The 72,089-nt window shown below is 32.2% G+C and overlaps 3 protein-coding genes, 2 long non-coding RNA genes and 3 pseudogenes across 9 annotated transcripts; 4 read left to right on the forward strand and 4 right to left on the reverse strand.

The window, feature by feature from the left end:
- The first annotated feature begins 631 nt into the window (after positions 1-631).
- On the forward strand, positions 632-4,881 carry LOC146896860 (F-box/FBD/LRR-repeat protein At4g26340-like; annotated as a pseudogene). The gene is made up of 4 exons (XR_015021549.1): positions 632-1,174; positions 3,532-3,981; positions 4,145-4,299; positions 4,482-4,881. The product of XR_015021549.1 is annotated as an F-box/FBD/LRR-repeat protein At4g26340-like (transcript).
- Positions 4,882-8,290: 3,409 nt separating this feature from the next.
- Positions 8,291-10,548, reverse strand: LOC146896861 (uncharacterized). The gene is made up of 2 exons (XR_015021158.1): positions 10,416-10,548; positions 8,291-8,501 (listed from the first exon to the last, which is right to left on the reverse strand). It is a non-coding gene; the product is annotated as an uncharacterized LOC146896861 (long non-coding RNA).
- A 5,934-nt stretch (positions 10,549-16,482) lies between these two features.
- LOC146896862 (uncharacterized) lies at positions 16,483-17,197 on the forward strand. Its single transcript, XR_015022677.1, has 2 exons — positions 16,483-16,868; positions 16,963-17,197. It is a non-coding gene; the product is annotated as an uncharacterized LOC146896862 (long non-coding RNA).
- Positions 17,198-26,555: 9,358 nt separating this feature from the next.
- LOC146896863 (F-box/FBD/LRR-repeat protein At4g26340-like) lies at positions 26,556-29,428 on the forward strand. Its single transcript, XM_085732857.1, has 5 exons — positions 26,556-27,107; positions 27,405-27,855; positions 28,041-28,193; positions 28,380-28,658; positions 29,130-29,428. Exons 1-4 carry the CDS (start codon positions 26,620-26,622, stop codon positions 28,641-28,643), a joined length of 1,356 nt encoding a protein of 451 aa, XP_085588983.1. The 5' UTR covers positions 26,556-26,619; the 3' UTR covers positions 28,644-28,658; positions 29,130-29,428.
- A 144-nt stretch (positions 29,429-29,572) lies between these two features.
- On the reverse strand, positions 29,573-32,720 carry DTA4 (downstream target of AGL15-4). 2 transcript variants are annotated; one of them, XM_085732858.1, is made up of 3 exons: positions 32,116-32,720; positions 30,169-30,532; positions 29,573-29,922 (listed from the first exon to the last, which is right to left on the reverse strand). In XM_085732858.1, the coding sequence occupies exons 1-3, from the start codon at positions 32,673-32,675 to the stop codon at positions 29,704-29,706; spliced, it is 1,143 nt and encodes a 380-aa protein (XP_085588984.1). In that variant the 5' UTR covers positions 32,676-32,720; the 3' UTR covers positions 29,573-29,703. The 2 variants fall into 2 exon arrangements, with proteins under 2 accessions (XP_085588984.1, XP_085588985.1); XM_085732859.1 differs by having other exon boundaries at positions 29,573-29,988.
- A 17,801-nt stretch (positions 32,721-50,521) lies between these two features.
- Positions 50,522-53,764, reverse strand: LOC146896865 (uncharacterized; annotated as a pseudogene). The gene is made up of 5 exons (XR_015022335.1): positions 53,522-53,764; positions 52,011-53,169; positions 51,245-51,918; positions 50,890-51,166; positions 50,522-50,796 (listed from the first exon to the last, which is right to left on the reverse strand). The product of XR_015022335.1 is annotated as an uncharacterized LOC146896865 (transcript).
- A 2,177-nt stretch (positions 53,765-55,941) lies between these two features.
- On the forward strand, positions 55,942-67,048 carry LOC146896866 (ABC transporter G family member 36-like). Its single transcript, XM_085734616.1, has 22 exons — positions 55,942-56,184; positions 56,455-56,830; positions 57,730-57,939; positions 58,183-58,267; positions 58,446-58,605; positions 58,724-58,800; positions 58,946-58,999; positions 59,425-59,515; positions 60,455-60,756; positions 61,858-62,617; positions 62,718-62,827; positions 62,917-63,073; positions 63,197-63,346; positions 63,547-63,704; positions 63,799-64,131; positions 64,265-64,555; positions 64,827-64,910; positions 65,059-65,192; positions 65,323-65,550; positions 65,650-65,821; positions 65,924-66,178; positions 66,467-67,048. The coding sequence occupies exons 2-22, from the start codon at positions 56,472-56,474 to the stop codon at positions 66,737-66,739; spliced, it is 4,443 nt and encodes a 1,480-aa protein (XP_085590742.1). The 5' UTR covers positions 55,942-56,184; positions 56,455-56,471; the 3' UTR covers positions 66,740-67,048.
- A 1,295-nt stretch (positions 67,049-68,343) lies between these two features.
- Positions 68,344-69,759, reverse strand: LOC146896867 (cytosolic sulfotransferase 15 pseudogene; annotated as a pseudogene). The gene has a single exon (XR_015022336.1). The product of XR_015022336.1 is annotated as a cytosolic sulfotransferase 15 pseudogene (transcript).
- Positions 69,760-72,089: the final 2,330 nt, after the last annotated feature.

Genomic DNA, 72,089 nt, shown 5'->3' on the forward strand with positions numbered 1-72,089 from the left:
AAGGATAATTAAACAAACTTTGTTGTAACAGGGACTAAAATTAGAAGTAATTTTTTTTTGTAAGGACTAAAAAACCTATTAAAATTAAGTAAGGACTAAACTTCAAAGTTCCCAATTTTATAGGGACCAAAAACATATTTAACCCAATATAAAATGAGTTTTTTGTTACAAAAGGGTTAAAAATGCTTAGATGTCAAATCATTAAAATGAGGCATTATTAGGTTTTTTCTGGTTATTACTTTTCATAATTGGGTTTTTGGTGGTTATTAATTTTCATGATCTCAAACAAACGGCCCTTAATTTTCATTCCACTATGATTAAAATTTGTTGGAAAAAACAGTTTTATAAAATATAACGGAGGATCCGAGTAATTTAAAGATAAATAGAACATTTTATTTTTTTGAAAATATTATAGAACAATTTTATTGAAAAAAGGTTTTATTGAGGAAAAAGATTTGAAAAAAATTGTGAGAAAGATTTGAAAAAATTATTATTATCGTATAGTGTGTATATATTGAGAGAGGAGTATAGTATCAACACAGAAAGCGTTTCTCTCCTACCAAAATAAAAGTAAGGGTTTCTCCCTCTCTCTTTTACGGCAAATCCCACTTGTTCTGTGGTTCCCATCCAAACTTCTTCACCTTTTTGCGTTAAAGAATAAAGAAATTACTAGAATGGCAAGAGTCCAAACGACAATGTCAAAGTCGAACTCCGAAAGACAAAAATCATTAGAAGAAGAAGACAGGATTAGTAGTTTACCAGATAATGTGCTAAACAACATCCTGTCATGCCTCCCTACTAAAACCGCTGTTGCCACTGGCCGTCTATCTCGTCGATGGCAACACCTTTGGAAACATCTCCGGGTGCTGGACTTCTTTGATTACTCCTTATACTTCAATAACCCTATTGAACTTAGAAGCTTCGATAATTTGGTGACCGGTGTGCTCGATCTCCTCCATAATCCCCATAGTATTCAGAAGATGTGTCTCCACTGTGCTCACTCCGTCATCAACGACAACAATTTCCATGCCCATTCAGTTAACAATTGGGTTCATGCCGTCATTGGGCCTTACCTTGAGCAACTAGACCTCGATCTCTTTATTGACGACGAAAATGTACCCGACTTCAAGCTTCCTCAAAGCCTGTTCACTTGTCCTAACCTTGTTTCACTCAGGTAAGTGCTTCCGTATTATATTTCTAGTTAGGTTTTAAATATCGGTCTCGGTCAAGGTCGCGGTCACGTATAGGGTTTTGCAATTTCGGCAGTTACAGGTGTTGCTGCGATATGGATTGCGGTTGTCGCGGTGTGAATTAATAACAACATTGCACAATTCTTAAACGATGATAGTAACTTCAATAACTAAAACTAGAGAAAGATTTGGAGTTCTAAACTAGATAAGGAGATAACTTATGTAATTTATGATCAAACATCTATTAAAAATATGATTTTCATCTATCTCAATTGAAAAAATATCTGAATTCTATGTCTATTGTTATGAACGACAATTTTTTGTGGTCGTAACGGAGTTTCGTCGCGGCTGTAACAATGTTTCATTGTGATTTTTGTTCACTTTGTAAAAACGGTGAAAAAGGGTAACGTTCGCTACCTATACCTTTTTGTCGCGGCCTTTTTCTCGGTAACGGACAGTTTTTTAAAACCTTATTTTCTAGTTTTTATATTGACAGCGAAAATGTACCCAACTCCAACCTTCTTTTTATTTTTGGGTTTTTTCATTACTAACACAACCCTTGTATCAATACGTCGACACCATTGTTGGGGCTAGTATGAGACAGAAAAACAAAGTTTAGGGACGAACCAATACAATTCGAATTTTAAAGAGTCTGAGTTATAATGATTTAGAATAGAATTTGATACAAAGAATTGTAGAGAGCAAGAGTTTTAAAGAGAATAAGATAATTGTTTAAATGTTGACAGATTGGAAAGGAGACACTCGGCTAAAAAGGTAAAATAAAATTAAAATAAGTTAATAATCTAATACTTAATTACTTAATTCCTATCACAATTTGTCCCCAAGGATGAGCAGAATTTCTCTTGAGTAGACCTTAGTAAACTCCCAGGCAAGAACTATGACATGAACGACCACAAACACATCAATATTAGCAGCAAACTTCCAAGTGCCATGCTTAGGAGGCAAGTCCATCCATTTGAGCACCATATGAGTAACAAAGAACGCTGCACCTATTAAACATCTTCCTATGCAAAACAGCCACATATTTTTTTCTTTTGTGGCCTATCGCAAATCTTGGAGTAGCAGAAGTTATGGAACTTCCTTCATCACTATCAAGGAGTGGTTGATCATTGAGAAGAATTTCCTTGAGACACACATCCTGATTGATACAGTAAATATCCATCTTCTATAAATTGGTTATAATGATAGGCTTCTTTGTCATGACAAATAATAGTAACACTCTAAGTTAGTGCACCAAATGTAAAGTTTAAGGTCTCATGTGTTTTGGATAGCTTAACAAAACGTTCCAATTTCAATATGTCCAGGCTTAGAAAATTTTGCAAACATATGTGATGTATTTATCCAATCCAGTTAAGCAAATGCTCACACAGTGCATATGATATAGGGTTACCTGAAAATCAAGCATGAAATTTCGGTTAGATGCAATTGGAGCTTACTAAAAATCACTCCGAGATTTCTTTGTATAGTCATCACCGAACATCATCGAATCAGAGAAAAACTGTGGTTGTAGATATGTGGAGAGCAGAGGCTGGCATAGCAAAGGTTAGGATATCGGTAGATGCTTCTTAATCGATATCCATCACAAATATCTAAATATATTTATGGAGCAATTGATCTCCTAAAGTAAAAAGTTCACCACAGGAGAAACATAAACCTTTTTCCATCTTGTCTCCCACTTCTAGGGAACTCGTAACGCTGGTTGCGGCTTCCATAAAAATCACCATAACACTCAAAATACCAATTCAGTCGGGAAAATGGATTATAAGGATGAGCTGATAAATTCAAATCTCAAGAGTGGGGATTCTAATGATTTGGAATATAGAATCTGATACAAAGGAGAAATTATACAAATAATTGTCGAGAGTGGAGAGTTTTAGAGAGAAAAAGGTAATTGTTGAAATGTTATTGATTGCAGATGAGGCACTAGCTCAAGTATAAATACAACCCTAAAGGATAAGGGTAAAATAACAGATTTAAAATAAGCTAGTAAACAAATACTTAATTCTTATTACATAATACTTTGAAAATATATACGTAATTGAATGCAATCAATATGTCAAGTATTGTCCCGAATGTCTCGGTATCCAATATGCCTTCGATGTGACACACCAAATCCTTTTTTTGGGTTTTTTAAATACATGAAACGCTTAAACACACCTTGTCAACACTGGTAATTCTTTGCAAATATGTAAGCAATTGAATGTAACCAATATGTTAGTTAGTGTCGTTGTCCGACACCAAAGTGTATATGCCTTCAATCTTAAGTATCATTGTTAAATAGTTATGAAATGTGATATAACATTATTTGTTTGTTCCTCAGTATTTGCGGTGGAATTAATCTAAATGTGCGAAGCACTACGCCAATAAATTTACCATCACTGAAGATGCTGCTAATTGACCTCCTCAATAACGTGGAAGTGCCTCTTTTGAATGCACTCCTCCATGGCTGCCCAAACATCGAAGCTCTGGATCTTCACTTTTTATCTGATAGCTTGGAGAATGTTTGCCTCCCAGCCTCCTTGAAAAGGCTGAAAATCCAAATTCATAATGAGTTTGGGGCTTCGCTTCAAATAAACGCGCCAGATCTTGAGCATCTTAACATATACCAATACAAATTCATCGATGTTTTAAGCATGAACAACTTTCACAATGTGGTCGAAGCAAGTCTTGATCTCTTTCCTCTGTCGTATGATTTTGTCGATCCTTTACTCAAGCTTCTCAACACTCTCTCCCGGACAAAACATTTAATGTTGAGTGGTTCAACAACCAAGGTAAAGTTTTATTTTAGTTATTTGATGTTTGCTTCATCATTTATATAGTAGAGTAAGTTAGTAACTAACTAACTAATGAAAAATTATATCTCTAATAATCATGATTTATTTATAGATAGCTATAGTTTGGTACTAATTGCTACTTGATAATGTGGACGAACGGTGGCTGTTTGGTGAACCCCGTGATCTATTTTTTTCAAGAATTTTGCTATTTGCTTCGTTTAGAGCTCATTCTTCCCGGGTTTAACTCCAATTCTTTGCTTTGCTTGCTTCGAAAATGTCCTGTGCTTCAAGTTCTCAAAATTCAGAACAACAAGGTTTGTTTAATCGAAGCTTAATTTGATCTACATAACTCTGATGTGAAATTAACCAATTTTTATGAAATAGATTACTTGAATCAGAAGTAACATATTATTGAACAGTACCCCACCCAATATATAACATGATTAATTCATTAGTATGAATATTGCATCTTATTCAAGTCTTTTTTTGCCTACAGGAACAGTCACCAATTTTAGGATGGGCACCACAGTCAAGTGCTCCTAATTGTCTCGTATCCCACCTGACCTTTATTCAATTTAAAGGATTTCAAGGATTTTCAGATGAGGTGTCATTTGTTCAGCATGTTTTGCAAAAAGGATTTGTTTTAAAGAATTTGATTATTGCTGCTGATATCTCCTTGGACCAAAGTAAAAAATACGATATTCTCAAAAGATTATCAAAAGTGCCAAGGGCCTCAGGAATGTGCCGACTTACATTTGACTGAGTTGTATCTCCAAGATTATCAAATCAAAGATTGCTAATATTGGGTTTAGTCTGGACTATTAGTAGTTGATCGAATCTTGGTGTTTCTCTACTTGTTGATATTATTCTCATTGCAACTAAAGCCTTGTTATTTTGTGACATGAATTAATAACTAGTGTTCACTTTGATGGATCTTAATCACCTTTGTTAATCAAGTACTTTCTTTTGAGTTTTTATTGGTTAAACTACTCTCGGGATGATTTCGGGAAAATATGATTCGGGAGATATAGCAATCCTATAAAACAAACGCAATCTTCCAACTAATGCTAACCAGGAGGAACATTGTAAATGTGAACTTAATATATGAATGTGTATTTGTATTTCATCAAACTTTTTTCAAGAAAATAATTAGGACCTGGTACACAAGGTTCAAAATTACAGCCAAGATGGCTTGTTGGCTAAGGCTTTGTTTGGGAGTTTAGAGGAGAGGGGAAGGTGGGGTTTTACGGGGTGAGAAATATAGAGGAAAATGAAGAAATCTTTCACTTTTTTTTTAAAGCATAATTTTAGAGAATGATAAATTATTACTTATGATTCATATATTTTTAACATTAGCATAGATTAAATTTGAAGAATTCATATAAACCCTCCAAAACTCTTCTCCAATATAACTTTTTAGTTCCTCGAAATGAGGAAAGGTTTTGTATCATGAAGAAAAATTAACCCCCCCCCCCCCAAAAGCCCTCTCCTCCCAAAGTGGTATTTTCCACTTACTCTTTCAATTTTTCCAAAACGCTCTCCTCCCTTCCCCTCCAAACTCGCAAACAAAGCCTAAGTGAAATGGTTCTTTTCCTATTGAGGAGAATACATGAAAGTCGTTGAAATATTGTCTTCTTGCCTTTAAAGGAAATATTGGATTGTATATTTTTTTCTTCCAATTTTATTCTTCATTTAAAAAAAATTACAATTTTTTTACCTTAACAAATTATAGAATTAAATTTAATATTTTATGTTTTTATTATTTTTAAAATTATTTTTCTATTTCTTAGCACATATTTTTTTATTTGGCACTAGCGTTGTATCATGCACTTTGTCCCATCTATTCGCTTATTTTACTGCACGATCACATATTTTTTGTAAGCAATATTTCTGACTTTTAAATAATAACAAGTTATTTATTAAAAAAAATAACAAGTTCTGTTTATCTTTTGCCAACAACATAACAAATATAATAAAAATTCTTATTTTTTTTCAATATCATCAATAATATATCATTCTTAAAAGCAAATTTATTTAAGGGTATAACTGGAATAATGAAAATTATAGCCCAAGAAAACACGTGTATTCCCTTTATATATTATTATAGACAAGTATCTGAACAAAATACATATATTACTTTAATCATATCCACTAAATATTTCATTTATTTTTTAATTAATTTACAGACTTAAATATGCAAATATTAAGCGTTTTGGTTTTAATCCCTGTAAAAATATATCTTGGATTTTAATCCTTGCAAATATCTACATTTTTGCTTTTGCTCATTGTTGTTTTGGATTAATACTTGCAAAATTGATTCATATTGGATTGATCCTTGTAATATGTAGAATGTTTATTTTAGTCCCTCAAATAAGGACTAAAATGAATATAAAAGGACTGGTTTTAATATGAATAGATTTTAAAGGGACAAAAGCAAAACATCTAGGACCAAAGCAAAAGATTATATACTTGCAAGGACTTAAACCATTTTTTTTAGGGTTAATTATGTTTCTAGTCCCTATAAAATAGCGACCTTGTAAGTTTAGTCCCTACTTAATTTTAATAGCATTTTTAGTCCCTAATTTTGTTTTTCTGCACTGAGTATTAGTCCCTACTCAATTCAAATTTGTTTAATTTATGCTTAAACTCTTAAATTTTTGAACAATTTTTTGCAAACATGTTTAGAACATTACTAAAAGTTCGTCCGCAAAAAATTATCGCAAAATTTGATTTCTACATCCAGATTTTATTACATTTTATCTTTAACTTTTGTCGTTTTAAAAAATTCATATTTAATTCATTTCATGTCAGAAAATTCTAAATTTTAGTAAACGAACCTTTCATAGTGTTCTAATCTTGTCTCAAAAAAATCGTTCAAAAATTTAAGAGTTTAAGGATAATTAATCAAACTTTGTTTTAGCAGGGACTAAAATTATAAGTAAATTTTTTTTTATAGGGACTAAAAATGCTATTAAAATTAAGTAGGGATTAAACTTACAAGGTCGCTATTTTATAGGGACTAGAAACATAATTAACCCCTTTTTTTTAAACTACTAAAAACCAAAATGCTTGACCCAAGAGCTCTTGGATGAGATTATACGAGTTTCTTCTATCTTAACCAAGGTTCGGGGTTTAAAATTCAGTCTTGGGCATACAACAACGTTAAAACTCTTAGGGAGAGTTTGTCACTCATTTAAGTCTCACATGGCTCGATGGATAGTCATTGCAGTTGCGCACAGAGGATGCCCAATTTACACCAAAAAAACAAAACACTTCATATTTTTAAGGATTGTTTGCATATTTAAGCCTAATTTAAAATTACATTTGGATCAAAAAGTTATAATATTTTTTTGTAGAATTGTTTTTTAATTTTTGATGTTTTTCTTTTTTTTTCTTTATTTCAAAATTGTTTATTTTATTTGAAAAAAATGCTCAACAAACTATATATATTACTTTGGAGAATGATAACCACATAGCAAACTTTTCTATCTCCTTTAACTAAAAAAAACTACATATATTGTTTTGATATTATCCACTAAATATTTGATTTAATATCCTAATTATTATTTTTAATTAATTTTGTTTCAATAAATTTAATATTTTTTATTTTAGATTTTCAAAATTAGCATATTTTATCTGGCATAAATATATCAACAATGTAAATTTATTACGTTGATACAATCTACTCAATATATCATTAATTATATAGATAATTTCTAATTATTTATTGTTTCAAAGTATTGAGTATCTATTTTATTATTTTCTATTTTCAAAATAAATTTTATATTTGTCAAAAATACCCCAGCAACAAAATTTATTACTTTTACTATATCCATTAAGTATTTTCACTTAACAAGATAATGCTTGTCGTCCTAATGGATTTGGAGCATTTTTCTATCAATTTTCCTAGGATATAGTAAGAGAAGATGTTATTGCTGCAGTTTTGGAGTTTTTCACCTCCAGCTAGATTTTGCCTGGATTCAACTCAAATATTATTGCTTTGCTTCCTAAAACACCTAATCATGTTCGCTACTTTTGAGATAAGTTATTTGAAGATGAAGACCTAAAACGACGAAAAATCGGAGAATTTGGGCTCATGAATTGACCTCATGCGCTTAGCACATGTGCCATGTGTAACACCCTATTTCTAATAAGCGGTAAAACGCGCGAATATACAAACATATTCTAGAAATAGATGCTACGTCTTCGAATAAACCACAATACATACATGCATAAAGATCATGTCACATCACATAGTAGCGGAACATATATATATATATATATATATATATATATATATATATATAATACATAAACAACTCCCAAATCTCAATATAATAAAAATATATCCTCCATATCTCAAATACAACAATATCTCAACTCCAAAATACATAGTCAATAAAGTAACATGCAAGAACTATCCTAGATCAGAGCCCTAATCTAGACACTTGCAAATAAAGAGGAACTCCACTCCTCGGCATCATCAAGCAAACAAACTAAGCATCCTGCACTCCATCTACCCGTCCATACGGAAAGGTAGATGGTAAACCACTGAGGGTTAGCATTACATCATCATAATCCATATAAGATTAATAAGAACTTTGAAAAATGAAAGATATAATCAAGGATAAAGAATGACAATTCATACATAGTTCCTCAATATTCACAACATATAAGCAATCCAAGGTCATTCAATATCATTATATCAAGTTCATATCCACAAGTGTATCATACACATATCACAACCTCACTTTGTCAATCAACAATTAACAATTCAATCCGCAAGTACAATTAGCAATAATCAACCATCAACACATCTTAATGCAATTCAATCCACCAACAGTTTATGCAATGTCTCTAGACTCATCTAGATGCATGTGGTACCAAACACCTTCAGGTCGTCACCTTCGATGCAACAAAAACATCGTAATCACCTCTATTGGATATAAAATCCACCACCATCAGTCATGTATGCATGAACATATGACTCAACTACAAATGCATATGTTCACACAAACAATAATCACCTCACCATCACCAATACTTGTATATATGCAATCATTAACAATTCACCACCACATATCATATATACAATCACCAACAATATTCAAAAATTCCACAACATGTAGTTGTCACATAAATACACCACCAATCATCTTTACATAACATATAATAACTCTCCATAAAAGATTCACCATCAATTAATTCTCAAAAGTCATTTCTAGTTAAGTTCGTCTCTCAAAATCACAACATTAAGTTAATTGAACATTTGGGTCAAAACCAAGTAAACAAGCTCAAATGCCTATGCCATGTATTCTCACAAGTCACATATGCGTGTAAAAGAGATTACATAAGCAATTCATCGGCCAAACACGACAAATTCAATAAAAACTCAAAGTTCGTCGCACTTGATCATTTTTCACAAAAACTCTCATTTTCAAGCAAAACAAGTTAAGACTTGATGGAACCAATCACAACTACTTTTTAAAATCATATGAACAAGAGCCTAGGCCAATTATAAACAAACAAGCCTTAATTCCAAAAATTAGCCTAAGTCGTTTGAGGAAAATCCCAAGTTTCAAACCATTTGAAAATTCGAACATTCAACAAAGCCAAGTATGTTCCAGTTGAAAAGTAAGTGAAAACAGTACAGGAACACCTTCAAACGGTCGCTACGGACCCCTACACGATTGCCCCCGACCCCCCAAACATGGAACAACGGGCATGTTGCCCTGTGCAGGCCGCCTGGCGCCAGGAGTGCAGCGCTGGGCGCTGGCTCTCTGAGTGTGGGCGCCTAGCACCCTAGCTCAGGCGCAGTGCTCCGCAACGTGCGTTTTCGCGCGTTTTGGCCGCGGGTTTGTGCCGTTTTCGCCCCAAAATCGGATGTGTAAAACCCTTCAATGTCAAAAGTGATCCGAGGCATAACCCGAGGCTCCAACACATCAAACTCACATGTTTCGTAGCATTTGAATAAGTTATACAAACCTTTGAAAATTCATTTTCTCAAAACAACAAGTTTCCTTCTCTAGTCAAAACCAATTTTCACAACAACCATTTTCAACAACAACCTAACAATTCTCATCACCAATTCATAATTAATGATACCCAATGTATCAAATCAAATCAACAACAACATGATTCAAATCATCAACAACAACAATTGAACATGAATCCATTCATAATTCAACAACCACAACTTCACAATTCATCAATTTCATCCAAAAACATACTATGCTCATTTCTACTCATTTTGACATACAAATTCAACAACAACAACAACAACAACACAATTATCATACTAATCATGTTCTCAAACATAACAACAACAATTATGCACGAATTTACATCAATTAAAACCAATTCATCAATTTCATGAAAATGGGTAAAAGAGAAAAGTTATGAAATTATGAGTGAAGCCTAACCCTCTTACCTTAACTCTCCACAATCACTAGCTAGTGTCTCACTTTAGCTCCAACCCTTGATTCTCTAGCCTCTTCTAGCTCTCTCTAGATCCTTCTCTTCAAAACCCTTTTTCTCCTCTTGTGTTTTTCTCTCTAACTCTCTCTAATTGTGAAATAAAATGAAATGAAATGTTTGTAAGACCCCAATTTCACTACCAACTAGTGTTTATATAATCTCTACTCAATTGGGCTCAACTCACAATGTTTTAATGGGCCTAACCCATTTCTATTCTAACCCAAAATGTTACTACTCGCTAAACGGTAAAATACAACACTAACGGTCACTTAACGGTAAACTAAATAATTACCCCACTCTCCAACACTTAGTAAAATAACACCCTCACTAAGCACTAAAAATAACCTTCATCAAAATTACAAAATTACCCCTGCCCTCAAAATGACCAAAATACCCCTGAGTCCAAAATGACTAAAATACCCTTCTAACACCGAATTCTACGATTCCCAACCAAAATACACACAGAGGCAAATAATCACATAAGAGCACATATAACAAACACAAATAAATAATTAAAATATATCTAGCGAAAAATCGGGTTGTTACACCATGTGCCTAGCACATGAGTCATGCACCTAGCACATGGGAGAAGCACCTAATCTAGGGTTGCACATAACCCTAAACTAGGTGCAACCCTAATATTGTATTTATATCTTTTTACTGATAACTATATGTCTAGGAAGTAAGTGGTTGTTAACTAGCCAAAGATATTGGAATGATTGTTGACCCTAGAGGTAGGTACTTAGTGGCTAAAAACTATTAAGTTGGGTGGGTGGTGCTCTACCGAACCTAGGAATTAACTAGTTAGTAATTAGGAAAACAAGTGCCTAGCTGAAGGAAATAAGTTGTAATCTAATATAACCATTCTCTTGAAACCCTTAGTAAGGTAGAAGTAGATTAGGACTGCCCGTTTATAGAACTACTAAGAATGTAAAGATAATGTGTTATGAGTGTTCTAAGATTCATAGATGGGCAGACCTATGGGAACCTTGACCTTCATTGCCTTGGGAAACACTGGAAAGCCAACTTAAGTTTATGTTTCAATTACCTTTGAATTAGCAAGACCCCGCACGTAAGGATCACTGTGAGATCAGCATGTGCAGTTAGCCATCGGAGGGATAGACCAAAGTAGGTTAGTAATGTCCCAACGGCCTCATCACTTGATAGTCTACCTAAGATAAATAAACGCGACATTACTGTTACTTAATATCCAATAATATATACAGAGGGGATTCAAAGAATCATAACTGCTGCTTATTATTCTGCAACCAAAAACAGGTAAACTTGCTTTGTTGCAAACAGATAAAAGCCTAACTTTTATACCGTCAACTTACCCAAAAAAAAGTAACGCGAATTGTTTGGACGAAACGGCAATCCGTGTGGATACGATAATTTACTTATCACTTTATTACTTGGTAAACGATTTGGTACAATTGTCATATCCGGCCATCAAGTTTTTAGCGTCGTTGTCGGAGATTGTTGATATTTTTTACTAGACAATTTAAATTACTTATTTCATATCTTTAATTTCTACGCACCACTAAAAAATCATTGTGTCTAGTTTATACTTCCAATTTAGACAGGTGACAACTTCATCAAAACCTCATCAAATATATGAGATCATCATCGCATTACTCTGGGAGATTACGGAAGGCTGGATAATCTGGATGAAATCTTTCTTGGGTTCCAACCAGCAAACCCCGTGGTTTTCGATATTAAGAGCAGTGTGCTAGTAAACTGGAAAACTAACCAATTTCAGGTAGGGGGTCAGGATTGCAACGCTCATTTGACATTATTTCTAGACACATGCAGCACGATCAACCCACCAAAAATATTGAAATCCGATAAAAGACTCATACTATTCGCCTTTTCTTTGAAGGGAAGAGCGAAAGACTGACTAGACGCACTGCCAAGAGGAATCATCACCACATTGGATCAACTTAAACGGGTATTTTTGGACAGGTATTTCCTCCTGAGCCTCACCATGGGCCTCATCCTTCTGCTGGTGAGCCTGCTCATACTGAGGTTGATCATACTGAAGCTGATACGCCTCATGATGATGATAATACTGCGTCGGATCCACTATCTGGGATGCACCCGCCTGTGATGATGATCCCTCTGCATCATTACCCTTAGCAATCCCTGTGGCCCCATGTCTCCGTCTACCAGCCTGAGGAGGGCGTGAAACGACCTTTCTGGCCTGTGCACTACCTGTAGCAGACCTCCTCCCTACCCTAGAAGTTGCGTACTATCACTTGAAAATCTGTTATACTTGCCACCACAAGTTTTGAACCAAGGTTGGTGGGAAGCTTTGAACCTACAAGCGAAATCCAATCTAGATGAAAGTGTACTTTATTGTTGTTGTCATGTACTTTATTATGTTGGCTATGTCATACACTTTATTTCATAGGTGGAAGTGTCTTGGTTTTATGACTTACATGTGGTGAAAGCACGATTTTTACTATAATTACTTTCAAAGTGCTGCAACTAAAAAACTTCTAACCAAAACTCATGCGGATTTAGCTAAACATCTATTTTCAAATACTTTTTCTATAAACCTTATATAGGCCGAATTCTCTCCATTTTCAACTTAAACCCTTCATCCTCGCACCGAATAAAGTCTTCACTCAACTCATTTCCTTCTTTTTCTCCTTCATGATACTCCTCAAAAGTCAAAACCCCAAGCTCTCTCGATGACCTCATCACGACGTCACACTTTCCCCACAGCACTGAAAAAATTGCATGGCGGCAGCAACCGTAAGTTGTGGCGATATATTGTGGTTGAGAAGTTGAAAGCATCCAAACCTATCTATGGTTGAGAAGTTCACTCTGTAAAATGTCCATGTTTTGCCTAGGAACGTGTGAGAGAAATTCAAACTATACTGAAAATAATTTTCACCAATTTTTTTTGGAAATTCATGTGTATGCATAATTTAGAGAACTAACTAATGTTTTGATATCAAATTCGACAATATATGATTAACACAATTTTAATATGCAGTTAACACAATCACATGAATTTAATAGAAAATAACAAGTGTCGCAGCCTCTTAACCAACAATTGAACACAACTAACAAGTGTAAATGTCATTAACCAATTATACATCTGAACACGAATCGTAGTTTATTAATATGGTGTATAGTTCAATGCCTAAAAATGCAAAGGAAATAAACATTAAACATATTTTTAGGAGTTGAATCATACCCTTGTTAGAATATGGGCTCAACTCATCTACTAGCATTGAGATCTCATTGGTGGGTATTTCTAAGTATCTCTATTGTCGCTCTTTGAGCCTTTAGACATGTGTTTGTAAGAACCAAATGGTTCATAAACAATGTTTTTTGTTGATGTTTTGATGATATTAAAGCAAGAGAATAATTTTGTCAATTGATGATTTGGTTAAGTATGCATTACAAAATTTGCATATAGAAACTCTCGTTGACCTTGGGCATTTGGTATCATTGTCAAGCATCTCTAAAACAAGTGTGAGCAAAGTGTCACTCAACATCTCCTCCAACCTTTAAGGATCAACAACGTCAATCGTGCCTTTGGTGTCAACATGAGTTAGCAAAGGTGTCACCTCGTGCCTCTCATGATCAAAAATGAACAATGTTACTTCAAGTATTTGGTGTCACCCTCAGTTTTCAACAAGGTGTTCTCATGTTCCTCCAACACACGAGAAGAAGATGTTTGTTGAGCATGCATGTCCAAGACGAATTGTCTTGCATTACTTCTAAAGTGTGCCTCTAACAAAATAGAGGTCTTAAGAAACAAAGTGATCTTGAGATTTGTATCATAACTAGAAGATCAATCCAAACAAATATACCGTGGATGGTTAATCGCTCTAGTCAATACTCTGAGAAAAACAAAGACAAGTTCTACTCTTCCACACTCAACAAAGCAAAGGCCTACTACAAGATATCAGTTCAACCATCTAAATTCAAGAAGCCATCATAATCAAGAGTCTGAAGCATTCATCTTATCGTTCACTTCATCTATGTTGAATGAAGTGCAAAGATTTCTCTACTTCTTTACAAGATTCAGGTGGCTTATCAAGAGGAGGTATTTTTTTGTAACTATAGCTGAAGGAAATGATGACATTTACCTTTTGAATGCAATTGAAAAGAAAAATTGTTAGATTTCATTATCCCCGTTGTAAATTTACTTGGTGATTTTCTACTGTGTGATATTATTGTAAATGCTACTAAAATAGCTGTGTTTACTTGGGCCGGCATTAGTGTTCACTTTGATGGATCAAAGTGATTTTGTTGATGAAGCTGATTACAACAATCTCAAAGAAGTATACATTGTGGAAGCATATTTTCTTTTGCACAAAAAGAGAAGTATTAATGTAGTAATTTACATTTGTTTGAATTTCAGGGAAAACCTTCCCTCAGATGATTTGGGCTTCACTGAAAAGTGGACATGGGTGCAAAAAGTATAATATGTATTTTACAGTTCATTATGTTCAAAAGTCTTTTGGCAACTACTATGTATTTCCTTATTTTTGTAAATTAATATCAAGACATGGTACACAAGGAAAAGTTCTTAGAATTTTTTCTTATTCTTGTGTAGAACAGGGAAGACCATTTAAGTACCGTCTATTTTTCACCTTAAAATCTAGGTTTTTTAATCACTTGCTTATAGTGCCAAAGTTTCAGCACATGTAGCTAAGCAATATCAACTTTGTTGAATCAGATGAATTAGTCAAATTATCTATGGCTTACGTGGTTGGAATTTCATGGTATTTGGGATTGTTTTGTGGGTGCTTCTAAGATTGTGCATATTTTGAATGCCAAATAGGGCTATAATTTTGATTTTCTTTTCAGTAGGGTAGTAGTAGTAAGGAAATTCCAATTAATTGCCAGTAAAGTGTTGGCCTGGTGAAAAAACTTTAGTTTTGCAATCTTAAAGACAAAATTTAAATCTTCTTGTGAACGGCCTTAAAATAATCATTAATATCATTTTAATTAATATTTATTCTCTTTCCCAGTTTTTTTTTTAAAATAAACTCCAATTGATAAAAAAAAGAAAGTATAACAAACAACAATTGAGAACAATGCATAATATATGCAAGGTCCGGAGTTCAAATCCCTGACACCACCAAAAAAAAAAACAACAATTGAGAAGACATTTTTACTTTTTTATTTTTTTTAAAAATAATGAGACTAAGGATTTGTTTAGGTTATTATAAAACAACATATACAAATAAATATAAATAAACTTTCATGTGTTTTTTTTTTTGAAGGAAAACTTTCATGTGTTATTCATAAACTTATTGAGATGGTTTATAAAAAAAACAGTTTATAATAGTACGACTTTCTATAAAAACTTATAAATTAACATTAAAAATTTAATTATTAGCATAAACTATTTTTTATAAGTTGAAAAATAAATCCAAATAAATTTTAAATAACAAATAGGTATTTCCCTAGAGGAATGAAATGAGAGTAGGAAAAGCGAAAAAGCAAAAACAATGGCGGAGAAGTCCAAACGTCTACGAAAACTAGAAGAAATGGAAGAAGACAGTATCAGCAATTTACCAGACGGTGTGCTTAACCACATTCTCTCATTTCTTCCTACCAAATCCGTTGTTGCCATCGGCAGTCTTTCTCGCAGATGGAAACACCTTTGGGAGCATCTCTCTGTTCTCAATTTCATCGATGACTCTCATCATTTCAGCGACTGTAATGAATTCGGCGAATCTGAACGGTCCAAACGATTCAAAAGCTTTGCATTTTTGGTTACCTACTCTTTTTTTTAGTCATGTTAACTTGTGCTTTAAGGGCACAGGTTAAGAATTAAAAAAAGAATTAAAGCATAAGTTTAGTATTGTAAAAATAAGTTTTTAAACTTTTGAAGACATTGAATGCACAATTTCTAAAAATAAGTTTCTACATTTGACTATTAAACTTGTGCCTTAAGGGCACAAGTTCGGATTTTCCTAACTTTATATATCTTTATATAATACAAAAGGATACTTCTATGAGCATAAGTACACGTGGCGTCTCATTTTGCTTCTAGCATTTAATGCTCCTCAAACAAATTTTTTGCAATGCATTAGACCTTTGATCAAGAAAGTTGACTTAATTGTGTATGTATTATGTATTATGTATCCATTGCATTTAATATTTTTATCAACCAATTAGAATGGATCATGACTCATAATTTTTTTTCTTAACCAATCAAAATAGATCATGACTCATTTATTTTTTATGAGCCAATCAAAATTGATCTTGACATGATTTTTTTCCTATATATAGACAATTTGTTTTTCATTATCTTCATCTACCATCTTCCTCTCATAAAATAAAAGACATTTTGTGTCCATAATTTAGGTTTCGAGTATACTTTTTATGATTGTTTTTCATTGTGGTTGTATTTATGTGCTTTTTGTTATAGCATGTAGGTGTGAAAATTCTGTATTTAGTTTTCCTTCATTTTTTTTTATCCAGTTCCTTTTTTTTTTCTTCTTCTAATTAACTATTTGCATTTTCAGGGTAACAAAATTCATGCTATTGTATGAAGAAATATGATCTATAAATTTGAGAAGGATTTGAAGGAAGGAAAGGTCTACTTTGGTGTTGCGCTACAAATCTTGGATCTTATCAAACAACGAAACATGACTACAAACAAAATTTTTAGTTTAACACAAAAATGAAATTATGCGGAGTGAATAGTGTACCTTCAGATATTTCAGTTCAGATATTGATTTGGTGTTTCTTATTATGTCATTTATATGTATAATACTTTTATTTTATTCGGATTAGTTTTTTCATCACAACATTATTTTCGATCTTAAAGAGGTAGTACAATCTATTTGGAGGCTTTGATAAACTTTTTTTTTTAAAGAATGGGGCTTTGATAAACTTGATCATTTGTTATTTACACAAGTACAAAAAAGCAACCATTTTTAGAAAACTCCAATATTGTTTTAAACAATTGTAAATTTGAAACAATTAATTGGACTCAAAGTGGTTAATGAGTTCTACTAAAAGATGAATTATTTAAGAAAAATAATTTTTGTTAAGACTTTAATTTCCTCTTTGCTCGAATTACCCGGGTCCTTTTCCTCTGGGACCGGAGGGTTAACCCCAACAACAAAAAAACATATTAGATTTTTTCCACTATATTTTTAAACAAGTCTATGAATAACAAGATAAATGATACACATAAATGTATCAATCATGCAAGATAAATGTCTTTTGTTACTAAATGATTAATGATACACATAAATGCATCAATCATGCAAGATAAATATGGAAGCTATTTGTTTGACCAAATAAATGAAGGATATTATTATGAATGTGTTATGAATAATTGATAAAAACATTTGTTATATGTGTCATCACCTATATTATAAGTCATTCAAATGTTAACATATGTCAATGATAATTTCCAAGCCAAACATATTCAAACACTTTAAAAAGGAACAAGATGTAAAAAAAAAAATTAGCATTTATCTACAATATTCTTTTCTTTTTTTTCCGAATATTACAAGTTTTTTTTTATGGTATATCAATGTATGCAACAAAATAATAGTAAATGCAAAAAAAAATTATATATATAATCAAAACCGTGTATATTAATGTATATGCTCTTTGCTAAAACCATTTATTATTATTGAATGAATATGCATGTTTTTTTTTTTGCTAACAAAATTTTTATTTTGTTTTTTGTTACTGCTAACGAATGAATATGCATGTTTGAACCCAAAAAAGTAGTATAGAATATGAAAGGCCTAGACATTTAAGAAAAAAATCGTATACTATCTATAAAAATGAATGAAATGAGCTTTCAAAACCTCTATAAAGGTAGTATTATAAAAAGAGAAATGATAGCAACACACACTTTTCAACATATTTTTTTTATTGGTTGCAATTCGCACGGGTTCCACCAAATCATGTGAGACCCTTATAAATTTGGTGGAACTCAAGTGAGTTTTAACCAATCAAAAAAGTGTGTTAAAAAATGCTTATTAAAATGTGTGTTACTAGCATTCCTCATTATGCAAAAGAAATGATATTATTTTCCATGAAAACCGATAAAGTTTATTGTCCCCTTTTTCTTATTTGATTTCTTCAATTTAATTGCAATCAACATTTGGTCTTCACAGTTTTTTTGCCAATCATAGACATTGATAAAATCAAGTGTACGCATTTTCCAAATGGAAAGGAATTATTTAGGAAAAAACTTGCATTGAATTATATCATCAGAATAAAAGTTGGAAATTAGTATATTTTAATGTTTTTATAACAATAAAAAATAGCACAAGAAAAAAGCACACCATACAAGTATGTTCCTTTTTTTACTCATATAAACATAATATCTTTTCCCCTAAAAAAAACATATTCGTTTTTTTTAATAATTTTATTTAGGTGAGATTTTTTTTTTTGTCAATATCTCTCTTTATTTAGGTGAGTTGAGTCCAAAGAGAAAACCTCAAGAATCAAAAAGAGATTACAATGTATTATCCATCGAGGATGTCCTAACGCTGGTATTGAGAATTGTACTCACACTTTAATGGGGGTTGGAGTCAACTTATTATCCACTAAATCAACATATATCGACAATATAAGCACATTCTCAATCACACTACAGATCTTTATATTTTTATCTTTATCTTTATAATAAACATTTGTCTTACATTACATATAAAGTACGCATGACGGTCTCTCATTTTCTACCTCATTTCATGCTATGATATTTCATTTTTATAAAACAAAATATTCAAATAAATATTTAAAATTGTCCATGATGATTATGGTACCATTCTAAATTAAATGTTTTTATATCAACATTTACACAAAAAATCAATTATGTCTATATTTGTTTTTTTTTGGGTCAAGTTATGCAGATATATGTTAATTGTGGGTGATTACTAATTTGTTAAATAAATGTCTTTCAATTGGTACTAACATATTTTCCTAATTCAACTTTCAATTTATGGATTTCTCCCATTTAGTATCAAAAACATATATTCTTACTCAATGAAGATTTGGTTCAATTGTCGTGAGTTTAGCTTTTACTGCTAATGTGAAAACTTCTTGATGGGTGGTACGTAAGTATCTCGATTAGAGCTCAATAAATCTCAAAATCTATCCTAATTCAGATGAGCCCTTGGAGTCTGACTCACTAAACTTTCACTTATAAAAAATAAATAAATTAAAAATAACAAGTTTTCTTTGTGAGAAAAACATCCGCAATGCAAAATATATTCTTTTATTTTTTTCCAAATGTATTTGGTAGTTTTGAATATGTCCACCAACAAGCATATTTTTCTTTTGGTGAATTTTAATGGAATGCTTACTAACAAGTATATATACATCATCGTTCATAAAAAAAAATACACATCATCGTAAATATAGATATTTTCTTCAGTTTGATGTAAATATGATTTATTTTCAATTTAAATGACTGAATAAGTATACCACTTCTTTTTACGATCACACCCCTTAATTAAGGGAATGTTTAATACGACGTTTCTTTTTACCATTTCTTTTTTACTTTATTAAAAAATATCACATCATTTAAAATGTTAAATAAATATGTAATTTATCAGCTCAAGTAACACATCAATATTTTTCCATGGTTACTTTCTAGCAAATACCAAAAGTCTTCTCATGGATAATCACATTAGGCTAAGAGTAACCACAAAGATGAAATTGACACCACATCTCCGTCCTAATCTTTAACGCACTAGGTATATAAGTCATCTCATTTATATGTTTCTCACCACATACTCTTGCATCCAATATGAAGTTTTAACTCATATATGACATATTAACATATCTCCTTTATGTATGAGACTTTGTACATTTGTAATCTGGTAACATAACCAAATAAGATTAGAGAAAACATAATATGCTATTTAATGGATGAATGTTTTTATTGTTTTCATTCATGAGAAGAGAGAAAGTAAATTAGAAAAAGATAGAAGACAAAAAAGCAAGTCAAACATGAGAGAGATGATAAGAAAAAAAAAGAAATATTTGTGCTTTGTCTATGAGAGTATATAGAATAGAGTGAATTCCTGGTGATTTACGAGTTTGTTGAAGGAGTTTGAAATTTTTTAGTATATATTTTACCAAAAAATTAAACTAAATAAAAAATGTCACATTGTTTTAATAATAAATACAACAACCCTTTATTTTGTCAAATTAGCAAAACACATGCAATTTTTCATTGTCAAATCCAACCAAAGATCAAAAGTGAAAGAATTTGAAATAATAGAGGTTAAATAAAAGATATAGCATGAAAGTGAATAACAACCAATAACTAAAATTTAAGATAAAAAATTAACAAATGTCATCCAATACCTAACAAAGTAGTTTATCATAATTTTGGGATAATGTTCAGACTTTCAGATGAGCCTACATTGAGTTAGATCACCATATTAGGTCAAAAGCAACCATATAAGTGAGATTGCCACACCACATCTTCACAAAAAATCTTAAGTCATTAAGATATGTGTCATCTCACTTATATGTTGTTCAAAATCTACTATTTTATACAATGTAGAACGTCAACTCACACTTGATACATTAACATATGTTAATCAAGTGTGTGACTATCCACGTCTGTAAATATGTGACATAGTCAAATAAGATCAATCGTAGGCACATCATGTTCAAAAAGGTAGTTTGATAGTGATTTCATGGAGGCAAATTTATGTTTATTTATTTCATGATAATAGAGAAAGGAAATTAAAAAGAAAAAAATAGAATACGAAAAAAGAATTTGAACATGATAAAAATGATTAGGGAAAAAAATATATGTAGCATGCTTTATCCGAAAAATTACTGGGAATAAACTGAGTTGCCGGTAATTATATGGGTTTGTTGAAGGGGTTGAAGATTTTTGGGTAATTATTTTACCAAAAAATTAGACTTAATTAACAAAGCGTCACGTCATTTTCAAATGTCTAATAAGCATGTGCTTTGTCAACTAACATAAAACATCTGCATTTTTTCATTGTAACATCCCACTAAAGACCAAATGTAAAGTAATTTTAAATGATAAAGGTTGAATAAAAAATGGCATGAGAGCGAATGACATCCAAAAACTATATTTAAGTTAAAAAATAAATAAACAAATGACATCTAAACACCAGTAAAATAGTTCATCTTAATGTTGGGACGACACAGAGAGCCTATATTGTGTATGATCCTCATATTATGCAAAGAACAATCACACAATGGAGATTGACACCACATATCGACTTAAAATATCTAATGAGCTTATGAGCATGTATTTTTTTCAACTCAGCATAACACTTCTACATTTTTCAATTCTTAGATCCCACCAAAGACTAAAAGTAAAATGGTTTGAAATAATAGATATTGAATAAAAAAAACAGCATCAAAGCAAATGACATCCCTAAACTATAAATTTTAAGATGAAAAAATTTAATAAATGATATCCAAAACTAACTAAATAGTTCATCATAATATTGTGTCTTCTGAGGGAGCCTATTTTTTTTTTTTTTTTATATAATCAGTTTAGGCTAAGATCAACCACAAAAGTATGATTCACACCACATCTTCATCTAAAATCTTAAGACATTATGTACATATGTTATCTCACTTATATTTTCCTCACCATCTACCATTGAATTCAATGTGATACTTTAACTCACATATGACACGTTAACATCTCTCTTAAATGTGAGACTTTTTGCATGTGTAATATGGTGACATATCCAAATTATAAAGACAAACTGAGACCTAACATGAAAAAGGAATTTTTTTTACATGAGATAGATGGTAAGGAAAACAAGTAAGGGGTGTGTGCTTTAACCTTTAAAGTATAGCAAATGGATTGAGTTGCTTGCAATTTTGTAGGTATGTTGAAGGATTAGGAAATTTTGGGGTAATTACTTTACGAAAAAAATAGACTCAATTAAAAAACGTCACATCATTTTAAAATTTCTAATAGTTATATATTTTTGTAAACTCAAAATAATACATTTATCTTTTTTCATTATCAGAATTCACAAAAGACCAAAGTCAAAGAATTTGAAATAAGGAATGCTGAATAAAAAAACAATGAACATGAATGAAATTCAATAACTAAAATTTAAGATAAAAAAGTTAAACAAATGACATATAAAAACTAACAAAACAGTTCATCATGATTTTGGGACTTCTAGGGGATTATGCATAGAGTTTGATCACCATCTTAGATTAAGAGAAACTTCACAAGTGAGATTGATATCATATCTTCGTCCAAAACCTTTAGGCATCAGGAGTCATCTCACTTATATGATGTTCAAAATCTATTATTCCATCCAATACAGAACTTTAATACACACTTGATAAATTATCATTCAACTATCCACCTCCGTAATTACATGACGTATTTAAATATGGTCAATTGAAATCACAAAATGTTCAAAAATTTTGGTTGACGGTGGTTTCATGGAGAGGGGTTTATGTTTCTTTCTTCCATGAGAAGAAATAAAGAAAATTAAAAGCAAAAAAAAAAATCAAAAAAGGAATTAAAACACAAGGGAAGATAGGCGAAAGAAAATAAGTATTGTGCATTTTTTTTTGTGAGAGTATAGAGAATAGTGTGAGTTGCTGGTTATTTTATGGTTTGGTCGAAGGAGTCCGAGATTTTTGGGTAATTATTTTACCAAAAAAATTAGATTCAATTAAACAAACGTCACATGATTTTTTTTAAGGAAAACGTTACATGATTTTAAATTGTCTAATAAATATATATTTTTGTCAACTCAACATAACACATCGCCAATTTACCATTTTCACCTGTCACAAAAGTCCAAAAGTGAATAAATTGAAATAATAGACGTTGAATGAAAAAAAAAAAACATATGGAAGAGAATGCCATATAAAAACTAAACTTTAAGATGAAAATAAACAAATGACATCCAAAAACTAAGAAACCGGTTGATAACAATATTGTGATTTTCGCATAATCCTACATTGAGTTTGATCATCTCAACATACAAAGATAATCCACACACGTGAGTTTGACACCACATCTTAACCTAAACCTTAAGAAATTATGTATATGGATCATATCACTTATATGTTGCTCAACGTCTACTCTCACATCCAATGTGAAACTTTAGCTCACAGTCAACACATCAACATATCTCACTTAAGTATAAGACTCTCCGCAGCCGACATTTGTCACTGTAATTCACCCATGCTTCATTCGCAAAGTCGAACCGAGTTATAATATCATCATTGGACCTTATGGAAAGAGCCAGCACTGGTGTTAATCTACTCATTAGACATAGAGCAACCACATAAATGAGAATAATACATCTTCATCCAATGTTTTAATTACGACGAAATTCTAGCCCGTGCTTGGCACGGGTGTCCATACTAGTAAGTTGAATTATTATAACCTGTCTTTTTTTTATAGACTAAATTGACAAGCTTATAAATAATACAAAAAAGCTCATTTATTTGTAACTTTATATCTAGGTTCTTCATCATCATGATCTAGGTTCTTCATCATCATGTTATTGCTTATACAAACAATCTATCTTTACGTTTTGGATCAAACAGTTAATTAAGCTCACGTGAATGTGCGATTATCCCAACAAATTTAGAGACTTCGTACATAATACTTCCTCCGTCTAATAATTATTGTCTCTTTAGCGTTTTATCTTTTTCTCAAAATAATTGTCACTTTACAATACACCAATGCAACATTTATTATTTTTTCCACTATTATACTCTTATTTATTGAATTTCATCCAACTTAACTATTCTACTAACTACAATTAATAAGAATGTTTTAGTAAATGCTACTAATTTCACCATTGAAATCAACACAATTAATCATTTCCTTAATAATCGTGCACAAACCTTAAACGCTGATATTATAAGAGAGAGGGAGTACTAATTACACATACTATATTATTGTACAATGACATACTGTTAAGTTATTTGTCATTATCTAAAAAAAAATATTAACAAGTGCATTTATGACACTTTTTAAGGAAACCAAAAGTAGTATGTTTGCATTAGATTCAACAACATTTTGACTTTAAGAAAAGTTAAATTCCCCACTTTTTACTCCCTCCGTTTCAAAATGAGGGTCGTTTTAGGTGTTTACACACATATTAAGAAATACAATGATTAAAAGAAAGAGAATGGTTATTTTACCAAATTATCCTTATTAACTATTGGTTAGTTTCAAAAGCAATACTTTGGAAGTAGTGTGCAGAGTATTAATTGGAGGGTAAAATTGAAAAGAAAAAGTTATTATTGCATTGGAAACTGAAAGCGACATTCATTTTGAAACAAATTTTTTTGGCTAAAGCGACACTCATTTTGAAACAGAGGGAGTATCATTTTTCAATACTCCTTCCGTTTCAAAATGAATGTCGTTTTAGTAAAAAAAAATTGTTTCAAAATGAATGTCGCTTTACATTTCCAATGCAACTTTAATTTTTTTTTCTTCCAACTTTACCTTCAATAAATACTCCAACTTTTCTGTCTCACACAATTTTCAATGCAACTTTAAGTTTGTCTTTTTCTTATAAAGTAAGGATATTTTAGTAGAATTGCTATGACATTTGACTACTTTATTTCATTCCTTAATATGTGTACAATTGGTTAAAGTGACATTCATTTTAAAACGAAGGAGTGCAATATTTCTATTTCTATTCTCATAAAAATTACTCTTAGCATTTTTTAAAGGAGCGGTGCTATATGGCACGACAGACCATATAGCACGACAGGCACGACAAGCAGTTGTATATAAAGATAACTTTTGATATAGTAGCTCTTCATGAAAAAAAATCTGCATGTAGTTTTAAAGAATGATCATTACGTTTAAGTTATTTAACTTGTTTTAATTTTATTTTTTTCCTTAAAACCTTTAATCTTTTGGATCATTTTGATCATATAAAAAAGGTCACTTACATCGTGGGGTTCTTTAAGTTTAACGCTTTTATCGGGTTAGTCTTTTTAGTTTTATTAGTTTTAAATTGATTTTTTATGTCAGTAAAATTGTGCACCTAATCCTTTAAGTCATAAAATGTATGTACCATTAACATTTTTCCATCAAACTCAATTAAAAAGTGTTTATGTAGACGTTTATTGCTAAGTTGGTAAGTTCAAATTTATTCCCCTCAAAACTAGGATTCATAAGTGTATTGTTCAATATTAATTTGAACCCTTAAATTATAGATTAAATTTTTAATGTAGTTGATTAAATATTTATCTGTACAATTAAGATTAAATTGGAAAACAATAAGAAGAAAATGTATGTAAGTAATTATGTTTTGTGTCGTTAACACTTTTTAAACATTTTATCTTATGGGAGCATTTTTTAACAAAGTTGGATGAAAAAGGAATCAATTTTAAAAAAAAAATAGAAATTAAAGGACTAGCTTATTCATTTTTATCAACACAAATGATCATTTAAAAGTTAAAAAATATAAAAAGGATTAATCTAATATAAATGTTAAATTAAAGGACCCGATGTGTATTTAGCTTATAAAAAACAACACACGCAATCAAAAAATAAAAGTTAACAAATAAAAAACCAAACCAAAAAGGAAATTGTAAGTTGTGAAAACCATTCGTGCTTGTTTGACGACAAATAGTGTCGTACTTAAGCATTTCTCTTTTTAAAGTTATAAAGTAACATAAAAACTTATATTTAATTGTATAAACAATTTTTCATAAATTTAAATATAAATCAATACAAATAAATATGGGTAGTGTTAACTTGTGCCCTCAGGACACATGTTAAGAAATTGAAAAGAAGAAATATTCTCTAGATTTTTGTGAATTCAATTTATTAAAAAGTTAAAAATTAAATACAATGCACACATTCCAAAAAATAATTTCTATATTTAAATCATTAATTTGTGCCTTAAGAGCACAAGTTAACATTTTCCAATAAATATTAAATAACAAATACTCCCTCCGGTCCTATTTACAAGAGACAATTTACTTTTTACATACATTAAATAATTTATGTATTTGGTTTAGGTTCTTGACTAAATACATACATTAATGTATCTAAAAAGTCAATTTTCTCTTGTAAATAGGACGGAAGGGGTATCATTTCACCTTGGATCCCTCGGAGAAAAAAAAAATCATTTCACTTTGGAGGAATGAAATAAGAGTAGGAAAAGCTAAACAGGGAAAGGGTTTCGCGAACAATGGCGGAGGAGACCAAACGACGAAAAGAAGAAGAAATGGAAGAAGATCGTATCAGTAAATTACCAGACGGTGTGCTCAACCACATCCTCTCATTTCTCCCTACCAAATCCGCCGTTGCCACCGGCCGTCTTTCTCGCCGATGGCGACACCTTTGGCAGCATCTCTCCGTTCTCAATTTCATGGACGACTATCATTATGGATACAACAGTGATGAATCTCAACTAATCAAAAATTTTGCAGGTTTTGTTAACAGCGTCCTCGTCCTCCTCCGTAACCCTCGCGGCATTAGGAAGATGAGTCTCGAGTGTGATTACACTCTTTCCGACGACGCGTTCCGTCAATATTCAGTTGAAACTTGGGTTCGTGCATCCATTGGACCCCACCTTGAGGAACTCAACCTCAATCTCTTTTGGACCGAAGACGACTACGTATCCGAATTCAAGCTCCCTCAATCCCTCTTCACTTCCACTAACCTCGTTTCACTCAGGTATTTAAATAAATCACTTCCTTTCTTTATTGCTTTAAATATGCTTTTGTTTGTGATTGATTCTTACTTGACAAAATTTTATTTTAAAGTAATCAGATTTGTAAAATTGATTTTAGTCAAAAGTAAGTTGATTATGATTGTGAAAATGAATATTGCACATACTTTAAAGAACATTTTCAACATTGAACAAATTTTTAAGAGTAAAATAAACCAAGAAAGTGCAAAAGCAAAAGCGATACATTTGATATTTTGCTTTCTGAATTGTGTGTGATATTACACTACCTGTTTGTTCCTCAGTCTCAGTGGTGAAGCAATTCATGTACACATTCAAAGCTCTACAGAGGTTAGTTTAATGTCACTAAAGAGGCTGCTAATCAAAACCCGCATTGCGGAAGTGTCTTCCGTGAATGCACTTCTCCGTGGCTGCCCCATCATTGAAACTCTGGATCTTTGCTTTTCTCCGAATCACTTGGACACAGTTTGCATCCCACCTTCCATAAAATGGCTGAAAATCATCATTGGGAATGATGTTGGGGCTTACCTTGAAATAAATGCGCCTGATCTTAGGAATCTTGACATTACCAGAATCACATTCGGCCACATTTTCAGCATGTACAACTTGCACAATGTGGTGGAAGCGTGTCTTGATGTCTTTCCCCAGCCGCTTGGCTCCATCATCCCTTTACACAACCTACTTGGCGCTCTCTCTAGGACTGAAAAGCTAGAGTTGGGTGATTCAACAACCAAGGTTATGTTTTATTTTATTTATTTTATGTTTATGTCATCATTTATAACTAACTAACTATAAACTATTAACTAACTATATCTCTAACAATCATGATTTATTTATTTACATTACATATAGATAGATAGATAGATAGATAGATAGATATAGTTTTGTACTAATTACTACTTGATGTCATGTACAAACAGTGGCTGCTTGATGAACCCCATGATCTACATTTTCAAGAATTTCAAAATTTGCTTTGCCTAGAGCTCGTTTTTCCTTGCTTTAACCTCAATTCTTTGCTCAGCTTGCTTCAAAAATGTCCTATGCTTCAAAATCTCACAATTCACGGTTACAAGGTTTGTTTTATCCAATCCAACCTTAATCTTGTCTATATAGATTTGATGTGAAATTAACCAATTTTTATGAAATAAATTACACGAATTAGAATTTGCATTTTTTGCACAGTATACCACTTAATATATAGCATGATTAACTCATTACTTTGAATATTGCATCTTATTCAAGTCCTTTGTTGACTACAGAAACAATCACCAATTTTAGGACCGGCTCCGCCACCAAGTGCTCCTAATTGTCTCGTATCCCACCTTACATTTATTGAATTTAAAGGATTTGAAGGATTTCCAGATCAGGTGTCATTTGTTGAGTATCTTTTGCAAAAAGGACTTGTTTTAAAGACAATGATTATTGATGTTTTTTTCATGGAACTAAAGAAGAAGTACTCCATTCTCAAAATGTTATGTAATTTGCCAAGGGCCTCTGCAACGTGCCAACTTTCATTTGATTGAGTTGTATCTCCTAAGGTGTGATTTCTCCCCCTCAATCCATTCTCCTTGTCTTACTACTGCATCAAATGAAAGTTGCCTACCTTTGGGTTTAGTCTGGCCTATTAGTAGTTTAATCTTCTTTTTAGATGCATGTCACCACATTTCAATTATATTGTGGTGGAACTACATAATATCACACCCTAAAATTTAGGTAACTTTATTTGATGTAGTTATTTTCATGCTTAGCAAAGGGGAGTTATGGGTTTCTTTCTCTGTTTGTTTTGTACATTTTTAAGTACCAGTGATGATTATTTTGCAATACATTAGTGGGTTCAATATTGGAATTTTATCATCTATGAATTTCATTAGGGTACTTTGTTTATATTGCGTTATTTTTTTCATTGACCATGTCTTACAAGAGACATACAGTATGTATATTGTTTAAGCATAATTTCTTTTCTATATTAAAAGAAGCATTAATGTAATTTAAATTTGTTTGAATTTCAGAGAAAACTTTACCTCTTGAAATGTGAACAGAATCATGCTTGCTCGGATGATTTGGACTTCATTAAAAAGTGGACAGTGGGAGCAAAACATATAATATTTATTTCATTAGTTTCAAAGGTTTGATGGCAACTACTATGTATTTTGATAAATTAAATGAGTACATGGTACACAAAGACATGTTCTTCTTATATATAGCTAATGCAGCTAGCTAGCTGACCTAATATCGTAGAACAGCGAAAGTCATTTAGTACTGTTTTCTTCTTACCTTTAACTATAGACTTTCCAGTCATTTGCTTATAGTTCCCAAATCTCAGTATGTGCAGCAAAGCAATACCAACTTCCTTGATTAGGATAAACTAGTCAATTTATCTATAACTTACTACGTGGTTGGAAATTTGTAGTCTTTGAGATTGTTGTGGGTGCTACTAAGATTATGCATAAGATTTTGAGGTGCAAACAGGAGTATGTTGCACAATATTATCATATAATTGTTTAAGTGGAGAGCGTACAAGTATGTTTGAACTTAGTATGAATGTGAATCTGTATTTCATCGAGTTCATGTTCTATGAAAACATCACACCTTTTTAAAGATAAATATTAGAACGTGGTACATAAGGTTCAAAATTACAGCCAAGATGGCTTGTTGGCCAAGTGAAATAGGTCTTTCCATATTTGTTTGAAGTTTCTTGGCATTTTGAGGAGAATAGAGGAAAGCCATTGAAATGTTGTCTTCTCTTTTGCCTTTAAATATTGCCTTTCCAATTACATCCTTGTAATGCCCTCCACTCAATGCCTATAGCCAAGCAATATCAAACTCGTTAAATGAGATGGGCAGATACAATATCTATCAACAATTTTGCTGTCATGAAAGATTGAAGGTATAGTCAAAATATTGGCACACTAGCATTAAGAGGTTAGCTTTGTTTATTTTAAGATCTGTAATTGTTCGTATTTCAAACCAAAGTGGAGTTGGAGTTTTTTGTTTTGTTGAAATATTATCTCTATTATGTAGAAAGAGAAAGCAAAAATGTAAAATAACCTGGATTTGATCTCCAGCAGTGATTACTAGGGCACCTTGTTCAGGGCAGAAAGACAACCAACTTTTCTTTGAGTAAACATGAAACTCTGAAGAGCCATCACACACATGCAAACATAAAGAATGGGAGTAATCAGTTCCCCTAATCAGCATTCTAATCACATCATATTTCAAAGAATCAACCCAATGATCATTCCTATTAATATCTTGATGATGCTTGTAAATGCAACAAAGTGTCCCAACTTCATTTCTATGACCAATTATATCACCATCACTTGCTAATTTCTTTTTAACATTTTTCAATATGATATCCAAAATTTTCTCAGCCACCTTCTCCACACGTGATTGTAGAGTTTCCATCTTCTTGCTGCAATTTCAACAAATTTTACATTAGAAAACATTTATAATAAAATTGAAAAATAATCAAATACAAATAGCCATCAATATATACAAAATAAACAAACTTACTATAATCCAATACCTACTATTTTTTTCTTCTTTTTTTGAGGTATGTCAAATGAAGTAATGTCATATCGTACAATAGCATCTGTGTAATTAGTATTATGTACGTATCTAAATTTGTCGGGATAATCGCACATTCATGTGATCTTAATTAATTTTGATCCAAAACGTAAAGATAGATTGTTTATATAAGCAATAACATGATGATGAAGAACCTAGATTCCGTGCAACTGGAGGGGGAATCTTGCATTCACGCAATATATAAAAATCAAATAGTTCATAATTTAGCTCCAATTTTTCTACTTTAAAACATCACGTTATGAACTAGCATAGACCTCAAAATCTTTATTATGCAAGGCTAAAACACAAGCTCAACCATGGATTCTCACTATCCTGTAACGCCTCAATGGCTAGCAATAGTCGTTGGAGCTAAACATTGACGAGCATCGTGTGCAATGAACCTTTTACCGCTCTCTAACGACTCCTTATCAGCGCCTATAAAATACATATTCTTCACCACAAATGCAAGGTACATAATTTGTAAATTTCTATCCACTTTATATCTCACACTCTTACTCAGTCATTGACTTGAGCGTCAGAGTGGCTACAGGTACTGTCCCACGTCAATCTTGATAAAAACTATTCAATCTCGACCAATTCTTCTTGATCACGTAAGATCAACTTACAATACAAGTTTTACAATATTAATCGTGTAGCTGAAATTTTTTATTGCACTAACTCATATCTATAAAGAAGTAGAAAATCCATTTCCCAAATGAGTGTGTGTAATTGTAACTATCGATTTGATAATAATGATAAATGTTGATTTATTTTTATATGTACTTTTTTTTAACAAAATAGAACAATCCCTTGTTTCCCGTCAAAACCCAATATTATATATACTTTTTTATTTTTTTATTAATATTTGTTGTAAAAATAGAGTAAACATCTAATTAAGTCTTCATATATAATTATCTTTGTATCGTAAAAAAAATAGTATATGAAAAATCATAAGTAGTTTGTATTAGGTTTTTATTAGTAGTTTATATACATTACTACATTAAGAGCTATCAAAACAAAATTGACAAAATATAAATTATTATATTACGATATATTTTAACAATCCGGTTTTTTTTTTTTTTATAGAACATAGTTTAGATGAGTTGAATTTCAAGGTTTCATTAAGGTCAGGACTGTCTCAAAACTCAACGAAATTTTATGTGATTTGAACTTCAAAGTTTATTAAGGTCAGAGTAGCTTAATACTCAATGAACATTAACCGAGATATCTACATATCATTCGTCAAAATGATACTCGTAAATCAAACTCGGAAGTTGAATCCACAACTTTGGACGTAAGTTAACTATTTGCAGCTGAGCTACACTTTATTAACATTTTGACAGAAAAAGAGATTGATAGTTGATGAAATAAATTGAAACTTTATTCTAAAAAACAAAAAATGTGAAGATGCAATAGAATTCGAAATACCTAAAATTAGGATATCCAACAGGCCAAATTCCCTCCAATTTCAACTTCAACTCTTCATCATTCTTACACCAAATAAATTCTTCATTCAACTCTCTTCTCTCCTCTTCTTCTTCTACTTCATCATGATACTCTTCAAAACCCCGAGGTTTCTCCGGCGATCTCGTCACAGCATCTCTCATTCCCGACGGCACCGTAAATATTCCTCCGGCAACCTCCACTGCAGCAGCCACAATTCGCGGCGATATTCCATGGTTAATAAGCTGAAAGCATCCAAACCTAGCTATAGATTCCGAAACAACGTCAATGAGATCCTCATCTTCGTGAAAACACAGTGAAACGAAATCGATCTTCGGCGGCGTTTCGTCATTGCTCTGTTTCGGGAAAATCTTGTCCGGTAATACTAGATCTGGAACTCGAAGCGAAGTTTCCAGAAACTCGGTGAGAAATTCGTTGTTTGTTACCGTTGATCTACGACCGGAGGCTACCGGTGATGGCGGCGGTGCACGGAAATCAACGGTGGTTTCCGGCATGGTTTGCGGTGTTAATATTAATGATCGCATTGTGAAAATCGTGTAAGTGAGAATGTGTGAAATTTGTGATTACTTGAAAGCAACGATGAGAATGGTTTTAATTTATTTAAAAAACAAAAGTAACAATTGAGAAAAAGCGATGATGATAGTGTGTTTGTTGAATCGGTAACATTACGACGTTCGTTTGCTTTTTACTTTTCCTTTCTGTTTTGCTTTTTGATTGCTTCGTTTTCCTTTACAGAGGACAATGTTGATACCAGTGTGTTGTTCTCATCATTGGAGCCCAATAACAACTCATCCTGGGGCCAGTGGCGGAGCCAGGAATTTCCACTAGTGGGGGCATCATATACAATAGCGGATCCAAGAATTTTGAATAGTAAACACACCATAGATATCAACTTATAGCATTATATATATATATATATACACACACACACACACACACATATATATATTTTATTTAACATATAACGACTCTCAGTATAATAATAAACAAATTATAAACTGCATAATATGGAAAATATAAATTGAAATCTATAAGAAGGGGCATTACCCTCTTAGAAGGTCAATAATGAAATATAGGAAGGTGAAGTATGAGAGGAGAAGACGACTTGAGAGACTAGAGTAATTAAAAGCACGAGATGCGAGAATGAAAGATGTTTATAGTTAAATGTGGGAACAAGGATCATAATATTAGTTGAGAAATGCTAACGGACATCCCCCAAACACTTTTTAAGACTTTTAATTAAAGGATATATTTGTATGAATTTTTGTGTTTTGATGCATTGAAAATTGTAGTAATTAACCTTTTTAAAAAAAATTATTAACTTAAAATCCTTAAAGAGTATTTCGAGACACTCGTTATATTAGTTAATTAAGTTTACACTTGTTAAAGGGAAATTGCACATGAAAGAGAGATAATAACAAACTTATCAAATTAACCTTGTTAAAATAGTAGTAACTTGGAAGTGGAGAACATAATACTGATTACTGAGTTAAGAAAATGTAATTAGCTGTAGAAATAACAGTTATTGAGACAAATTGGTTTGCTATAATTATTATGAAACAAAGAGAGTATATTTGTATGTGGGGCAATGAACAATATTAGTCATTTTGTAACACAACAAATAAGACTAAGCAGGTGTGTTGTTTGTCTGTTCGTGGTGGAGTGATGGATGTAAGTCATATTAGTCAAATATATACCAACAAAGTTCTTCAAAATAAAGTGCAGGCATGTGCCCACATTCTCTTCTACATGGCTCCGCCCCTGCCTGGGGCCATCTTTCAAATTAACCTCAGGCATCATAAAATTTATTCAATTTAACAATCCGATTATCTTAGCTCTACGGAAACTATAGTTTATCCATGTAACTTAAGCTTTGAAGCTTGCTCCGATATCCAATATCGAAACGAGCCTCAAACGTATCTGTGTTATGAAATATTTGTATTTGACGTGTATCTGATATCGAAACAAGCCTCATACATATTGCGGGGGTATTGAACAATTAATTTTTTTTTACCTTTTCTTTTGAAAATAATTGTCTAATACGTTTGAGATACGGCTGTCTTGTATTTGTCATTTGTGGAATAAAAATATATGGTCCGAAACAAAGAGTCTTTTAAAATGTCGATTTATATATTTTTCATACAAATCCATCAATGATCGAATCCTCGATCAAATGGTTAAAGGATAAAGATTAGGTGTTAGTACAAGTTATTCTAAAAGTATTTTGATATTTGTTTTTTTAAATTAGCGTATTTAGCAAATGATATTTGCTAGTTTTTGAATGTCAATCTAGTTGAGATGTTAAGGTTTCCCTGTGATATTTATGCACTCTATTATTTCTTTCTTAAAAAAATCTTTTATAATTATTTAATCTTTATAAAAAAAAAATGTAGATAAAAAAGAGAAAAGGAAATACTTAAAAGCAAAAGCTCCTTAATTCAATGCTAAAAGTAAAAGTAATGTACCTCAATTATCTAAATCAGAATCTGAACCTATTAGATGAACTCTTTTTTTTTTTTTTTTTAAGGAATTAGAAGAACTTTTTTTCTTCTTCTATTTCACAACAAATATGCGAACTACAAAAATTAGTCCATGTTGGGTTCAGTGGGGGCCATTTGGTTGGTAGCACATACAAATCATATATGTGGCAACCCTACATACATTACTGAAATTTGGTGGAAGCCTGACTTTGAGAATTTCATTTTAGGTACCTATCTATGTGCTTTCAAGAAATTTCATTTTTATCTTTAATATATATGTCTGATAAATACATTTTAAACGGTTAGGGAGTTATCTCTGAGATAACTGTTTTATACAACAGAATAATGAACCCTCCGAGAGATATGTATGACTCTCTAAACCCTAGGAGATAAGTTCCTAATCCCCATGGCATATCTATTGGGCGTATATATTAAAGGTAAAAATGGAATTTTGAGGGTCTAAGAGATATTGAGTGGGCCTAAAAAAAAATATTATCGATGTCTTTTGTTTGAAAACTCATGTCACTCATAATGAGTTGAAGTTCAGACTTTGTTTAACATTTACAAGTAAAATGGTCTTGCATATGCATAAGTGTCTTTTTTTACTAATTGATCAATAAGTCGTATCATATCTCATTTAATATAAAGGTGAGATTTATTGATCTAATGGTAAAAACTAATTTATGCATAATGCAAGATTTGTCTAACTTGTGCACCATAGAATTGACCTTAAAGTTGATTGCCAACATAAAAAAATTGGACCAAGTTTAAAAGGACATCCCTAAACATGTAAATTTATTTCCATTTTAAAAGATAATTTTTCTACAAAAATTAAAAGAACACAACAAATATGGACTTCCATTTTAAAACGTATATGGGTGTAGAAAGAAAAGAAAACAGCATATAGGTATTTGCAAATAAATATACATTGGCTTCATGTTTCTCATGCCAAATATACTTACCAAATCTAGAGCTTGTGGGTTAGATTTTGGATGATAAGTTTATATTTTGATAAATATTTGATATTTTGATATATATTTGATATTTTAACAAGAAAAATGCTAGCGACACACATTTTAATACACATTTTTCAACACACTCTTTTTGACTGGTTAAAATTGACATGAGACCTACTAAATTTATACGGGACCCACATGATTTGGTGGGACCCATTTGAATTTTAATCAACTAAAGAGAGTGTGTTGAAAAGTGTGTGTTGCTAGTATTCATCTTTTAACAACAAGGAAAAGCAAGTTTTCGTCTTCTCTTACAAACAGAGTCTTAGTAAATATCCCTACGAATCCACCCCGCTAGAGAAAACTTGTTTTAATTAAGGGTGGGGTAGATTAGCGTTTTCTTCATTATTCAAAGTTGGGGACATGGATGAGAATTTGGTATGTGCTCCAAGCCCACGCCTTTAACGAGTCTAAACCATTAAGAAGAATGTTGTTCACACTTCCCTCAATGCTAGGAAACACTAGTAATTTATCAATATAACCTCATCGACAGTTAATTGCTGAAAAATTTTGATCGGCAGCAGTTAACTGCCAATGGATATTTACGTCTTTTTCTGGTGTGTTTCAGCCTTGTTAGAAGTGTAAACAACAATTTTCAACCATCATACATATACATTAGCAACAAGACGAGTGACATCAATGATCTCTCTAACACTAATTATTTCACAAAGTGAAATTAATGTTGAACATACACTGAAAATGGATTTCACATTGAGTAGTACGACACATACTAATTTCATCTAATAAAAAATTAAGTGTTACAAATAGAGTTGAAAAGATTGTGTTTCTAACACTCCTCGTGACAACAAATTTGCAGGTCAGACAACATGCATATAAATACATGACAAATTATTTTTGCAATTAAATCAATAGAATTATTATTCTTTTGAAGAAAAATCAATAGAATTTTTTATTAATTAAAGCAACACAAATGACCATTTTACCATCATTTTAAGGAAAATTCAATTCAACATATTGAATTACAAAGTTAAACTTTTATCAATGACCAAACACCACAAGTGTATTAAATCAATATTTTTTTTTGCAATAAATTCGCAGTGGCTTGGGCCTTGAGAGGCTCCAATGGGCCAAGTTAATAGTGATAAAGTTTTCTTGATATATGAGAAACATCATTGTTATTTGAATGCTACTATTCTCACTTTCATTTTTTCTCTTCAAACCCCACGAAGATACCCTCAACAACAATTATTTTAGTGATGTTTAGGCGCAAAAATGGAAGTGAGAAGAGTAAAATTCTTGTTATTTTCACATTTAAATTGTATGAAGAATAAGAGAAAAAAAACGAAAAATAACATGAAACAAAAATAAAACAGGCAACAAAATCTCTTGTAACTCAGTTTTACAAAAACTACCTATCACTCTCTACAACCTATCACTCTCTCTCCTTCACAAATTAACATTTAAATCATAATTAACATGTCCTACCTGGCCTCCTAATCTAAATGACAATCTTTGTCTCTAGCTATTTGCAAGCAAATTGCAACTCCAAGTAGCTACCATGCTGAGTCCTAGCGCAGTAGTATGTCGTCACGAGTCACCACTTCTATATATTATAATCTTGCTAGTCATTGTTAATTTATTCTAATGTATAACAATAATTCTACTAAATTAATGTATAACAATTATTATATCTGTGACCTGCGGAAGGGCACAGTTAAGGTCTTTTAATTTTGTCTAGAACTAGAATTTGGCAGTTTGGAATTATGTATGTGATTAGAAAACGTTAAATCATCAAATATAAACTAAACTACTAGAAAGTGTCAAAAGTTATTTTTGACTCATTATATATGTATGTAGCACCAGCAATCAATGCGGGAGAATAATTGGACCAAGCACAGCTAAATTACAAACACATGTGACCAAGTCCACCATTTATTAGTTTATTTTTATTTTTATGTATAAACCAAGACATATTTACTCCTCGTATGTAATTTCGGTACACTTAATTGAACATGCAATACAACAATATATTGAAGATTTATTGAGTAAAGAAAAGATTTATCAAGTCAACTATCATTTCTTTGGTTATTAATGAGGAGAAAGAGAATGGATTGTTGTTACCCTACTTTTCTCTTTCCAAACACATGACTCTTGAACAAAATTGGAATGGAATAGAATGAAAACGAGAACCGTTGTCAAAGTAACAAATAGTTAGGTCATGCAATGTCTAGCTTAAGGAGAAAAGAATGTATATTGTGACTTCTTTTCGTACTTGCCTCTTTCACCAAATTAATCGTTGACTGTGAAATAGTGTGAAATGGATCCTCTCCCTTGGTTGAAAGAGAGAGGGGAAAACATATTGAAGAGGGAAAAAAGGATAGATATAAAAAATTGATGAGAAAGATTAGAGAAATATCCCTGCCATATTTATTTATTTTCTAGAAGGGCATGGTGTGTTATAAGTACAAGTACCTTACCATCTCACATAAGCATATAGGTTATTTAAAAAAGATATTGGATCAATAGACGAAATAGCAAACACGGCTGTAAACTCACATACATAAAGTGAAAGATTTCGAATTCGAAGCTAAGACACCATGGAATATCTACAACCTAACAATGTTAGCATGCTAGTTGTGTTAGGTCTTACATATGACAACTAAAAAAGTCTTTAATTATGTTGTTTATAATCATGTTGCACACTGTCAAAAACAAAATTGTCGCACAACTTTGCAATATTTATGGATCACTATCAAGTGAATTGTGCTAACAAGACACACTCACAACATATTTCTCTATTTGATTGAAATTTAAATCGGTCTCACTAAATTTGTGTTTTTCCGCCATGATTTAGTGAAATTGATTTTAATTTAAACTAAAAAGTGTATATTAAAAAGAGCACGTTAATAGAAATTTGAATAGTAAAAAGCAAAAATTCGAACACAGCTAATATGAACATATAGGTAGCAGTCAATAATAGTATAATTTTGTGATTAGTTGTTTGTTACCACCAACCATCTAGTTAATCTTTTTATAGTATAAATAGAAGACGTTCAAAGAATCTAAACTAAGATTGGTTCATACCGAATTATATTATATAGTCAATGCAATGGTTGTTGACTTGGAAAGATGGGCATATATAGAAAGATTAAAAAAAAAAAAAAGGCGTCATTTGGTCGCCAGTTTGTTACTATGAGTTAAAGGTAGGTAAACAGCTAAGGGATTGCACACAAAAAATGTTGCATCATATGTTGACTGTAGTAATTCACACCCAACAAAATGGACAATTTGGTGGAATATGTACGGACAATGCATGTAGGAGTCGGGGTCGGAATCTTGGATATTCTTTTTTTTTTTGGTCAGGTTCTTGGATATTCTATTTATTCTTCTTAAAAAGGAAATACTAGTCATTATGCTATTTTTTTTGGGGGGATACTACTGTAACTTTACCACTTGACAAAAAAAATTAATTACTCTCTAGTTTTTTTTTAAAAAAAAAAACTTAGTCCCTACATGAATAAAAAGGACAATTAGCTCTCTATCAATCATCAATCAATAATTAAAAGGAGGGAATTTGGTCTCTGACAATAACATTTAAAGAGACAATTTAATCCCTCCAAAAAAATATTTTTGAACAATTAATAAAAATTTTGATTTTGATTTTCTTCTTCTTTATAGCATTCAAAATAATCATTCAATGTCGACAGTTCTAAACATTATTCATAATTGTTTACACTTAAAAATAATTACTTTGTTAGCCGAATTTGATAAATAGGCGATTAAGTTGTCAGGTGTATATGCGTGGTTGAACATCTCAATCTTTGAATTATCTTTTGGATGAGATCCAAATCTATTTAACATGATATCAATTTCAAATTAAGGATGTCAGTGTAGCAACTAAACAAAGGCCCTTGCTACGCGTCAGGGTTGATATTGAAGTTGTATTGGACTCAAGTTCCACATTGCAAAGGTTTTTAGGTTGTTTGATTTATGTTGTTCGACACCCTTATCATTTGAACTAACTTTTGATATGAGATTCAAGCTTATTTGACAAGTTAAATTTTAAGGAAGAAAACAAACAAATATAATCTATGTATCGAAGAAGATCAGTTAGGGACATTTTTCTTTTGCAGGGATCAAATTCTCTCTTTAAATATTATTGTTAGAGATTGAATTGTCGCTTTTAATTATTGTTGCATGTCTAGTTGTTATTTTTTTTTTACGATGGCCTAGGTAAAGACTGAATTGTTCCAATTTTTTGTTCTCAAGGACAAAAGATACTTCATTTTTTTTCTCATTGATTAAATTATATCTCGTAGTTTCTCTCATAAATTAAAATGGGTCTTTTGTCTTATTTTAATTTTACTAAAATTCTCTTAATTATTTTAGGGTCATGTTAATAAGTGTTAGCTAATGCCATCAATAATCAATGGTGATTGCTTCACCTATTTAACATCATACTAAATAGCCACTCAATTATGAAGTAGAAAATTTGAGCGTCTATGAAGAATGATGGCTATAGAAACATTCACTTAGTATGTCTCTCTGCACTTTTTACATACCTCGGTTGGTAAACCAAAATAATATAAATAAATTTTGTTGAAATATAGTGATAAAAAATTATTGGTGGGACATATTTAATAATTTCATTTTCTGAGGTGATGGATTGAAGAAATTTTATTAAGAGCAATGTTATTTGAACAACCATTTCTTGTGACAACTTGTTGGACAACCAAATTATACAAAGAAAATTAGGTAGTGGCACAAAAATCAAAGCAATAGAAAGAGAAAGTAGAAGGACAATGTGATTATAAGAGAGAAAATTGTCACAAAAGTTGTCAAAAAATAGTTGTTCAAATATCATTTCTCATTAACTAAAGAGTTGTACGTTATTTGAACAACTATTCCTATGACAACTTTTGGTACAACCATAAATTCACAAAGAAAATGACGTATTGACACAAAAACTAAAAAATAGAGAGAAAATAAAAATATAATGTGAATATGAGAGATAAAGTTGTCATAAAAGTTGTTAAAAAATGGTTGTACAAATATCATTTCTCTTAACTAAATGATATGGATATATGAGACTCATTTAAACATCTGAAATTGAGTGTTGTGTTGTGGTTGCCCTAAGAGTAATAGTTAATGAAATATTAAAATATTAAAAATAACACTTTTCAACATTCAAAAAGTAGATTACAAGATCATTAAAACAATATTGTTAAGGAAACATTTGTTAAGGAAATAGAAGGGTCATAAGTCCCAACACAAATACACAATCCGTCGGGGAAAAAAATGTCCCTAAATTAGAGGATATGGCTTTTGTTCTAGAATTAAAGAAACATAGACAACGTTGGTTTGGGGTCACCGTTATGTGCATTGATGACTTTTTAACGAGGAAGGCAAAGAAGCAATGTGTGAACCGCCTAAGGCTTTATCTCGGTGTTTGAAGAGGAAGAAAACTCGGTGTTTTGGAGGGTTGAAAATACAGAAGAAATGAAAAAAAAAATGTATTTTTGGAAAGCATAATTTATTAGAGATTGATAAATTAATGTTTATAGTTAATATATTTTATTCTTAAATTTTTTATAACTATATAGATTAAATTTGAAAAATTCATGTCAACCCTTTCGAACGCCTAAAAAGTGGGTGATCTCTCTCTAAAACACGTGCTCCTCCTTCTCTCTAAAAAACAAGACCCTTCCCTGCCGTCTGCCTTCTTCCTCCTCAAATCCAAACCTCTACCTCCACCATGTAACCTCCATTAGTGGTGGTGCGATGAGCTTCAAGCTTCCCACCACCGACGCCCCTCCTCCGGTTTCAGCTCATCTCCATTCCAGTTCATCTTTTCCGCCGTCAATCCGAGATGGTATGGTCGTTCTGTCAGATCTGCCACCTTTGGTTTCGCCGTCGTTTGTATGTACTGCTTTGGTTCCGATCTGCTGTGCTGGGGGCGGCACTGTCGCTTGTGTCTTGTTGGTGTTGGTTTTGTTGTTGCTCTCCGTTGTTGCTCCGGTTCGGTTCCGTTGTCTGTCCAGATCTGTGGTTTCGGTGTTAGTGTATCCAGATCTGAGTGTTTAGATCGTCGACGACCCCTCATTGTGTCTGTTGGTGGTGATGGGATGGTGGTGGTTAGGGGTTTCGTGTGTGAAGAAGGAGGTAGTTGCTTTGGTTTTGTGCATGTGCGGTTGTGACAAGGGTGAGATGTGCAGGGATTATGGAGGTCATACGGTGGCATTGGTGGGTGGTTCGGTTGGAGTGTAGGTGGTGACGGACGTGTTACTGGTCTGTGTGGTTTGTTTCCAACGGTTGCAGGTGTGGCGGCATCTCGGTCAAGCACGATTAATCCTCCTTCAACGAACTTCCGGATCGTTTGTCGTCGTAAGGATCGTGGTGGTCGTGGTTGTTCGCGTTGGTGGTCGTGTAGATTCAGATTTTACTTGATTTGGTGGCAGACCCCCTCCGGGGTCACTGTGTGTCCATTATTTTTTGTGTTTTTCGATGTTGTTTTATGTTGTGGTGGTGGTGGTTTCGTGGTGGTGGTGTTTCAGTTGAGGTGGAGGCGGTAGCTTTGAGTGGGGGTTCGGTCATGGTTTTTTGGACTCGAATTTGGTATTAGAACGGTTTGCGGACGGGAGCTACATTTGGGGGTGGTTGCTTTTTTAGGTGTGGAGGCAGGTGTTTGTCGGGGTGTTTTCTTTTGGAGGCAGCCTCTGTTACACGGGTCCATGGTCGTCGTCGTCGCTAGCTCTTGTTTGCTTTTTTAGGTTGTTAAGGTGTTTAGGTTGTTTGAAGGGTGCATGTTCGTTGTGATAAGCCTTTTCCTTTGGATTTGCTTGTAGTTTGCACCAACCGCATATCATGTCTATCGTCTTACATATTGTGTGCTGGTGTCCGGTGGGCCGGTTATTTTTGCTTCGAGATCGAGAGTTGGTGTCTAGTTGCAATCCTGTTTGACTTGATATGGTGTTCTCTGGTATACCGGGGGCGAGGGGTGCCCTGCTAATTTGGTTATAGAGTCTGGTGGGCCGGTCACTTTTGATTCGAGATCGGGAGTCAGCTCTTTGGCTTAAGTTGGTTTTTGGGCTTTTGTTTTGTGCTCTTTCGGTGGATCGGAGGTTGAGAGTTTGTGGAAGCTGCATGTTCATTCAGTTAGGGCTTTTCGATTGTGGCGCAGCTTGGGTGTTGACGTGTAGGAGTTTTATTTTGAGGGGTGTTCTTTGGGGGTGAGTAGTGACGATGGGTGGTTGTGGATACTGTGTTTACAGTGTTTTGTTTCTGTTTAGGTGTCCGTTTTACGTGGTGATGTGTTTTGGTGGGTTTATTTGCGGGTGTTTTGTTTGGTGGTTATGGTGTACCGTCTATATGCGGCACCATTTGTATCTTGTTTCGTCCATACCTTGCGTCTTGCAGGGATGGCGTTTAATAATATTTGCCGATTCAAAAAAAAAAAAAAAACCCTTTCGAACGCCTCAAAACTCTAATCCAATACAGATAAATAAAGTTTGACAAAAAATTGTTCCATTCAAAAATCGAATTTAGATTCTCTCGAACGATTCGTCATTTGGTGAAGTTCATTAACCACTTGAGTCCAATCATTTGGTTTATTTTTCCTTTCTTTAATTTTTTATTTCCATAAATCTAATAATTTTCCATTTTTAATATGATTGATTATTTGTTTTTTTTATGTTAATACTCTTCCTATTACTCTATCAAAGTTGATTACGTTTACACATTTTTTAAGCTTGATAGAACACAAGCTATTTTATTTCAATAAACAATGTTTTTTTTAATATGTAATTTAAATTTTAAATTTTATGTATGCTCTTTTCCGTTTATATATAACAAAATATAGTTTAGTTTCATAAAAAAAGTGTTTTGTTGCTTGAGTAAAATTATTTCATTTTTATGCAAATAAAGTCATTAGTATAATTTGGAACAAAATGAAAGACATGAGAGCCAACATAGAAGGTAGAGGTTCTTGCTAGGACACCAGTGATTCTATTGACTTTTTCCTACAAATAATAAAGATTTGGATCATGCTAACCGGTGCCTCTGAAGCACTAGTTAACAACTAAAAATGAAAAGAAATGACAAAATTAGTATTAAAAACAACATTTTTTTCAAGTTTCAAAAAGTAAAATACACAATTTTCAAGAAAATATATCTTTTTATAATTCCTAAATTAGTGTCCGGGGGGCATAGTTAGTATTTTCCTAAAGTTTTTTCTAATCTTAAAATTCTTCAGTGACGTATATATGAATGTATGATGATCATGATGCATCGTAAAGAAAAAGAAGACCTTGAATAGTTGAAAATATATGAGAAATGTTTTATATTTTTTATAAAAGTAATTTATTAGAGAATAATAAATTAATGTTTATGATTAATATATTTTTAGTTTTAAGAATTTTATAACTACATAGATTAAATTTGAAGAATTCATGTTAACTCTTTCGAACTCCTCAAAACTCTCCTCCAATACAGATAAATAAAGTTTGACAAAAAATTAATCCATTAAAAAATCGAATTTAGGTTCATCCTAATGATTCGTTATTTGGTGAAGTTCATTAATCAATGAGTCCAATCATTTGGTTAATTTCTTTAATTTCTTTATTCCCATAAATCTAATCATTTTCCATTTTTAATATGATTGATTATTTTTTTAATGTTTTTTTTATGTTAATACTCTTAATTACTACTAGTTATTATCTCACTCTACCTATTACTCGATCAAAGTTTATTACTTTTAGAAAAAAACATATTTATTAAGGTTGATAGAACACAAACTATTTTATTTCAATAAACAATGTTTTTTTTTATTCATATGTAGTTTAAAATTTTAGTTTTATGTATGCTCTTTTCCATTTATATATAACAAAAAATGGTTTAATTTCATAAAAAAAAAAGTTTTTTGTTGCCTGAGTAAAATTATTTCGTTTTATTGCAAATAAAGTCAATACCATAATTTGGAACAAAATGAAAGACATGAGAGCCAACATAGAAGGTAGAGGTTATTGCTAGGACACGAGTGACCCTATTGACTTTTCTCCTACAAATAATAAAGTTTTTTCTAGTCTTAAAATTCTTTAGTGACGTATATATTATTGTATGATGACCATTATGCATCATAAAGAACTCAAAGAAACTAACAAGCACACGCATTTGCACATGGAAAAAAGAACTATTTCGTTTGTACTTTAACCCATATGAATATTTGTAGAATTAACGTATTACTCATTAATCTGCTTCTAGAAGCTTTTTACCCAGCCTGAAAAATGTTAATTAATTGATGGAGTTATTGTTGAAGCGACTATTTATTAATTGGAACTATTCTTCGTGTTCAATTTCTAAGACTTTTTCTAGTGTTGGTTTGGAAATGTGCTTTCTAGATGAGTTGGGTGCTTTTTTATGCTAAGATAGAATGGTTAAGTCTTTATGCCCGGTGGAAGAAGGTGAAGCATTTGGGTTCACGACCTTCACAACTAAAGAATGTTGATTTTGAGTTGAATTCCATGTGTATGGTTGATTCCTTGAATATTGATGTTGATACTCACTGAATATCCAATTTGATGTCTCATGATTTTTGTATGATTCAATTCAGTCTTTGACAAAATCAAAGTCTAAATTAGTACTGGATATTTTTATAAGGGACAAATTAGCTATAATAAATCAATGACTAATTTGTCATCTACATGAACATGTCATAAACTAATTTGAGTTTCCTTCAAAAAAAAAAACTAATTTGAGTTTATTTTTTTTCACTTAGACTCAATTGGAGCATCAAATAACTATAACGGAAGAAAATGAGTGTTCACTCTTTCTTTAAAACTCTTTCAAAAAAACAAAAAAAAAAACTCTTTCTTTAAAACTCAAATATTGAGTTTGTAAGATCATTCACAATAGGAGGGTATTCCTTTTGAATATCGGTGCCTAACAAGTACTCGTACTTTGAAGTAAAAAAATGGATACCTTTTTTTTTAGAGAAATAATATTTTGACAATCACTTTTTGACAACTTTTGGACAACTTTTTCTCTCATACTCACAAGATGTTGTTATTCTCTCTCATCCTTTTTCTCTCTCCATTGTTTTTGATCAATAAGAAGTGAGAAAAACAAGGTTGTCAACAAAGTTGTCATCAAATGGATGTCAAAATATCATTACTCTTTTTTTTTAAGAGGAAAAAAATAAGGTATACCTATCTATTGAGGAGATGTGTTACATTAAACACTTTCTTTTTCTATAGGACCAACATGTTTTGAACATAAGAATATTATATTGTAATGATGTAGAGTTATTGATCGATGATTAATTTGGTCTTGTTTAAATAATTTATATGAGATTCTGAGTTCGAGATATTAAGTGTTTATTACGTTCTACAATTAAAAAATTAAAAATAAGTTATGTGTACACGTGAGACCCATTTAAACACTGAATAATGAATGTATCTATTGTTGATACTCTAAAAAGCAAGTCGATAAGGTCCTTCAATCTACTTTCGGAGTAATTACATCTTTCTGAGTAATTTTACATTGAAATGAAGTGATTTTGCCTCATTCAACACGAGAAAATGTTTTGCACACTATTTACTTTGACCAAAATAGAATAGAATAAAAATAGATTACAGTTTTGGAAATTACATGGAGGAAACCACGTGTAAGAAATGTTGATATTTTTTTAATTAGTTACAATTTTATTCTTCCTATTTTCACTACTGACAAAATTGATCTCCTTGAAATCCTCCAATTTTAGCTTTTAAAAGAAAAATTAGATTAAACAATAATGATGCGACATATTTAAAATAATATCGTAAAAGATTTGACGAGTGAAATGATAACATTCAAGAAAATAATTAATAAATCTCATGAAAATAATTTATTTCATCTTGATGTAATTCTACGGTTATGTCACGTTATTTTAAAATGAAATGTTAGGAACACTCTTTTTTGAGCATTTTCTCTAACACTTATTTTCTCATTAGATAAAACTGATGCGTGTCTTATCACTTTATATGAGATCCATTTTCAAAGTGTGGTACCAGTTGAATTTCATCCAATAAAAAACAATAAAAAAATGAGTGTTAGAGTGAATGCTAAAAAAGATTGTCCACAACACACCTCTATTTTAAATATATCATATCACCATTTTTTAGTATAAGCATTTGAAGAAGAGACTAAATTAATTGATGAATTTTAAAATGAGGAGACTATATAAGCCTAACACAACAATCATGATTGAAATTCGATGACTTTAAAGCGTGAAAGTCACAGTAACTTTAATGTAATCATGTGTATTTTTTGAGAGAGAAAGATGAAAGAGAAATAACAATAACAGTAATAATATAGGAGAGAGGTCGACATAAAGTCACCGTAACATTCCTACCTTAAAGTCACTGAATTCACATCTGCAAGAATATTGATCATTGAATTAAAATCAAATAACTTATGGACAATTCACTTCTTTTTAAGACCATCCACAATGGTGGGTGCTTCACATATTTAGCACCACTGTGGAGTACTCCTCTTCCTATGAAGAAGGGTGGCTATGGAAGCACCCTCCCTCTCTTCCTTTTTAGTGGGTTCCATTTAATAAATCTTAATAAAATAAAGAAATTTTGTTGAAAAATGTAATGATATAAAATTATTTGTGGGGCCTATTTAATAATTTGTTTATTAAGTACTATTACCGTAAAATGAGTGATGTGAACATAAATGACCCATTTAAACACCCAATTTATGTGCTATGTTATGGATGGTCTAAGCATAACAAAATTATCTCATAGTATTAAATAGCATGCACAATATAAGAAGACATCAAATCAAACACTTCAGGACTAAATGTAGCCATCCTAGCCAATTCATGAGATATTACATTAGCTTACCTCGTTAAAAACTCAACCAACGAATTTAGACAAAATTCACGTAGACTGAAAATACAATATTTAATGATAAAACCAAAATCAAAATAAGATGAATTGAGGAGTGGTTTATTAAAGCTATCCACAACGTTTTTGGCATCCAACTCAAGTAACATTGTCAAACCCCATCTCTACGGTCCATTTGATAGTTTGTAGAAATCCATACCCCTTACCTTCCTTCATTGTTAACAAAGCCACATAAATTAAAGTTTTGGCACAAACTAAAATATTAGCAGGATCCCTAAAAAAAATGCAGATACCCACCTTAGAAGGGGTAGCACTTCGGTGCCTTTGTCTTTGGTGTCTTTAGTGTCTTTGTTCCTATCTTTCTCTTAACCATTCATTCTCTCTCATCTAAATAATTTATTTTAATCATTCATCCAACATTCTCTCTCATCTAAAATGAACTAAAGACACCCAAAGGCAAAGACACTGCCATCCACTTCAAAGCTGGTGGTTTCCATTTAACTATGGTTGGTCGTGAATCGGGTGCCCTTCTCTCTCATCTAAAATGAACTAAAGACACCCAAAGGCAAAGACACTGCCATCCACTTCAAAGCTGGTGGTTTCCATTTAACTATGGTTGGTCGTGAATCGGGTGCCCTTACCCTATTCGATAAACTTTTAGATTTATCCACTACCATCGATTGAGAACTCAGGAGCACATTGATATATCATTGTGACATCCTCGTCAATATCATTTCAAAGTTTCAAGCTACGACTCTTCCATATACCTCACAATATCGAGTATAAAATTAAGGAATGTGGGGTTATTTTGGACTTTGACCAATCACATAAGTGATTTAGAAACCACATCTTAAATCAAAAGTCAAAATCTTAAGATATCAGGTATATGAGTCATCTCACTTGTATAGTGTTCAACATCAACTTTTACATATAATATGAAATTCTTACTCACTTGAAATACCTGTTATTCTTAAGTGTGAGTTCATCAATTTTGTGTATGACCTCCTCTGAATTTATAAACCCCTATAAATTGGGCAATTTCTTTAGATTTTTTTATTATTTGCTTGCAATTTCTTATGTAAACACCTATAAATGTGTTGCAATTTTTTTTTTGCCCAGACTTTGTAATAATCCTAGCTCCTAATAATAATATTTTCACATAGTAAACGAGACAAACTTCACAAAATTTGTATTATTGTAGCTTGGTTTGGTGGATAAGAATGAAATTAATCTTTTTAATTAGTATAAATAAGACATTTTAAAATATAAGGATAACTTTACCAACAATTTGATTGGTCCAAATGAAAGGGACTTGGACCCCCATAAGCAGGCAGTCATGAGTTCGATTCTTAACTTTTGCATATGAAAATATTTAGGTTGGAATGGGAGAATCCACTTGTGTGCTCCACAAGTTCTTCGATGGAGATTAGTCACACACACAAGTTAAAGTATGGCTCAAAATATAAGACACTGAAGAAGGGAGGAGGAAGTACGGTTTAGGGATATTATTGTAAACTGAATCGTAGTTGTATTACTATATACATTGTCTGTAACACTAAAACCCTAATTCATCACAACAATACAAACAAAACTATAACTGCTCTATAGTCGCAGAGGTAGGCCCATTGACCAAACTGTGTTAGCAAAGATTGTGCGTCATTGTCTTTTACTTTTGCTTTCTATAAATCTTTTGTTACTATTAGTCTTTTATTACTAGTTGCAGAAAGAAAAAGAAACTAGGTTACAACCTTAAGAAATGCACTCTAGAAGCATCAACAAGAAGTAAATCTTCCAAGCACAAGATGAGGTTCACCAAGCTACACCAAGAAGAATCATGAATAGCACCAGGCTTAGCCAAGCAATATGCACCCTTGTTTACCTCTCGAAGGGTGTGGCTCAACTACACATTCCATGGGAGATTAAGGAGATCCTTAACATTTCTAATGATAGTCGAATAAACATGTCAAGCATTGAGAGGAGCTTGAATTTAATTTATAGCATGTTGGAAATCAGAGTAACAAATCACATTTCAGTGTCCTCTATCCCTTGTCAACTTCAAACCATGCATGATCGCAAAAAGTTTCGCATGCAAGTTATTTGAAATCCCAATAAATCTTGAAAATCCGCAAAACCAAGTATCGTCTGGACTGCGAAGAACACCACCAAAGCTTGAACATGAAACTGCTCCCATCAACATTGAGAATTGTAGCCTCCATATAGGAGGGGTGCCAAGAAGTTCAACGTTGTTGTGTGCGTGAGACAAGTCCTCCACCCAAGGGCGTCGAGAGACATAAGATAGCTCCCAACATTGTGCCGCAATTGATGATCGCTAACCTGCTCATTATCAAGGCACACTGTGTTCCACACTTTCCAAATACACCAGATACCTGCTACAAAAATCAAATAATCTGAGAGACATAGGCCTTTTTTGAACCACGAGTGAGTGTTTAAATCCTAAAATAACACAATACCATTGTATCCCAAAGATCTCCACATACAAGCACAGAGAGGGCATCCCTAAGGCAATAACGAAGACATGCCAAGATATAAAGATTTTGAATAAATTGAATGGTTGAAATTTATAAATTAAAAAAATTGTATTCATGATATACTTAGACATGACCAATGATATGCTACAGTGAAACAATAACGTACTTACCCCCATTTTTTTTTTGAAGGAACCCCCAATTTCTTTTATCATGGTCTTTTTTTTTGGCTTAAGTGTAGTTTTGCCCCCCCCCCCCCCCCTATTTTGACTGAATCGGAAATTTACCCCCCTATTTTAAAACTCGGAAATTTACCCCCTCAATTTGAAGTTTTTCGGAATTTTGCCCCCCCACCACATTTGAGTGCATGTTGGCTGATGTGGCAGTGGTGATGTGGCTTTTAAAATATTATCTTATTATCCACCTAATTAATTATTTAAATTAAATAATTGTTAATTACAAAAAATAAATTAATTTTTAAAAAAACGAAATTTTTTTAAAAAAATACCTTAAAATGCAGAAAAAAATTCTAAAAAAACTAGAAAATAAAGATAAAATGTAGGAATTACAAAAAATAAATACATGGAAAAACAACATCACATGAAAGATAAAATTCCATTAAAATTACATGGAAAAACAGTAATATATGTCTAACAGCTGAATGTTGCAATAATATATGTCTAACAGCTGAATCATAAAACAGTCCCCTAATTAAACAAGCATAACAGCTGAATGTTGCACCAAAACCACTAGCTCCAGACCCACTAGCACCATTTGCTCCTTTTGTATCAGACTTTTTTCCCTTCTTTTGTTTCTATCAAAAATTGAATCCCAAGACAAAATATTCATAACAGAATTACAAGATAAAAACATAAATACAAGATAAAAACAAAAATTCAATCAGCACCTTATTTCCACCTTTTGGGAGCACTCGATTTCCTCCACATGTCCTCCTATTATGACCCATCTTTTTACATTTTGTACATTTCACTGTTGGTAAATCTCTAGGTAATAGATGTGGATTTTTCGGCTCATCATTAGCCTTGTTTCTATTCTTTTTGGGCCGACCTATAGTTCTTCTCTCAGCTGGTGGGTTGATTGGCTCTGTTGTTGATATAGGCCATAGTTGGGGACCATTTGTTGGCAAAATGATGTGAGAATAAGTAGCCATGAAAGTACTCTTCCTGAAACAAAATGTGCTCATCAATAATACATATAAGAAGTAAAATATTAATGATACAAATCCAAACTAAATTTATTACCTATAATACCAGGAAACAAAATCTTCAGGTTCTTTTTTGTGATACAACATGCATGCAATAGCATGGCAACATGGGATGCCTGTTAAACCCCATTTCCTACAATCACATGTTTTTTGGGCTAAATTCACAATATATGTGTCAGTTCCATTTGTCACGCTAAATATGGCATCATCATCATCAAAATGCCAAAATGGTTCCCATCCATCAGCTACCCTCTTTGCTTTTTCAAGTTGTAGTTGGATTATAGGACATATTCTCCCTCTATATCTTTGCATGAGATCCTTCTGGGCTCCAATTGTTTTTGTGAGGTAGTGCTTAATTCCTTCTAGAAGAGTGATGATGTGTTTATCTTTATACTCCAATATTGCCCGGTTAAATCCCTCACACATGTTGTTAACTTGTAAGTCTGATTGTGTATCCATCTTGAAATGAGATTTAGTCCACATTGCAGGTGCCCAATTCTTATTCATGTATTCCCAAGCTTTGTCGTTAATTAATTTCATTCGATTCATTGCTCTCTCCTATGCTGGAACAGTTGTAGCCCTTGCTGCCATCCAAAACACTTCCTTTAAATCCAATCCAGGATATCTTTTCTTAAAATTAGCATAAAGGTGTTTCACACATAGCCTATGCTCTACATGACTACCAAGGTTTTGAATTGTCGGAACCAAACCCTAAGATAATTGCCAATGGTAAACAAATATTACAAAAAAATAGAGAACATTATGCATATTAAAATATTAACAATGACACATGTAAGTTATACCTTCTGCTCATCTGAGATGAATGCATATTGCTTGTGTTGTATAGTTTGTAGATCTTCAAGTAATAGATTCAGAAACCACTCCCATGAATCTTTTGTTTCTGCTTCTACAATGACATAAGCAATGGGAAACATTTGATTGTTTGCGTCTTTACCAACAGCTGCCATCAATTGTCCTCCATGTTCTCCTTTCAAAAAGCAAGCATCTAACCCAATGAGAGGCCTACATGTGTGTGCAAAGGCTGCCTTACATGCCTCTAGACATACATAAATTCTCTGGAAAATAGGACCCACATCAGCCATATCACACTTAATAATAACAGTACTATTGGGATTGGACCTTCTCAACTCCTCCGCATAGCTCCTTAGATATAAGTATTGGTCACGACCAGCTCCTTGAATGATTTCTAGTGCCATTAACTTGGCCTTATGTACTTGATCATGTGACAACTTCACACTCCATTGCTCAGCAGCCAACCTCTTCAACGCTTTCACTTTCATTTCAGGTGAATGTCGGAGTGTACTCAAAAATCTTTTAGCAAGCAAATTTGGCTTGGCTTGTCTGTTTCTAGTTCTAGGTGTCCAACGGCACGTATGATCATCAATGAAGCTTACAACCTGCCAAAAATCATTTGCACTCCTCTTACTAATCCTCAAATGAAAAGGGCAATCAGTCATACACTTTACAACCAAGTATTCTTTTTCATTTTTTGTGAGGCGCAGATTTTTCCTAGTCTCCAATGCATACTCTTCAACTGCATCCTTTGCTTGCTTTTTATTGTTGAACTTCAAACCCATTTCAAACTTAACATGGGCATTCCCTTCACCCAACTTAAAAATTGGATAGTTTTTACCAAGCTCTTCATCTTCACTCTCTGGTGGAGTATGTAAATCATCGGAATCTTCATAGTGCTCATCTTGAAAATCAGCTGCAGTTGTAGGAGTATCCAATGATTTGGCATCTACATTATTAGTAACCAAGCAAAATGTTTCAGGTGGAAAAATAACACTCAAATCAACACACTCATCCACTCCACTATCATCAAAGTAACTATCATCTTCATCATCGTCGTCTTCCTCTTCACTTGCAATACAATCATCATCTTCTTCCTCCATGTCTTCCTTGTCCAACTCATCATCATTTTCTGTATCTTCACAAGCCCTAAAAGACAATAAATATTCCCATAGTAAACCAACACAAGACAATAATAAGATACATTTTATTTGGATATTAAACATTTTATTTCAATACTCACACCTCAATTTTTTAATCAGATTAGTCTCAAAATTTAATTGCTTTTTGAATATTAAATCACCCCAAGGAAACACAGATCTACATTATTCAATTGCTTTCTTGGAATATTAAATTTACATTATTTAATTGCTTTCTTTGAATATTAAATTAAAGAAACACAGATCCATTATGAGAAAGTTCCATATCAGTTCCAAAATCAACGAAGGAACTATGTCAAGTTACACGACACAGAACAGCAACAGTTATGAGAAAGACATACCTCAATTTCGTCATTGAACTTGAACCAAGAATCATTACTTCGTGATTCACCATTTTCAGTGAACGGCGGCGACAGAAAGAGGGAGAGCGATGAAGATTGAGAACAGAGACAACGCTGTCAAAGTGGAACGGTGATGACGAAGCGGGAACGACGATGGTTAGGAACGGCTAGGTCAGGGCATCACATGAAGGGAAGGAGAAAGGGAACACGGTTGTTTGGGTTTTGGTAGTGAGATCCACTTTTTTGGTAGCGTTTTGGATTGTTATAAGGAAAATGATTATTATTATTATTATTATTATTTTAAGTTACATTTTTTTTATTAATTTTTTTCTTTTTTTAATTCAGAATATATAATATAAATAATTTAAATGGGTGAATATTTATTTTAGTATTATTTAAGCCACATCAGCACAGTTTTAGTATTATTTAAGCCACATCAGCACAGCCACCTCAGCCAACTCCTGGAAAATATTAATTTGGAGGGGTACAATTCAGATTTTTAAAATAGGGGGGGCCAAAATTCCGACAAACATTAAATTTGGGGGGGGGGGGTAAAATTCAGAGTTTTAAAATAGGGGGGTAAAATTCCGATTCAGTCAAAATAGAGGGGGAAAAATTGCACTTAAGCCTTTTTTTTTTGAGAGATTTTATCATGGTCGTTAATATAAGATTATACAATAATAAAATCAATTCAAAACGCCTTCAAAAAAAAAAATCAATTCAAAACGATCTCAACCGTTGTTTTCAGAATGAAAGGTGACGATAGAAAATAGTGTGAAAGAGCAACTTTAGCAAATCCATGTATAAAGGTTTGGTAGAATAGTGATGTGGGTGCAGGATAAGAGTGGGGAAGCATTACTCTGTACTTTAGTTGCCGAAATGGACTTTTTATTCTCCTAAAACTTGGTACTATAACGGTCTTTTCTTTCTCTTTCACCAATTATCACTAGTGTCTACGGTGGATATTACTTGGTCAAGCTCTGAACATCTAGATGAATATTTTCTCTTAAACACAGTTTACATGTCAATTTTCTCTGGCTCTTGGTGAGTACCATTAATCACAAATGCAGACTAATTGACCAAATCCAAGCATAACAAAAATTGAAAGTGTGACAGTGACAATGATGATTCATTCATACAAGTTACTGAATTTATGTTATGCTTCGTTATTTATTTTGCAAATGAATTGGTCTAAAAGAGCGATACATTTTCCATCTACCAAAAAAATATCAAGCAGGACAAAACTATATTTATTCAACACACTAAAAAAAAAAATGACAAAACTATTAAAAGTCTTACCTTCAATTTTTTTTTCATGACAAGTACTCTATTATAAATTATAATAAATAATGATAATATCGAATATGATGATGATGAAGAATACTAATCAAATAGTTCCCTAGCTATTATTTTTCCATTTTTTTTGTAGTGGTCCTTGCATATTTTATACATTGTCCCAACCAACTGAGCTAAGCTCACGAGAACCCATTTTTTTCTTCTAATAGTTGGGATATTTTCTGTAGTTGAAAATTAAAATAACATATTTTAATGCCAAGTTAAATATCAAATTATAATATAATGAAGAGAATACCGCATCCCAAATGAACTTCACATGGCAGGATAAGGATTGATCATGGCCGCAGCAAACCAAGATATTTTGTTCATAAAAAAAATGACCAAGAAATTTTTAAGGCATAATAGTCATTTTAGTTCCTAAATGTGTAATAAGTAGCCACAATAGTCCCTCAATGTATCAAAATTTCAAAAATAGTCTCTGATTGTACGCTTTATTAGTCAAAATAGTCATTGACATTAAAATACTTTGTTAATATTGTTTTATTAGTCCTTTAATATACTTATTTATTATCATATCAATTCTTATATGTACTTGTTTATTGTCATTTCACTCTCTATATGAAAAGAGTTATTGTATGGATTGAGCGATTATTTTAACGTTAGAGACAATTTTGAATAATAAAGTACACAATTAAAAACTATTTTAAAATTTTGATACAATAAATAACTATCGTGCCTACTCTTTACATATTCTGAGAGCAAAATGATTGTTATCCTAATTTTTAATGATAATATTGAAGCCCCAATATTTTTAAGCAAAGAAAATGAATGATTGGTATTTTTCAAAACTGGGTGTTTGAAGGAAGCTGGTGAGAAGGCTGCAAAACCTAGCGGTCATGTTTGAATGGACTTTTATGTTTCTATAGACTCAAGTTGCATTCAACGGGAAGGAAAATATTCTTTATTATTTATATATATTTATTATTTTCATTATTAATTATAAAATAAAGGGGATTTATGAAATTATCTAGTTGGAAAATTAAATAATCATGTACGACAATTCTTCCAGCACAAACTACTTTGTCACACTCTTATATATAGTACATATAAATATTAATCTTGATAACATATTTTGATATCTTACAACAAAACAAAACCATTCATTGCTTCAACTTGAAACTCAGCTCAGGGCCAGTTCCATATAGTTCAAAAACTCTTTGATGAGTTGAGATATTAAGAACAAAAAGTGAAGAAAGTAAACAAGAGGGGGAGAAGTGTCCTTTGAAACCAATCTTTCCCCTTTTGATTGGTTTTTCTTTGTTCCGTTTCTGTTTTGATAGACCAAGAAAGTAATCAAGTATATTCATGTAAGTATATACACTTTTTTCATCTTCGTTTTTGTTCTTTTGTACAAATCGAAGTGATAAGGGCTGCATCTCCGTGGATCATACTTATACTCTTTGGTAGATAAGAAATAAAGAAATCCAAAAATCAAAATAAAGTTTTTTTTTTTTTTTTGGTTTTCTTCAAGCTTATGTGATATTAGAAGCAATTAAAAACTACCATATAGTTAATTTATTCTGCTCATGTTTTAATTTCCTCCTAATTTGGTTTCAATTTAATTATTTTTTTTTCAGAACAAGGAGAAGCAAAAATGGATAGTAATTTAAGTAGAAGTATAAGTAGAAGCTTGAGTAGGTCAAGTTGGAAAATGGAAGAAGTATTTGCTAGTGGAAGATATTCAAGAAGAACTTCTCAAGTTGATGAAGATGAAGAAGCTCTTAAATGGGCTGCAATTGAGAAACTACCAACCTATGATAGGTTAAGAACAAGTATTATGCAAACTTTTACTGAGGGTGATCAACCTCAGCCAGGACACAGGCAGCAACACAAGGAAGTTGATGTTACCAAATTGGATATGAATGAAAGACAACAAATTATTGACAAAATTTTCAAGGTTGCTGAAGAAGATAATGAAAAGTACCTCAGGAAATTCAGAAACAGAATTGACAAGTGAGTTTCATCAATTTATTTTTTACACATGGATTGTTTGTTCCTTGGACACAAATAATTTGGGTAGTTGGTGTTATCTGCTTATCTAAATTGTTGAATAGAGATCAGACTACTCATATTTAACTATACTGATTTAGGAACTAAAATCCATGATCCTGATCGAGATTATTTACTTGGGGTTTGCATCAAAATCATTCCACTAAGATGATTCACTTTTGAAAAACACAATTGAAAAGACTTTTGAAATTAACTTGCACCAAACAATAATAAATAAGCTTTTTAGCCTTAATCTTTTATAAAATCTACAAAATTCATCCCTTTAGTTTGTTGAAATTTCTCAACAAAAATTAGTATTTCATTACCTTACAATCCAAGGTTTTAGCCTTCTATGTATCTATGGAGAAATAAATTGAGAAAAAATCGATGTGCTAAAATTGATTTGAAATTATGCAAGATATTTGTGGTTTTCAATAATTCTTTCCTCCCATTATTATATACATTTGACTCTGCCATTTGCTAAAAGACAGAACATATTACAATTGTCTAAATTGCAATGCAATAGGGGGGACCATACATAACATGGGCCATCACTTGTCCCACACATCCTACGTATGGATATTTATTACATATATACTTCAATTAAATTAGCAGATTTTTTTTTTACTACTATTACAAATTAGCAGAAATGAATTTACTTTAATGTTTACAGTACCTAGTATTTGAAGATGAAATTTCCTTAACAAAGGGGTATGTAGTATGTATTAAGGTAATGCTATTAAATGATTCAATGTTGAAAGTAATGTTACTTACAAAAGTGCCTAAACATTTTTGTTTAAAAACGTGACAATACTGTTCAAATATATTCACTAATAATAATTATTATTATCCATTTTTTGCAGGGTTGGAATAAGACTTCCAACAGTAGAAGTGAGGTTTAAGAATTTGACTGTTGAAGCTGATTCCTTTGTTGGCAGCAGAGCTTTGCCAACTTTACCAAATACTGCACTAAACATTCTTGAATCACTTATTGGCTTGTTTGGATTTAGTACAACTAAGAGAACAAAACTCACAATTCTTAAAAATGCTTCTGGCATTGTCAAACCATCAAGGTAATATAATCAAGCTTTTATTCTTAGTTTGATTGGAACAATATTTTTTTGCGATTAAGGAATATGCACTATCACCGTAAAGTTATTTTATACTGATATTCAATCACAACTCTTCGATTTGTCACATTAAAATATTTATTTTGTCGACTTGTGATCGATTGTCGGAGTAAAATAATTTTACTCTACTAGGTGAATTTATTATATAGTTTTTGATTTTATAATAATCTTTCTTGTTATATACAGGATGGCCTTATTGTTAGGTCCCCCTTCTTCAGGGAAAACGACCCTATTGCTGGCATTGGCTGGAAAATTGGACTCTGAATTGAGGGTACATTCCAACCCCTTAATTTTATTTAATTACCAATTTGACCTTTATATAGATTATAATAATTAATGCCAATTTAAGGAATAATAATTATGATGACGAAAACCTGAAAAGGAGTTGAATTGAATACTTGAATTGTATACATGATTGATAATATAATTTATTTATCTTTATTAAACAGGTACAAGGAGAAATTACTTACAATGGACATAGACTTAATGAGTTTGTACCAAGAAAAACTTCAGCATATATTAGTCAAAATGATGTTCATGTTGGAGAAATGACTGTTAAAGAAACCTTAGATTTCTCAGCTAGATGCCAAGGAGTTGGAACTAGATATGGTAATTAAAATCAACCTCTCTCAAGACTAAAAATAAAATCCATTTTTCTTTTTTAATTATTTTTTCTATAAATAATTTATTAACAATTTTATTTTTATTTTAAATAATGTTACTAAAGATCTACTAAGTGAGCTTGCTAGAAGGGAAAAGGAAGCTGGTATATTTCCAGAAGCAGAACTTGACCTGTTCATGAAGGTATTTTCATTAATTTTTGAAATTATTATTATTATTATTATTATTATTATTATTATTATTATTATTATTATTATTATTATTATTATTATTATTATTATTATTATTCAATAGAGTAAATAGTTATTAATCATCTTAATTATTGTAGGCTACTGCAGTGAAAGGAACAGAAAGCAGTCTCATCACAGACTATACTCTCAAAGTAAGTTGATTTTTGTTTTTCTCCCAACATTTCTTTTTCACATTAAAAATGAGTGGGAATAAAACAAAAATTGCTATTTATGACTTTTTCGATAAATTAAACCTTTTAACTACTCCCACCCACCAGCCTCCAGTCACCAAGCTTTACCTAATTATACTTAGCCACCAAGAGAAAAGTTTATTACCTTTGCATAAAATTTCAACTCACCGACCCTACTTTGTGACTTCTTTGAAGATATTATGGTTAAAGTAGGTCCCAGCTTGTGGAACAATTGTCATATATGGATTTAGATAAACTAAACTACCATTATAATTTAGCTCATCTACAAGAAACATAATTATTGTTAATTACTGTGCTTAACGGTTTGATTGATTATGTTCTAACAAATCACATTGTTAATTAATTTCTTTTGTTGTATGAAACAGATATTAGGGCTTGATATTTGTAAGGACACTATAGTTGGTGATGAAATGAATAGAGGTGTATCTGGAGGTCAAAAGAAGCGTGTGACCACAGGTTAGGACTAAAAAGTCCAAATAATGTTCTCCTCTATTCAAATTATCTAGAACATGTTATTTGGTTGAACATTTCCACCTAAAGTCATATTCATATTTTTCTGCTGCAATATTTTTCAAACTTGCACTTGCATACATGTTTGAACTTAATTGATAAACATATTTGGACGTGGCTGCAAGTTGTAGACAAGACACCCTTTTACTCAATCATGATATATATAATACTATATTTTTATATTTTTCTAAAGATTTTGAAAATCTTGCCACATGGGCCCCATGTAATTTAGTCCACTAAACTCCATCTTATTGGAATTAGAATTAGACTTTGTCCTTCTTCCTCACCTGCCACCTTGTTCCTCCAATAAATTGTTAAAGAGTTCCCCTTTTCTTATTTGCTTTTTGAAAAACTAACTTGCTTTAAGTAAATCCTTCAAAAAAAAAAAACTTGCTTTAAGTAAATGACTTTAATAAATATGCAAAGATAATTATATAGAAATTTTAATCATATCATTGATTAGATTTTTTTTGGATATTTTTAAAATAATATTATATACTAACATTGTGAAGAATATAATAGATATATGTACAAATTTTTCTATTACGATATTAATCCATATTTATTAAATTCCAAAATAATCCAAATTCTATAATACCTTCTTTATATTATACATAATTTTCTCATTATATATTCAATTGAATTTGAAGTAGTCTTATAATCGTTTAAAGTAATGTTTGTTTACAAATTCCCATGGATTTGTCTAAATTATGGTGAGCCATCGTAATTTTGTTGAAGCAACTTTTGCGAAGTTGTGTTACTTTGAGAAACTCAACTTGATACCTAAAATGCATTAAATATGTAAAATTTTGTAGGAAACAATGACAAAGCAACTAGTAAAATGCTTAATTGAAATTAATTGTTACAATTTGATTTCTAAAACAGGTGAAATGATTGTTGGTCCAACAAAAACACTATTCATGGATGAAATATCAACTGGTCTTGATAGTTCAACAACATTTCAAATTGTGAAATGTTTGCAACAAATTGTGCACCTAACTGAAGGAACAATCTTAATGTCACTTCTTCAACCAGCTCCTGAGACATTCGATCTTTTTGATGACATCATTCTCATATCTGAGGGTCAAGTTGTGTACCAAGGTCCACGTGAACACATTGTTGAATTCTTTGAATCTTGTGGGTTCCGTTGCCCTGAAAGAAAGGGAACCGCTGATTTCTTGCAAGAGGTATGATTATCATAGCATCCACCTTATTAATTGTGCACCTATGAAGTAAGAATACAAAAAACACGGACATCCGACATGATACTGACACGCCAACACTGCTAATAATTTGAAAAAACAATCACATAATTTAGTGTAATTATAAATGTCGGTGTCGATGTCGAACGTGACACATGTCCGATATCAGGACACGCCTAATCAGAGGAGTGTCTGTCCTTCTACACCCTCACACACCTTATTATTAAACAATGCGTAAATAATGTCTGTCTTTTTCTAATTTGGGTTCATGGGCCCATAATACTGTTTAGGTTCTGTCTTTTTTTTGTTAAGTTCAATGCATATCAAGAAGTATAAAACCATTTGTTTGACTTTTTATAGAAAAATTGTGATATTTTTCCTCACAAAGACCAATCATTGCATTGGCATTAAGGCGAGAAACACTTGTGTGGATCAGGACCAAGAATTTTTGGTTTGGTCACACACACAAATTTTTTCCTTCTCTCTCTTCTCTTCTCTCTTCTCCATTTTCTCTCTCTTCTTTCTTCTCTCTCTTCTCTTTTTTCTCTTTGTGTGACCAAAGACCACTTGTGTGGACCAGGACCACACAAGATTTTCTCCATTAAGGCACCCTACCACACATAACATGACACATGCTAATTAGTAATTTTTCTTTTTGACAAACTACTAATTAAAAAAATTAAAAACTAAGGTATGTATTATTTTGCAAATAATTTCTACTTTAATTTTTTATTTTCACTTTTCTAATTACAAAACCATCCATGTTTTACAATAGAAAACTCCAACAATTTTACAATTAAAGCGAAAACGAGATCTCAAAAAAGTCTATTAAGTATTCTCTACATAAGTCGCGTACCGACTATCTACATCCCTACTACCCAATTTTTTTAGAGTAGCGGACTACTCGAATCTGTACCACCTACCGTATGACTATATGATGTAAATGCGTCTTAAAATTGCTATCATTAATGAAATGCAAACTATATCATAAATGAAATACAATCTTTGATTTATAAGCTGATGATGTTATTTTGAAGGCTAAAAAAAGAAGGGGAAACTCAAACATGATTTGTAAATTTTGAACAGGTTACCTCAAGAAAGGACCAAGAACAATACTGGGCAGACAAGAACAGACCATACAGATATGTTACTGTGTCAGAGTTTGCAAACAAATTCAAACAGTTCCATGTTGGAGCACGTCTTGAACAAGAATTATCTGTCCCATTTGACAAGTCAAGTGCACACAAAGCAGCTCTTGTTTACAGCAAAAACTCAGTTCCAACAAGGGACATTTTTAAAGCATGTTGGGACAAAGAATGGCTACTTATCAAAAGAAACTCCTTTGTCTACATTTTCAAGACAGCTCAAATTTGCATCATTGCTATCATAGCAGCAACTGTGTTTTTAAGGACTGAAATGAAAAGAGATACTGAAGATGATGCTGCACTTTACGTTGGTGCAATTTTGTTCGCTATGATTATGAACATGTTCAATGGTTTTGCTGAACTTGCACTAACAATTCAAAGGCTTCCTGTGTTTTATAAACAAAGAGATCACCTTTTCCATCCTGCTTGGACTTACACAGTTCCAAATTTTCTGTTGCGTATTCCGATTTCTATGTTTGAGTCTCTTGCTTGGATGGTTGTTACCTACTACACCATTGGATTCGCTCCCGAAGCCAGCAGGTTCTTTAAGCAATTTTTGTTGGTGTTCCTTATCCAACAAATGGCAGCTGGTATGTTTAGGTTCATTGCTGGAACATGTAGGACAATGATTATTGCAAATACTGGTGGAGCACTCATGCTTCTTGTTGTTTTTCTACTTGGTGGTTTCATCCTTCCTAAACGTGAGTATTGATAATCTAAGTAAAAAGCATTTGAAAAGTTACATTATTATTTATTCAAAGAATATGTGCTCACATTGGATGATTATTTATTTGTTTCCAGGTTCAATTCCTGACTGGTGGGTTTGGGCTAATTGGGTTTCACCATTGACCTATGCTTACCATGCCTTGGTTGTGAATGAAATGTATGCTCCAAGATGGATGCATCCAAATGTAAGTAAATATCAGCATAAGCTTTTAATTAAGAATTTTTTTTTATACTTACGAGTTAGTTTTTGACTTGAACTTGTATTCTATTGCAGACTTCTGGAGATAAAACTACGACATTGGGTCTGGCTGTATTGAAGAACTTTGATGTTTATGCCAATGAAAATTGGTATTGGATTGGTGCTGGAGCTCTTGCTGTTTTAATAGTTTTTTACAATGTTCTCTTCACCCTTACACTTATGTACCTAAGTCGTAAGACCTCTCGCATTCTCATCAATCTTTTTATTTTCTTTCTTTCTTTCTTTCTTTCTTTCTTTCTGGTGAGTTTCTTCTTTCACTTTCTGTCTTAATAAAACTTTTTATTTTGTGTACTAGCTTTTGGAAACAAACAAGCAATTATATCTGAGGAAGATGCAACTGAATTGGAGGGTGAAGGAGACGTAAACGAACCAAGACTCGTGAGGCCGCCTTCCAACCGAGAATCAATGCTTCGATCACTATCCAAAGCTGATGGAAACAATTCAAGTAAGTGTTAGTAATAACCATTGTTGATTTTACAACCGCTCTTGAGAAAATTTGAACTTTGTCCTTGAAGTTGCAAGGCAAAGCTCTTACCACCGAGCATGCACTTCATCAACGCAAACAAATTAAATTTGGATGGTTAAGATAAATGTATGTCCTTGTAGATTTATTAATGTTCTTGTCTTGTGCATGAATCACTTTAGGGGAAGTGGCAATGCAAAGAATGAGTAGCCAAAATCCAAACGGATTAAGAAATGCTGATGCAGACACTGGAAATGCACCAAGAAGAGGAATGATTCTACCTTTCCAACCACTTGCAATGTCCTTTGAGAGTGTTAATTACTTTGTGGACATGCCTGCGGTAAGGATATTATTACAACTTTATAATTAACATGATCAATGATTCGAGAGGTACTTATGAAGGCGATTCTAACATCGATATAAATTTTTGACAGGAAATGAAAGAGCAGGGAGTGACAGAAGATAGGTTACAATTGCTAAGGGAAGTAACTGGTTCCTTTAGGCCTGGAGTTCTTACTGCACTAATGGGAGTTAGTGGCGCCGGGAAGACAACTTTAATGGATGTTTTAGCAGGAAGAAAGACTGGTGGCTACATTGAAGGAGATGTTAGAATCTCTGGATACCCTAAGAACCAAGAAACCTTTGCAAGAGTTTCTGGTTATTGTGAACAAACTGATATTCATTCACCTCAAGTTACTATCAGAGAATCTTTGATTTACTCTGCTTTCCTTCGGTTGCCTAAAGAAGTTGGTAATGAGGAAAAGATTGTAAGTCTTCAGAACTATATCTTTTAATACTTTTGTGTAAACTAGTTTTACTTTGACGTATAATAAGAATTAAGCATTTTTCATACATAGAAGGGTGAAAAAATAAAACTTTTGAATTGATTGATGTTTTCAGCAATTTGTGGAGCAAGTGATGGATTTGGTAGAGCTGCAAAGTCTCAAGGATGCTATTGTGGGGCTACCAGGAGTCACAGGGTTGTCAACTGAACAAAGAAAGAGGCTGACAATTGCGGTCGAGCTTGTTGCTAATCCTTCAATCATATTCATGGATGAGCCAACTTCTGGTCTAGATGCAAGAGCAGCTGCTATTGTTATGAGGACTGTAAGAAACACTGTTGATACTGGAAGAACAGTTGTGTGCACAATTCATCAACCTAGCATTGATATCTTTGAAGCCTTTGATGAGGTATGCTACCCTACCTATAATAAACTATCTTTTCCTGTGTTTCTCTTTGTATATCCCGTTTTCTTTGGAATTTAAACACCGGTTAACCACAAGTTATAATCTGTAAAACCTAACCTTGAATAATAGAGAAGTAACGTAGGCACTATACAGTCGAAAACGTAGGCAGAATTGGCCGAACTTCGCGATCAAATCTCGTGTGTCCTTCGCTTTTTTTTCGATCGTTTTTCTTTTTAATCAGGGTTCCTGTTCTAACAAACTCCTTTTGTGCCAGCTCATATTGATGAAAAGAGGAGGGCAACTGATCTATGGAGGACCTTTAGGTCGGAATTCACACAAGATTATCGAATACTTTGAGGTATTAAAACTGATTGATTATATATTTTTTTATCACGTGCTTTAAGATGTGGTTCAAGTTTTTGTTCAAAAAAAAAAAGATGTGGTTCAAGTTTATGTATAATATCAAGTTTCAGGTTAACTCTTTTTTTTTTTTTTTTTTTTAACAGGAAATTCCTGGTGTCCCAAAAATCAAGGAAATGTACAATCCTGCAACATGGATGCTAGAAGTTAGCTCCATAGCCGCTGAAGTCCGTCTTGGAATGGATTTTGCTGAATACTACAAGTCATCAGCTTTGTTTCAGTAAGCAAACATACATTATTATTAATTAAAGTGGCACTAATGATCATTATACAACTGCCTCCGAGGGGATTTGGACTCCGTCCTCGAGTTTGTTACTTTGTTTTTGCTAACACATATGCTTATTGAGCAGGAGAAGCAAAGCTCTTGTAAAGGAGTTAAGTACACCACCACCAGGAAGTAGTGATTTGTTTTTCGCTACGAAGTTCTCTCAATCAACATTTGGACAATTCACATCTTGTCTTTGGAAGCAGTGGTTGACATATTGGAGGAGTCCAGATTACAATCTAGTCAGATATTTTTTCTCCTTGGCTTGTGCTCTCATGATAGGGACAGTATTTTGGAAAGTTGGCGAAAACAAGTGAGAACTTCTTCATTTGAATTAAAATCAATTTAAGTAATTTTCAAAAATTATTACTTATTGATTTAAGCTAATTTCTTTCTTATTATCTTTGTTTAGGGAGAGCTCGACTGATCTGACACTGGTTATAGGAGCAATGTATGCTGCAGTTATTTTTGTGGGAATTAACAATTGTCAAACAGTTCAACCAGTTGTAGCCATTGAAAGAACAGTGTTCTATAGAGAAAGAGCTGCTGGAATGTATTCTGCTCTGCCTTACGCCGTAGCACAGGTAAGAGGCTGATATATAGATAACTTCTGGTGCAAGTCACTTTCTATCATTTCCATTGCCTTGTGAATATTACCTTATATGTTCCTGAATTTTCAATTACAGGTTCTCATTGAAGTACCATTTGTGCTATTTCAAGCATGTTATTACTCACTCATAGTGTATGCTATGGTGAGTTTTGAATGGAAGGTAGAAAAGTTCTTTTGGTTCGTCTTCGTCAGCTTCTTCTCCTTCTTGTACTTCACTTACTACGGAATGATGACTGTTTCCATCACACCAAACCATCAAGTTGCGTCAATCTTTGCAGCAGCATTCTATGGACTCTTTAACCTCTTCTCTGGTTTCTTTATCCCAAGACCTGTGAGTACCATTCTAGTTTGGTTATTTTATAGTATATTACAACACATTAGCGTACGAATAAACCTTACACAATACTTGAAAAAAATCACGACCATTCAATTTTACTGCATTAGTAGGTTTTTTTTACCGACACTGCATAAAACACGTATACTATAAATTCATCTAGTTAATTCCACATCAGCAGATTTGATGCTATGCCAATAAAAAGGACTAATGTCTAGATACCAACACGATATAAAATCCTATAATGTTTTACTGACATTTTTTTACCAATTTTGGCATTTTCAGAAAATTCCAGGATGGTGGGTATGGTATTATTGGATTTGTCCAGTTGCATGGACAGTGTATGGATTGATTGTGTCTCAATATCACGATATAGATGATCCCATTCGTGTGCTTGGAGCTACTGAAAATTTCACTGTCAAAGGATATATTGAACACCATTATGGTTTCAAACCTGATTTCATGGGTCCAGTTGCAGGAGTTTTGGTTGGTTTCACTTGCTTCTTTGCCTTTATATTTGCCTTCTGCATCAAGGCACTGAACTTCCAATCAAGATAAATGAATAATTACCTTCCTAGCTGTCTACATTGGTGGAAAAATTAAGCTATGTTGCTGCAAAATGGTTACATTACAGTCCATGTGACTTGTGTATGTATATAACTTAGTGATTTATGCAGCATATTTCATATTACTCATAGATGACTACCGATAATTTTGTTCATAGAGGATTGTGTTGATTAAGTGTAAATTGATCATGCTACTTTCTTAGTTTGGTTTGCTACTTAGAAGAAATTTGGTGTTTCATTTCATCAGTTCTTGTATAAATGTTTATTGTCATAAATAAAAAACCTTATTCTTTTGCCTTAATATATTTTTAGATTAAAGGGTATGTACAATCGAGGTAAAGTTATTATACACCGATGTCCAATCACAATTCTTCAATTTGCCACAACATGATATGCATTTTTAAAATAAAAATTGAAAAGCAGTTATACAATTTTTTGTTGTTTGACAAGTTCTGATTTTGTTGTTGGTGTAAAATAAATTAAAGTACATTTTCTTAATCTAATATTTTTTCCAAGGAAAATTACTAGATTATAATCAGTTTATAAACATTGTATACATAAATATCAATTAATTTATGTGTTTCTTTAGGCTTGTTTTTCGCACTGGCGAGCTATATCCGTCACAAGGCGAGACAAAACATGATTGAATTGTTGAATTTATCGACCTAACTTGCACGAAGAGATGTCCTCGTACGTTGGGACATCACAAAGTTTGTGGCTAAACTTGATTTTCTCATTCTTATATGATTTGAATCACATTCTAAGATTATGTACTTAATTCCCTTAGCTCAAACATTTCAACCAGAGCAATCTCACATAAACATAATCACAAATACACGCTAAGAAATTCGACGTGTCACATTCCTTATGGAAGCCAAAAGGTGGAAGCCAAAAGGCTCGAGTCCAAAACGTGCATGTAACCTTAGAAACATTGATAGGCTTGAAAAGCTTAGAGTTGTCTGTTGTGATACTCCTAATAACTCCAGTACTGGTGGTTGGCTTGCTGATGGATCAGTGACATGTATTCAGATTAACATCCAAGGTGTAAGCTCAAACTACACTGATTTGAATTTAAATTACAGTAATACTTATGTCCCAAACTACAACAAGAGACCTAAAAGATTTGAACAAATTTAGCTAAAGAATAGAATGAGAATTGTATAAAGGTACTTAATGACTCTATCAACAAGCACTATGGTTCTGTCAAGTCCAAAGCTTAATTCTGCATGGATACTCTTCACAATTGGGGTCTCAGGACTTTTGGTAACATCCCAAGTAAAATCAGAAAGACTCAAAGCAACTTAGTAATCTTCACACTAAAATCCAAATTGAAGAGGTAATTGATAGAGCCGAAGATTTCAAAACTCGTATGGACAATATTTTGGATCACGAAGATGATGGAGTCAAAGAGCAAAATCATCTTGGCTTCAAAATGGTGTTGAAAATACTCATCAAAGTCATGTCAAAGATCTAATAAAAATAAAATTGAGATTCACAATGATGCTAACGGTGTTGCTACTAATGTTGTGGAAATTAGAGGCATTTTCAAGACATTTATAGGGCCGTATCTGAGGCAGGGCGAGCAGGAAAATGCACGGCTCAAAAGAAAATATTAATCAATCTTTGAAACAAACACAGCCTTTCCATCAACTTATTTAATGGTAACAGTTGAGACAACCACATATGGTGTACAAGACATGTAGCACCTCTTTATTGAGCACAAGAAAAGAAACAACATTTGTGCCATGCATTTTAACTAAGTAGATGCATGGTTTTGACATTACATGTAGTAATAAAATATCCACTAACCATTTGACAATAGCATGAAAGGGTCACTTTAAGTTGTTGATAGGTCCACTTAACTTTTCTTCTATGATTTTGGATAGTTTTTCTTCCATTGAAGGAGAAAGATAATTTATCCAATCTCCTACTTCTGCCTTTCTAAAGAAGAACTTGTTCTCATAGTTTAGTCCAACAGATCCAGATTTATTTACCTCCAATTCCTTCATCTTTTCAAAGCCACATAAATTGATTATGTTTTCTATCTCTTTATTACTCTCCTCTTCTCTAGTAAAAGGATAGCCCAAAAAATTTGCAATTCTATTGACATGAGAAACTGCATCTTCTTTGAGATCTTCATATTTCAAGAATAGAACTTTGTGTGATCTAGCCATGCTTTCCTTCAAGTAACCCAACGTATGATCCCAAAATGAACCAAATGGACTTATCCCATCACAATAACTTTCAAAAAATTCATCCATGCTTAAAGTTGGTAAAGATTGATTTGACCTTATTTTATTAGCAAAAAACCAAGTAGACACAAAAGTGTCAAAAGGATTTCTACATATATAAATTATTTTACAATTGGACTCTTTAATTGACTTGGCTAGTGAAAAGAATGGAACATGAGTCCCAAAAAGCCTTGGCTCATTCATGTTTGATAGGTTGATTTGAAAACTTTGGCTATCACTACCACCATAAACATTGTATTCAAAGAAAGGCACTAGTTCATGTGAATTGAATTTAAGTAATGGATGATCCTCTAAGGAAGAGAAACGATGGCGATTAACAATGGCAAATGTGAGTGCTTTCAACCAAGTTGTGCCGGATTTTGGTAAGCTAGCAACAACAATATCATTGTCTTTGGCTTGAAAATGATTTTGAAAAGAGTTTATAGGTTGGATTAAATTTGATGGACACCAAAAACCTTGAAAAAAATAAAAATCTTGGGATGCCCCCCACCCTTTTATTCTAGGAAGTGAGAGGATTAACTGCTTAAATTCATGGTTTACCTTGTCTTGTTGGTTTGCTTCTTGTCCATCCCTTGATTGGTCTCCCATGAGATGTGTGAGATTGCTTGAAGCCATTGGAGGAAAACAAAAATGCTAACTTGCTATAGTAGTCATTTGTGTGCAAAATTTGTGAACAACAAACTACTGCATTTATAGGGTCACGTTAATAAGTGTCTTAAGGATTTTGTTTAAAGAATTTATATAAGAAAATTGTGTCTTAAAAATACCGGTCAAACATCTGTCTAAGTCACAAATACATAATCTTCTATACAAAAGTTACTTCTTTTGACTCATTAAACAATACCTAAAGATATTTGTTAACATTTTTTGTAATATCCAGTGCAAAAGAATTTTACAGCACGAAATTCATTCAATAATTTCATGTTTGATTTTTTTTATTTAATATTTTATAAAATAATTCATATGTAGCAAACAATTTGAAATAAACAATACCTTTTGTTTTGTATTACACCGACCTTGTGCGAATATTGTATTCTATATGTAATTTTGTATTACACCGACCTTGTGTGAATATTGTATTCTATATGTAAATCTGTTAGTCCCTATGACAGAACTGAACCTTTAAAAGAAGATAAAATATTCATTGCAAACGTTTTTCCAGATCTAAACCGATTTTATAATATTATTAATTCATTTTGGACCTCTTCTTAGTCCCTTACAAATGTGATCAAAGATTTATTGTCAAAAAAAAAATGTGATCAAAGATTCGATTGAATCCTGTTAAAAAGGGGAGAATGCACCTTATGCCACACATATTTCCCGAAATAAATTAGTCATTATTTAAAATTTGGTGCTAATATCAAGGTAATATAAAAAAAATCTAAGGTTTTGTTTTATATTAATCCTTAAAGGGAGATGCTTGTGGTTAGTAGGTTTTGAATCTTGTTTTGTTTATGCCTTATTGTTTTCTGAAAGTTCTATATGTATCTTTAGCATGTATGTTAGTTTCTTAAACATTTGTATCCATCCCAATCTATGGGTGGGGAATGTCCCAACTCATGATCCTTTTGATTGTATTACTGCTATTTTTGCATTTGATTGAATGAAGTTTCTTTTACCGTAAAAAAAAAAAAAAGATGCCAATTAGTGCTCTAATGACACTTTTTAAGAACTTTAAATAGTCAGTTTTATGGAAACTTATGCATTCAATGCATTGAAAATTAAAATATGAAGTTTTTTCAATAGATAGTTTCTTATTTGAGTATCCTTAAAGAGTGTCATTGGGGTACTCGTTAACAAGATCCATCATTAAATATCTTTAAATGTTTCCTTAAAAAAAAAAAAATCAAATGTTTGGTCGAGTAGTAAAAAGATAAATCTTAGACTCGAAAATGTTTAAATATTTTTAGTTTAAGTCTCGCTAATGCCTTTGAAGGGTTGTAAGTGCTCTTTGAATCGTAAGATCTTCTCTACCTTGAATTGGGGGCACCAACCCCTCACCCTAGATTTTTCACCAAAATAATAACAACATAAACGAACCATTTAATCGATAATGCAACACATGGAATTTACTTTGAGTAAATTACATTCCACTCTACAAAGAGATGCTTAAATTAAAACACCCTCCCACTTATGTCAAAATATACACTTTTCTTCCCTCTCATGCAACAAATATTAGAAAAAATTACACTCCCTCGTCGAAGAGAAGTTTGGATTACATTTCTCTCTTCTTTTATGTTAAAATCTACATTTACCAAGAGAAGTGTAATTCAAGTTTCTCTTAAGAGTGAAGAGAGTACTTTTTTTTACTCATTTGATTTTTTTTGGCTTAAATTGTGGCACATTTGCAACAAAAATTAAGAAATTAAATATAGAAATTTTGATTTTTTTTGGCTTAAATTGTGGCACATTTGCAACAAAAATTAAGAAATTAAATATAGAAATTTATTCTTGAAAATTGTGTAATCAATATCTTAAAAGCTTAAACCTTTATCTTTTATATACAAAAGTCATGTTATTTGAACAACCATTTTTCGGGACAACTTATGGGACAATCAAAATTTACAAAGAAATAAGATTTGGATCATCCCCTTCTCCCATTCTCTATGTCTCTCTCCTTCTCCATTTTGTGTCTTTCTCGAGAGAAAGACACAAAATGAAGAGGGGGGAGAATGTAAAAAGGAGAGCATCATACTTTGGATGCTTATTTAAGTGAGTTCCCTATGTCCACATCACTTTTATAGTACTACTTAATAAACATCACTTTTCTCCAACCCAAACTCCTCAAAACACGATCGTGCATGATCTAACATATTCCATTCATTTCTAAATATAAACAAAAAGTCAAATGTATTTGATCCAATTCAAATCAAATACAATTGTCTTTTTACTTATATTTAAGACGAGATGAGTATATCTTTACGGCATAAGTTAACAAAACCTTGTTTTTTTAAAGGTTCCTCTCCTCCATTTGAATAGTATAAAAACTAGTTGCTCTATTTTTTCATTGGATTCTCTTCTAGTTTAACTTGATGTCTTGAATTCAAATCAGATCAAATTTGACTCTTCAGTTGCATACAAAGAATACCC

Source organism: Medicago sativa, chromosome 8 (genome assembly GCF_051527215.1).
Source record: "Medicago sativa cultivar Bolivia chromosome 8, Bolivia_mono, whole genome shotgun sequence".
Lineage (NCBI taxonomy): Eukaryota > Viridiplantae > Streptophyta > Magnoliopsida > Fabales > Fabaceae > Medicago > Medicago sativa.

What these genes read in the sequence shown, in the direction of transcription:
- LOC146896863 (XM_085732857.1), top strand. Translation starts at nt 26,620, where the DNA reads ATGGCGGAGGAGACCAAACGACGAAAAGAAGAAGAAATGGAAGAAGAT. An exon ending in TGGGTGATTCAACAACCAAG is followed by an intron (nt 27,856 to 28,040) that starts GTTATGTTTTAT and finishes ATGTACAAACAG; the next exon opens with TGGCTGCTTGATGAACCCCA. An exon ending in TCACAATTCACGGTTACAAG is followed by an intron (nt 28,194 to 28,379) that starts GTTTGTTTTATC and finishes TGTTGACTACAG; the next exon opens with AAACAATCACCAATTTTAGG.
- DTA4 (XM_085732858.1), bottom strand. Translation starts at nt 32,675, where the DNA reads ATGCGATCATTAATATTAACACCGCAAACCATGCCGGAAACCACCGTT. An exon ending in GTTGGATATCCTAATTTTAG is followed by an intron (nt 30,533 to 32,115) that starts GTATTTCGAATT and finishes TTGAAATTGCAG; the next exon opens with CAAGAAGATGGAAACTCTAC. An exon ending in CTGCTGGAGATCAAATCCAG is followed by an intron (nt 29,923 to 30,168) that starts GTTATTTTACAT and finishes GCTTGGCTATAG; the next exon opens with GCATTGAGTGGAGGGCATTA.
- LOC146896866 (XM_085734616.1), top strand. Translation starts at nt 56,472, where the DNA reads ATGGATAGTAATTTAAGTAGAAGTATAAGTAGAAGCTTGAGTAGGTCA. An exon ending in AACTTGACCTGTTCATGAAG is followed by an intron (nt 58,801 to 58,945) that starts GTATTTTCATTA and finishes TAATTATTGTAG; the next exon opens with GCTACTGCAGTGAAAGGAAC. An exon ending in AGCTGATGGAAACAATTCAA is followed by an intron (nt 63,347 to 63,546) that starts GTAAGTGTTAGT and finishes GAATCACTTTAG; the next exon opens with GGGAAGTGGCAATGCAAAGA.